Source organism: Nyctereutes procyonoides, unplaced genomic scaffold (genome assembly GCF_905146905.1).
Source record: "Nyctereutes procyonoides isolate TBG_1078 unplaced genomic scaffold, NYPRO_anot_genome, whole genome shotgun sequence".
Taxonomy (NCBI): domain Eukaryota; kingdom Metazoa; phylum Chordata; class Mammalia; order Carnivora; family Canidae; genus Nyctereutes; species Nyctereutes procyonoides.
Window position 1 is genome coordinate 35,325,149 of NW_026575126.1, and position 54,306 is coordinate 35,379,454.

Genomic DNA, 54,306 nt, shown 5'->3' on the forward strand with positions numbered 1-54,306 from the left:
TTGTAAAATCAAGAGTTGATATTGAAACCAGAAAATCTGAGTTCAAATCCCCAGTTTAATTTTCTGTGTCTATGGACACACAGCCTTAGATTCTTCATCTGTCAAAGTATGATAATGATATCTACTTCATATGGCCATTTGGGGGGCTCCAACAGATGATTCTTTAAATAATCTCAATGGGTCATAAGATGGCGGCTTCTATAGTTAACTTCATTAAAAGCGAAAATCTCCCTCCAAATTATCTATTAAGATAGAAAAACTGGGACAACACTGTAGCTGGTTTAATTAACTCCAACCCTCAAAACATGTTTTTTATGGTCAATTTGTTAACATCTTCATATAAGAAAAGCAGCCAAAGTACCTATTTAATCAAGAGAAACTGCAGGACTGAAATGGGTTCACGTTGGTATTAATATCTCTAAACCATCGGGAGGAGCTAGACTGTTAGTTCATTTGCCAACATCAAGGGATTCATGAGATAGTCAGACACGAGAACAATTTTAGAACAAACAGATACTTTGATAGGACAGGGATATTAACAAAAGACTGCATTAGAAGAGAACGGTCTATTAACAAATTTGAAATTTTTATTTCAGAACTGCCTTTATGTACAGACATCATAAAAAAATGCACATACACTGGATCTCTTCCGAGGAACAGAAGCTGGAATTAAAAGTTAAAAGCATTTAAGAGAACTGAAATTGTCCCAGAGAAGTTCTGAGGATCATGCTTCTTTAAATGTCCTTGATAACCTCTTCGAGTTCTTCCTTTGTGAACATGTGGAAATTCTGGCCAGGCTGCACCGTGGCTAGCTGCAAAGAAAGCAGAGAAGGGTTGACGAGCTGGGCTCGATTACCATGCAGATAGCACTAGGTCAGGAGAAGCTGTGTTAGTGATGCAGCTGTTCATTAGGAACTAAGGGATCTGCTGTCCCAGGGATATCCTTTCCAGCCATGGGTTCCTAAAATAGCTCTCTGACTCCCAAATTAAAATTCTTATTGACCAAATTTTCTATTTTGAGGTTAACTTACCACATAATAGTTAACCAAATGCCTGGTGTCATTGTCATTTCTTGAAGTTACTTCAACAAGGATCAGAAAAGCAACAGCAAATTGCATAGCATCAGTACTTTTTTCTGTTAACGATTCCTTTAGAAATATATATATATATGTATATATATATATTTTTTTTAGAAATATTTTTAAAGTGTATTTACCCACTTGCAAGTGAAGCTTGTATTGTGTGACCTGTTTCTTGGCCACTCAGTGTTTTAATTTCCATCAGTAAAATGGGATAATAATAGCACCTAACTTATACAGAAGTTGTGAAGATTAAATGTGTTAACGTATGTAAAGTGCTTACAACACTGCCTAGAACATTATAATAAGTACTAAATAAAAAACAAAAGTATGAAATATTAAGTATATTTTGTTTTCTCTAAAATTGTTCATAAGGCAACTTAACCACCAAATTTTTGTTTTTTAAAAGGACTGGCCATGAGGGGCACCTGGATTGCTCAGTCAGTTAAGTGTCTGTCTGCCTTGAGGTCAGGTCATGATCCCAGGGTCCTGGGATCCAGCCCCACATCCAGCTGAGCTCTGGTTCTAGCTCTGGCTCCCTGCTCAGCAAGGAGTCTGCTTCTTCCTCTGCTGGTTCTCGCTCTCTCACTCTCTCTCCTCTCTCTCACTTTCTCTCTCAAGTAAATAAATTAAAAATATTTTCTTTTTTTTTTTAAAGAAGAAACTTTTTAAAAATTTTAAAATTAAAAAATAAAAGGACTGGCAATGAAAATGAAAGGATTCCATTAACACTGACAACAGGAAATCAGTTGTGATTGGCAGATATTCTAATAACCAACAATCCAGATACAATCTATTTAAGCAATAAAAGACCAAGGTCAGAAGATGGTTAGTTTCACATTTAACTAAAACTACCAACTTTTCCATTACCTCTGCTGATAACATAGTTCCCCATGTTTTGGAGGCAATACTGAGCAGTAGATATCATTTCCTCATATTGCCTTTTTCTTTAGACTTTAAAATTAAATATACTAGGGCATTTTTGGTAATATTCATTACTGATATTTAAATAATTTGAAAACTGCCAGAATTAGCATCATCCAATTACAGGATGTTTATTATTTTCTGCCTCATCTAAGGTAAAACAGAATACTGCACATTAAAAAATATATATTTTATTTATTTATTCATGAGAAACAGAGAAAGAGAGAGAGAGAGGCAGAGGCAGAGACACAGGCAGAGGGAGAAACAGGATCCATGCAGGGAGCCTGACATGGGACTCAATCCCAGGTCTCCAGGATCAGGCCCTGGACTGAAGGCAGCACTAAACCACTGAGCCACCAGGGCTGCCCAATACTGCACATTTAAAAAAAAAATATTTTATTTATTATCTATTTATCTACCTATTTATTTACAGTAGGGGTGGGGGGAGGGGGAGCCAGAAGGAGAGAGAGAGATTATCTGGAGCAGACCCTGTAAGCCCAACACAGGGCTCGATCTCATGATCCTGAGATCATGACCTGAGCTGAAACCAAGAGTCCAACACTGAGTGGACTGAGCCACCCAGTCTTTATATAATATCACTCATCACTAGATGAATAAAAAGAACCCCTTGGATTTGCATAATGAGAATTTTATTTATATAATATGAAAGATACTCTTCTATTTTTCTTATTCTTTCAAAAACCATTGTGAAGGGGCACTTGGGTGGCTCAATCAGATGAGTGTCCAAACTCTTGGTCTTGGCTCAGGTCATGATTTCATGGGTTGTAGGATCTAGCCCGATGTGGGGCTCTGCTATCATTTGGGAGTCTACTTAAGATTCTCTCTCTCTCTTCTCCCTCTCCCCATCCCTGTGCACTCACTCTCTAAAATAAATCTAAAGAACCAAACCAATCTGAAAAACACCAAAAAACACTACAAAAACAAAAACCCAACTGACCAATCTCTGTGAGATAGGTAAAACATACTTTCTTTCATTTAATAATAATTATTAAGCATGTGTGTACTAGTACAATTGTACTAGGCACTAGGGATCCAAAAATGAAGAAAATCTCTTATTTACTAAGGGTGCTGGATATCAAATACTTTCAATGTTAGGTGTTACAACAGAGCTAAGCATATGTAGAGGCACAAAAGGTTGACCTAAGGGAGGTCAAGAAGGTTTCAAAGAGAAGCAACTTTTGAATTTTTTTTTTTTTTTTAAGATTTTATTTATTTTAGACAGCAAGAGAGAGAATCCCAAGCAGACTCCATGCTGAGTGGGGAGCCCAAAGTAGGACTCAATCTTAAGACCCTGAGATCATGACCTGAGCTGAAATCAGGATTCAGATGCTTAACCAACTGAGCCACTCAGGCACCCGCTGAGTTGTGTCTTAAAGTTTTCCAAGAATGGGTCAGACAGTGGAGGAGCAGAAGGGCACACTGAATGTGCACAAATGCATAAAAGCATGAAACAAGATGATATATTTGCAAAACAAAGTGATTCTGAATGGCTGGAGAAGAGGTTGCTTACAGGATGAGATAAAAATGGGAAGGGGAAGTAGGAAAGACAGTATATTTACTGGTTATAAGTATAGGACCTCAAAATCACAGTGGGTTCAAATTTTTACTTTACCATTTACCAATTCTGTTATTTTGGGCATGATTCTACCCTCTCAAAGCCTCAGTTTCCTCTTTTGTAAAACGGGAATACCCATTTGGAGAGTTGCTGTGAAAATTAAAAGAAATAATTGCACGCAAAATGCTTAGCAAGGTGCCTAACAGATTAAACATTATGACTTAAGAATAGTGAATCATCATACTGTGGAAGAAGTTTCAAATTCATCTTGTGGTCAGGAGTTATAAAAATGTTTTTAAGTGGAGAACAAGCAAGACTAGATGTGTAATTTAGAAAATCAACTTCAGAAGCACAATGATGGGGGCTGTAATGAAATGAAGGATGGCAAGACTACAGGCAGGAAAACTAGTTAGGAAACCTCTGAAAATACACAGGGCAGGAGAAAACGGAGTTCCTGAACAAAAGAAGGCACTTGAAAGTAGGGAAGGAGAGGGGGCACAGACATGAGAATCATTTAAAAATGTGCAAAGTCAGTGAAGAGAATGATTCAGTGAAGGGAAAGGGGAAGCCAGAGTCGTCTCGGTTTCTGCTGTGAATGACAGGTACCCCAGTGGTGTCATCTGCCAGAATTAGGAAGATGAGAAGATGAAATGGTTTTCAGGAAAGATAATGTTTAGTTTTAGAATTGTCAAAATTTTGAGGAGTCTGCTTCAGAAAGGTCAAATAATAGGTCTAAAATTTGACCATGAAATCTGACCAACAGGAGTTATCTTAGCAAGAAGCAATCTGAGGGAAATATTAAGAACAGAAACAAATGGTAGCAACTGAGGAACAAATGATGGGGAAAGCGCTGAAGGCAATGAACAAAGTTCTGCTGGGAAGAGACCTAGCAATAAAGGTTACAAAAAAGGATGAACGGAATAGCTCTCAGCAATAAAATATAACAGACTACTGATAACACACAGGATGGATCTCAAAATCATTATGCTGAGTGAAAGAAGTCAGACACCAAAGAGCACACACTGTGTGACCCATTTACATGAAATTCTAGAACACCCAAAACAAATCTACAGGGACAAAAAGCAGATCAGTGGGAAGAAACGGACTAAAAAGGGACATGAGAAAACTTTTTGGATGACAGAAATGTTCTATACCCTAATTGAGGTGGCGATTATGTATTTGTCAAAATTCACTTAACTGTACACTTAAAATAAGTGCATTTTATAGTACAAACACTGTATCTCCACAAGGTTGGTTCTGTTTTTTTTTTTAAAGACAGGACATAGATAGGGGGAGGAGTTAACAAAAGTGGATTTTGTTTTGTTCTCTTTTATTTTTTAAAAGATTTTATTTATTTGAGAGGGACAGGAAGAGAGAGAACATGTCAGCACAGGTGGGGGAGGGGCAGAGAGAGAAGCAGGCTCCCAGCTGAGCAGGGAGCCCAGGACCCCAGGATCATGACCTGTGCCAAAGGCAGGCGCTTAACTGACTGAGCCACTGAGGTGCCCCTGTTTTGTTTTCTAAAAAAATATGTGACTTGGAAATTTTTTTTGTAGAGGAGAGGCTAGGGATCCAAGGGACAACTGATGGAGCAGGGGCCTAAAAGAGATGGAGGAAATGCTCTAGAGCAGTGGCTCCCAAATATCCGACTTTCTCAGACTGACCATCACACTCACCCAAGGAAAATTCAAAATACAGATTTCTGGGCCTCATTTCCAAAGACTGATGGACAGTTAGATTTAGAAACATCAGTACTGGTGGAGTAAATTGTCTTGGACAGCGAAGTGCCCTTTTGTTTAAATGTGAAAAAAACCACAGTCAGGTATTAATGCAGTTAATGATAGGAAGGAGACACGTCTGATGCTCTTTTCAAAGCAACACTGAAATTGAATGAGCCAAAAACCTTTGCAGTTTCAACTGAAACAAGCAGGCCTCAAAACTTTTTTTTTTTTTTAAGATTTTATTTATTCATTCATGAGAGACACAGAGAGAGAGAGAGGCAGAGACACAGGCAGAGAGAGAAGCAGGCTCCATACAAGGAGCCTGACGTGGGACTCGATCTGAGATCTCCAGGATCACGCCCTGGGATGAAGGTGGCGCTAAACCGCTGAGCCACCCGGGCTGCCCTCCATTAGTATTTTAATAATGTTTTAAAAGATTTTATTTATTTGAGAGAGAACGAGAGAGAGCAAGCATGGGGGGGGGGCAGCAGGAGAGGGAGAAGCAGACTCCCTGCTGAGCAGGGAGCCAATTGATGGGGGCTCGATCAGAGGGCTTGATCAATTGATGTGGGGCTCGATGGCAGGACCCTGGGATCACGACCTGAGCCAAAGGCAGACACTTGACTGAACCACCCAGAAACCCTCTATTAGTATTTTAATGTAGCCCAGCAATCCTTTTACTCATCCTGGTCTTCCTTTTCCCTATTCATAATGACTCTTCCAAATAGTTCCCATTCTCCTAAATTCCACTGTTGCATTCACCCACCCTCAGCAGATGATGTAACAATCACTAAGGAAATACAGGACCTCTTCTCTCCCAATTCACCTGCAAACCTACTTGATCTTTACTCACTACCACCTCCTTTTCTCCCATCTACTCTTAGCATCCTAAATAAGGGCAGTCAGAATCTGGTCCACAACCCTCCCATGTCACCCTTACCATCTCACTACCGTACATTTATCTTGAACCCCAACAGTCAGAAAACCCTCAAAGTTCCTTTTATAAGGGGGGCCTGGATGGCTCAGTGGGTTAAGATCCAACTCTTGGTTTCAGCTTAGATCATGATCTCAGGGTTGTGAGATAGAGCCCTTCATCATTGGGCTCCCCCTTCAGTGAGGAGTCTGCTTAGGACTCTCCCTCTCCCTTTGCCCCTCTCCACACTGTGTTCTCTTGCACAAGTATGCTCTCAAATCAATCAATCAATCTTTAAAAAAGTTTTTTCCTTTTACATACAATATTATTTCACATCTTTGAGCCTTTGCCCATGGCTGTTCCATTTTCCTAGAATCCCTTTTCTTCTATTCTTTAGCATCACCTCTTCCAGCCAGCTTTCCTAATGTCCTAGTATATTAGGACATATGTTCTTGTGACAATCCATTCTTATTACTATTATAGAAGTATTGTCTCAAGCTGTTATTATCTATATGGCCCCTATATCATACAGTATACTCCCAGAATGGGAACTGGATTTTCTGTCTGTATCCTTGGCATCTAGTATAGTACTGGACATATAATGGTTATTCAATATTAAGCTGAATGAGTTCTAATCTTTAAATCAATTCCTTCATTTATAATATGCCTTCCCTCTTTTAGTTTTCCATCACTAACCTCTGCTTTTGTTCCTTTTAGCATGCTTCTATACCCTAGTTTCTTCTCAGTGTCTAAAAGTTATTTTCAAGTCTTTTCTCATGCTTAAAAAGACAAAAAATCCCTTTCTTTAATGCTGCCTTCTGCGGATAGTAATAACTCCTTGAGAAAGGAGCCCACTCTTGTTTTGTCCACCTCCCTTCTACTCTTTAACACATCCAATTCTGGCTTCTGCTGTTATCACTTACTCAAAGGATAGTAATAACTTCTGAAGGGATGAATGATCTCCATCCATTCAACCTTTAGCAATGGGAGCTATGATATCCGAATAAAAATAATGGAACAAAAAATACCTCTATATTAGTTGCATTCAGCTTCTCCTCCATTACTTGCTTGAGGATGATGAGTGAAGACTTGATAGCTTCTTTCAGTGTCATAGACTTGAAACAAAAAGGGTAAGGAGAGTAGCTATTATAATTTAATTTCCACTTTCCTTCAAAGATTTCCCCTGTATCTCCCTGAAGAAATAACTTGGCAAATATTAATAAATCAAATGGCTTAGTAAGTACAGTGCATGACAAGTATCTCTAGAATTCAAGTAAACCGTTAATACATGTATTCAAAGGAAAAAAAAATCTTATTTTGAACCAGATCAAAGTCACCCACATTCATCTACATGATCTTTGAAAAAGTGGAAAGGGCTACATTTCCCTAGTTATCTTCTTTAATACAGAAGCAAGATAATATTGGGAATATTCTATGAATGAGAATTTCCAAATAATCTAAAAAGGTTGCCCATTGATTTGGCAAATCTGCTCTTGTACTGTTTTGAACCCATGAACCCAATTTTTTTCATACATAAAATCAAAACTACCAGGGGTTCATGGAAGCACGCACCCCTGTGTAAATCATATGAATGAGTATGGCAGCCTTCAACTACAACAATGAATTCCCCAAAACCAAGTTTTCCCAGCCTACAAGATAAAAAGTACCAAATACCTACTTGCTTCAAGAGCCAGACTAGGAAATATAATTATTATTATTTTTTTATAATTATATTTTTTCTTGTTTTTTATTTATTTATTTATTTGTTTGTTTGTTTGTTTATTTATTTATGATAGTCACAGAGAGAGAGAGAGAGAGAGAGAGAGAGAGGCAGAGATACAGGCAGAGGGAGAAGCAGGCTCCATGCACCGGGAGCCCGATGTGGGATTCGATCCCGGGTCTCCAGGATCGCGCCCTGGGCCAAAGGCAGGCGCCAAACCACTGCGCCACCCAGGGATCCCTGGAAATATAATTATTAAGTAAAGCTGTAAAGATAAAGAATAAACTGTGGTAAACCTACACGATGGTATACCACTCAGCATTAATTACTGTTAAGTACAAAAATGTGAATGCATCCTAAAAACAATATATTGAACAAAAAAGAGCAAACACAAAATACGAACTATATGAGTGTATTTATAAAAATGACAAGAACAGACAAAACTCATCTATAGTGGTAAGCGTGGTTACCAGGGAGGAAGAAAGTGACTGGAGAGGAGATAAGCATTTTAGGGAGTGAGGGAAGTAGTCTACATTTTGTTTTAGGTGGTGCTTACAAGGGTATATATAACCGTCAAACTCCTAGAACTTAACTTTTAAGGTCTGCCCACTGTACTGTATGTAAATTATACCCTGATTTTAAAAATAATAATAAAAGTTGTGAGAAGGCTCAATTACCTTGTGGTAAACTTCTTGCAAGGAGCTCTGGGCACCCTCTGAAGCAGAGCCAATTGCTCTAGCATCGCACTGTACAAAGGTTCCAGATGGGTCCATATGAAACCTACAAAACTCCCCCAAAGGGGGGGTGGTTAAAATGAAGCGTGGTGGCATTTTAAGAAACAAACATCTCACTGAAGAATATAAATGCTTGGCTCTGCAGCCAGGAAACCACCAAAATACTGAGGCACAGGTCCAAAGACATTCTGTGCCTAGAGAACCAGATCTTTCAAAAAGTGTTTAAACTAATAAATTCCTCAGAGATTCAGAAGTACAGATGATATAAATATTGCACCTGAGTAGGCTTACCTAAATAATATTTGAGAATAAGGAGCAAATCAATTTTCTAAAGCAAAGCTCTAAAATGCATCCTGACCATAGTAACAAAGTTACTTTTAATTCTTCCCAGAATTAGCAGTGGTGTCAATAGTTTTTCATAGAATCCCCAAATTTGTCTTTCTATATAAAGAGCACACAATCACTGAACTTTAGAGTTAGACGCCCCTCATTTTTTGTAATTCTATAATAATCTTTTCAGTTGATTTAAGCAAGTCCCCAACCCAAATTAAAAATTCTACCAAAAAAGAAACAGGAAAAAATGGCAAATTATTCTTACAGCTGAGGTCCTTTCTCATCAACTCCTCCAAATAACAGTGCTACTCCAAAGGGACGAGACTAGAACCAAAAAACAAGAGGTCTTAAGATAAATGGCTATTGAAGTAGGCGGTCAGAGGGGCTGAGAAAGGTATGTTCAGAAGACAAATATCCTGCATCCCTTAGAACAGCAAGAAAACTTGACACAAACACCACACTCACCATGGCACCTGGATCTGCATCTTCTTCACCAAACTGTAGAGCTAGATTGGACACAGCTTGAGTCACACTTTCCACTGTCATTGTCTCATTGTAGGTGAACCAATGGTTCTAGAAGAAGAGCAAAATGTGGTCTACCTCTTCTTTTTTTTTTTTTTTAAAGATTTATGTATTTATTTGAGAGAGAGAGCACATGTGGTGGAGGGCAGAGAGGGAGAGAGAATCTCAAGCAGACTCCCTACTGAGCACAGAGCATGATGTGGGGCTCACTCCCACAATACTGAGATCATGACCTGAGCTGAAATCAAGAGCTGGACGCTTAACCAACTGAACCACGCAGGTGCCCCTAAACAGTCTACCTTTTAAATAAGAAAAGCATTAAAGCAGCCCACCATCCCACTACACACATCCCTGTGAACTGTGATTGTAAACTGAATGCTCAGCTCCATTTCGTTTCCCTTAACACTAAATTCAAATGCTTGGGACTACATGAGGAAGAGAAATAGCTCTGCAAATAAACTCTGATCAAAAGGACTCTTAAGTAATGACAGACTAGAGGATGACTCCACTGAAAACCAGTTAACCCCTCATATAACCAAACTTAGTCTTTGCACAAAGTGAATGCTAACAGTTAAGTGCCACTTTCCCTCACAGACCTTATCCCATCATTGTGTTTATTGGTGCTTAATTTTTTTTTAAAGCTTTTATTTATTTGAGAGAGAGCATGCATGATGAGCAGGGCAGGGTGGGGGAGAGAGGAGAGAGAGAGGGAGTAGCAGACTCCCCACTGAACAGGGAGCCCCATGTGGGGATCAATCCCAGGACCCTGGGATCATGACCTGAGCCAAAGGCAGATGCTGAACCAACTGAGCCACCCAAGTGCCCCACTGGCGTTTAAATTAATGACTTACTTGTATATGTCTGACAGCAAAGTTGAAAATAAATGCAAAAAAAATTTTACCAATCAGATTTTTTCTTACTGGTCTATTCTCCAAGCAGAAAATATCAGTATTCCTGATCAGTATCTGTCACCTGGAACCATAACATTACTTGCCACAGGAGAGCTGTTATTTGCAAGCCCAACACCAAAGCAGTTGGGATAGAATGCCCTTTAGCTACATCCACTTCTTGCTATGGTGCTCCCACAAAAAGTCAATTAGGGAACAGAAGGCAGTGTAAAGCTTGCTTTATATAAGGCAAATCAAAAAGAAGCAAGAGACTGTCAGCACTATTTGTCAGTTTCCTTAAAGCTGCAATGGTTGGATGGCTAGACCCCAAGCCTCAGAAAGTTATAAACTAGGGATTCTATCCAAAACCACTCCCAACAGCTACATTTGATATTAACACAGATAACCCGCAAGATAGCCCAGGCAGCTATATCATCATTAACAAGGAACTCAAGCATCTTGGTAAAAAAGAGAGATGATGCTAATTTTACCTGTGTCTCCACTCTGGCTTTATCAATTAAAGTCTTAGCATCAGCAATTAGCCCACTCATGGCACAACCTGCAACGTAAAAGCAATAATGACCCAGGGGCCAAATCCTTGCAGACTCTTTCATCCACTCAGGAAATAACTGAAATACTGAAATGGAATCATGGCAGCCATATATAAATCCCATGGCAATATACCCAAGAGACAGATGGGAAATTATTTGATTATCTGTACTGAACACAAATATAATTATATTACAAATAAATAAAAAACCACCCACAATAACACAGAAGTCCAGTAAGATAGAAGACAGAAAAGAACAGCCAAACATGATTTTCCACATATTACATCCTTAAGCATCCCTTTAGCACTCTGTGACCACAATGCACTTTCAAAATAAGCAAACACTAGTATTCCAACAGAAGAAATAAAGATAAAAAATAACCATCTCACTATGAGCTATGGTGAAAGACCCTATGATAAAATCAAAAGCTTTTTCATCTTCCTGACCAAATACAAACCACATAGTTTAGAGAGAAAGTTTACCTAACGGTCCAAGACGCCAAAGTTATGGCTATTACTTTATATGCCATGACTCAAACTCTGTATCTCCAGCCTAAGCCTTATTCCCACATTTCAAACCTATAATGACACACTTAATATATCTCCTTGGACGTACCACTGACTCAAATCAAGTTCTTTCCCTTCTAGACTCCTTGGCCCTCACAACCAATCAGACCCCAAATTCTATCAATCTCTATCAAATTGACCTGTCTGGCATTAATCCTACTTTCTCCATTCTCTGGCTACTGCTTTGTTTAAGGCCCTCATTATTTCCATGTGGATTAAAGGAAATTTCTTACCTGGTCTCCCTGTTTCCAGTCTCAAACCCCTTCACTCTACCTGCAACCTTATTAATCAGAATGGCCTTTCTAAAATATTCATCTGATCATATTACCTCAATGCTTAAAATCTTTCTCATCAATGCAAAAGGATCAAGTTCAATCTCTTTACCATAGCATAATAAAAAGAACTTCCAACTATCTGATCCCAAGCTCACTTCTTGCTATATAGTCTGCCTCCCAATTATACCAAACTGTTTGTGCCAACGTATTCCATATTTTACACCATCAAGGGTTTCTATTCTAACCACAGTGCTCTCCCTTGCTATACCCAAACACTTGTTCACTTGGTGAACACTTCCTGATATTTTGCAATTCAACTCAGCTCAAGCTTCACCTTTATAGAATCCTTTTCTCAACACCCACTACCATTGGCTCTAGACAAAACTAATTATTTCCTCCTTTGTACCCCCACTGAGCACATACTATAGCCTTTCTTAATACCTTACATCACTCAACTGCATATTCTTATTTACATGTCCACCTTCACCATTAGGCTGTATGTTTCTGAAAATACAAGGACTATGTCTCATTTCTCTCTGTATCCCTGATGACTAGCATGCTTCTGGCACACAGCAGGTTCTCAATTTGCTAAAGTGACACTGATCTATCTCCAAAAGACAGGTGACTTGAGTTAAAATAGAAACAATGTTCTAATCTTAAAAGATTAAATCTCAGTTTCTATATCCATGAAAGAAATAATGTCAAGCTCTCAGAGTCACCAGGGCATTTGGTTCTAAGGCCTTCAAGTAATTATTTTACTGATTTTACTGATGTTTCATTAATAAGATGACTAGGAGGTTAAGAAAATTTGGACAGCCAACTAAAATACCACGCTATAAATAAGCAGAACTACTCACCCTGTAATACTATAATGATGCCAGAAGCTAAGGCAGGAGAATTTAAAGAGACCAAAAAAAAAAAAAAGTGCTGCAGTGTGGGTGAGGGATGTAGAGGGTGGCAGAGAGTAAAAAGATAAATCTGAAAACAGAGGAAGAGGACGGATCTGCTCAAATATTCTTATGCTCTGTGAATCTTAGTCACCCTAAAGAGCTTTAAGAATTCCTCTTTTTAGTGGACACCTCTAGTTTTCCACATGATCCCTCTCATGGTTTTCTATCAGGATTAACATTATGCATCACTGAAGACCCAACCATCATAGGGAGCTGGCCGATTCAACCTTTACATAGTTCAACAACCATCATACATGCCAAGTCTAAATTTGAAGGAGAAAGGAACTTCTGGGAGTAGGTGAGCTCTACAGCTGCTTCCTACTATTATATTATGCACACTACCTGAAAAACCATAGCTAACAAAGGAATAAGATATTCATCTAATATGCGCCTCCCTTGGAAAGCCAAAGAAGACTAACCCAAGCCAGATCCTACAGAACGGCTTTCCCCTACTCCTTACCTATGTGAGCATCGATCTCTACAATTTTCTCAATGCTGCTTGGCTCCATGAGTGGGGAGGTAATTCTCTTCTCCACAGCTAGGCATACACCCTCTGATGTCTGGATCCCAATGGCTGTAGAACCAAGCTAAAAAGAAACGTGTTATGGTTATCGTGTACAGGTTAAAGAACAGTCTCACATACTCACCAGGGGTCTCTCTGAATAACTTCACAAGACACAAGTTTCAAGTCATATCTAGTATGCAGACCCCTAATAAGTAATGTAGTATTCCTATCTATGGCAAGAGCACTAATTTACAGAATTTTGTTCTTCTAACGGGAAAGTTCACTAAGTTCTTAAAAATATGTGGGAAAGGATCAACTCTAATGCCAATATTTTGGAGGAGCAGATTCTAAAGTTCTAAACAGGCATGCAAAAAAACAATAAAACTCTAATGTTTTTCTTTTCACCTCTGCCATCTTGACTTGTCCCAAACGCTATTATTTCTCAAATTTACGTGACCTCCAGAAAAGTAATGTATTTTAAAAAGAAAAAAAAAAGGAAGAAAAAAAAATCACAACACCCATTACCAACATAAAAATATTAACTTAATCTTTTGAGGTCACTAGCAGTTCACAATATAGCTTAATTTCATCTCTCCATTTCCATGGCACCATCCTAGTCACCACCCCTCTGTATTTCTTTATCTACAAAATACATCAAGAAGAATAAACATATTAATATATAAAAGGCTTAAAATGGTGCCTGGTGCCTAATAAATGAATAATAATTTAGTCATTCTTCTTATATGCCTAGATTACTTCAATAGCCTCCTACTTAGGCTCCCCTACTTAATCTTTCTCTTAATGTATATTTCATGTTATGGCCTGACTGATCTAATAAAATGCTATTTTCATTATACTTCTCTGAAGAATTAACATCTCCCTATTTTGTCTGTAACATAAAATCCAAATAAGCTTCCAGAGCCCTCAAAACCTAATCTCACTCTTCTCTTCCAACTTTATTACTCAGTATTCTCCAAAAAAATCCACCAGGTATAGCCTAACCCGTTTTCTCATGCTATATTATCTCCTACCCTTGCACTTCTGCTCATGCAGTCTCTCCCCTTGAATACAATCTTCTGACTATCCAAATCCCACCCACCATTCATAAAGCCTTCCATGACTAAATGTGCTTTTTCCTCTGAATTACCATTATTATTTAGTTAGTTCTACAAACCAATGCCTGCCAGTGCAAGCCACCAGACTGTTATTGCAAAGGAGTCCAAAGAATTCCACGAATCATTATGCATAACACGTTTAACATGTCTGCACACTGATCATGTCTCATACATAGATGTACTACTTTTCAAATGGGTAAAGTTGTGACTTTAAGTGTTTTTAAATGCACATACCAATTTTTTATTATATAATATCTTAATCAGTGTTTGCATGCATAACTCTAGGAGATGAACTATAAAAGAATTTTATGTAAAAAAAAATGAGTATTCATACTTCTAGTTAAGGTATAGACTGAACACACACATTAGCTCTACTCCTTTCCCCAGCCTGGTAATAGTACAAGATTAAAGGCTGGGGGGTGAGGGGAGGAGATAAACAAATATACTGGGACAAAGAGAATGGGCAAAGACATGCAACAAAATTTCGAAGAAGATGAGTTAGTGATAAATTACTTAGCAGATCTGTGAATTCTGAATCCTAAACCAGTGGTAAAGAAAATCAAGAAACTATCTGATTTATATCATAGAACCCCCCAAAAAAGGAAATGGTGGCAACAAGACCTCTGGCAATAGAGGAGCTAAAAAAAATTGTGAGATCAGTTCAATGTCTACCTAAGAAACAGATTTCCAGATCCCTGTCCCTGTGCTGTAACGCTAGATAATGGCCTCACCCTAACTCCTGTAGAAGACTCTGGAGAGGGTAAAATAGAGTGGTCTCTGGGTTGGGGGACACTAAGCACAGTCAAAGACTACAGTGAAAATAGGGGCATTAAGTAAAAATTGACAAGCTTAATGTTAAGAACCTCAGCCTTTCCCCGTTCAGCTCTCAGAAACTAGTTGAAACGCTCTTCAGGCATGAAATGAGAAGGGGCAGTTTTCTCTAGAGCAGTGATTTTCAAACTTCTGAGCACTTCTGCTCTTTCTCTCAAATACATAAATAAAATCTTTAAAAAGGGGGCGCCTTGGTGGCTCAGCAGGCCTTCAGCTCCAGTCATGATCTCCAGTTCCTGGGATTGAGCCCAAATGGGGCTCCCAGCTTGGTGGAGAGTGCTTCTCCCTCTTCTTCACCTCTCCCTCTACATGTGCATGCTCTCTAATGAATAGATTAAAAAAAAAAAATTTAAAAAAAAATCTTTAGGGGCACCTGGGTGGCTCAGTGGTTGAGCATCTGCCTTTGGCTCAGGTCATGATCCTGGGGTTCTGGGACTGAGTCCCACATCAGGCTCCCCATGGGGAGCATGCTTTTCCCTCTGCCTGTCTTTGCCTCTCTTTCTGTGTCTCTCATGAATAAATAAAAAATCTTAAAAAAAAAATTCTTGGAGTGCCTAGGTGGCTTAGTCAGTTATGTGTCTGACTCTTGATTTCAGCTCAGGTCATGATCTCAGGGTCAAGGGATCAAGCCCTGCATCAGGCTTCACGCTCAGCAAGGAGTCTGCTTGAGATTCTCTCTCTCTGTCCCTTCCTAGGCTCACTCTCTCTCTCAAATAAATAATTAAATCTTTCAAAAAACTCCTTAAAGAAAAAGAATATATTTCATCCATTAAACAAGAATAGGACACTAATAAGAAAAAGGAAAAAAACAAAAGAGCTTGGAATTTAAAAACACTTTCTTATGAAACTACTGGAGAACCTTTACCAAACTGAAGGAATACATGAAAAGAAAAAAGGATGACACATGGGAGCTTACACAAGAGGGAGTCAAAGGGAAATCCTAGGGTGATATTGACCGAATATGAATATATACAGCTGTGCAGTATCCCCAGAGAACTAGTCCAGACTGGAGCAGGTCAGAAGGCTCAAAGATATATTTAAGAACTTTTTTTTTTTTTAAGATTAATTTATTTGTCTGAGAGGGAGAGAGAGCTCTTGTGTGTGCATGCAAAAGAGGGGAAGGGGCAGAGGGAGAGAATCTCAAGCAGACTCCCCACTGAGCTCAGAGCCTGACTTGGGGCTTGATCCCACCACCCTGAGATCATGACCTGAGCCAAAATCAAGAGTAGGATGCTTAACCAACTGAGCCACCCAGGCACTCCTATTTAAGAATCTTTAATAGGGGGATCCCTGGGTGGCGCAGCGGTTTGGCGCCTGCCTTTGGCCCAGGGCGCGAGCCTGGAGACCCCGGATCGAATCCCACGTCGGGCTCCCGGTGCATGGAGCCTGCTTCTCCCTCTGCCTGTGTCTTTGCCTCTCTCTCTCTGTGTGACTATCATAAATAAATAAACATTTAAAAAAAAAAAAAAAAAGAATCTTTAATAGGCTATTTCAAGTGCCTGGGTATTTTGAGAGACTTTGGGGATGATTTTGTGATATATAAATATTAAATTAAGCACATTTTTTTTAAAAAAGAGAGTACTCAACTCCCAGGAAAATACTGTGCAGAAATGGGAAAATGGCTTACCTGTGAATAGTACTTACACAATCATACAGATAAAAATGTTGACTAGTGATCTTACAAAATTATGCTAAATATGATATATATATTGAGTGGGTCACCTTACCCCCACCACAGTAGGAAATTGTGTGTATGTCTATCTGTCTGTCTATGTGTGTCATTGGGGCAGAAATTATCACGCTCCACAATATAAAGTCTGTGGATAATACCTAAACAAAACAAACAAACAAAAATATGTAAGTCTGTGCTAGAAATATGAAGTTAATGCCAAGAAAATCATCAGCTAAAAGATTTTAAGTGTTGTTTTTGGGAAACTGAAGCTAAAGGGGACAGTCTTCAGGGACTGCTGTTTTTTAAGAAGTTTTTGTAATTGTTTTATCTTTTGACTCTGAAACTACATGCAGTTATACCTTAATAAAATTTTTAATCAGAAAATATTATCGTTGAATTTAATTTGGCACTTAGTTGTTCTCTAGTTGTTTTATATATTGTGTATTGCTCTTAAATCTCCAACTGAACAGGACAGAATTCATACCTACTTTTAAATTTTATCTAGTGAAGTTGTTCTCAACCAGGGGCCACTTTACTCTCTGGAGGACATATATCTGGAGAGGAAAGTCTTGAGACATTTTTGGTTGTCATGGTGGAAATATATTGCTACTGGCATCTAGTGGGTAGAGACCAGTGATCTTGCTAAACATTCTACCTTGCACAGGATGGTCCCCCAACAAAGAAATACCTGGTCCAAAATGTCAGTCCCTGGGTACTATAATTATTTTGTGGATGAAATATTCTCATATTACAAGAATAAGTTCTCAGCATATTCAATTTGGCCTCCACTTAAATAACTTCCTAAGCTTCCACTCAAAAAAGGATTAATAGTTTCAAGACAGTCTACTTTATAAAATATATCAAAATCAAGATAATTTTCTTTTGAACATTTACACTTACCCCCAGATGTTTCATTATTAAAGTTCTGCCTAAACTTCACCCTAACCCTTGATGGGAACTGGGGAAACGGAGAAGCAAAGTGAGAGAACATTTAACTTTACGTAGTTATTTCTTTAGTATTTTAATTATAACCAATGTCCAGATCCTCAGTATAATACATTAATTTTGATACTGCCACAAATTATTCCCCCCCCACAAAAAAAACCTACTCCAAAGGCAATTTTTTTCCATTTCTGCTGGCTGTATCTCACTCATGCCATCCATACAGTACCTTCAAATGACAATTTCTACTTGTCAGCCATTCCTAGTCATTTCTCCAGCTCCTTTCATACTACTGAATATTTAAAGTTATCAAATTGCTTTCTCACTGGCAGCTCATAAATTGTTTAAATACCAGGTAGTTGGGCAGCCCTGGTGGCGCAGCGGTTTAGCGCCGCCTGCAGCCCAGGGCGTGATCCTGGAGACCGTGGATCAAGTCCCATGTCAGGCTCCCTGCATGAAGCCTGCTTCTCCCTCTGCCTGTGTCTCTGCCTCTCTCTCTCTGCAGCTCTATGAATAAATAAATAAAAATCCTTAAAATATATATAAAAAATAAATTAAAAAAATAAAAATAAATAAATACCAGGTAGTTTAAATACCAAAAAGCCTGAATTTTCACACAGGTTAAGTCACATCTATTAAAGGCCACATCACTATTTCTTAGTCCAACATAGGGCTAGGGATCGGATGCCACCTACCTATCTTTAAGCAATCTAGGAAATCACAGTAAGGAGCTTAACGGAGAAACCCTCCAAAACTGAGGATTATTCTTAGTTTGCACGTCTAGGTGGGACTGCTGTCTTTAGAGACTCAAAATAAATGCCACAGCTTGGAATTGTGATAGTTTCATACTTCATAGTACTGTATGGTTTCAATATAGGACAAACGTGATCAGAAACAGAAATAGGCACTTGTAGCTGGCCTACCATTTTCTGTCCCACCATCCATCATAGTGCATCTACTTCTACTTCTATGTCTTCAACTAATCAAAATCTTTTGCCATTTTCCAGATTCTCTTATTAACCATTTCCTACAATACATTCTTTTTAGAACTGGTAACTTAGAGAGAAACACAGGAGCTCTCTTCAATTATGTGAAGAACGGTCTTTGGAGAAGGTTTATACACTCTGTATGGTTTCAAGGGCAAAACTAGGACCAAACAAAAGAAACTTCAGGAAGCTAGACTTCATTCAATATAAGGATAAATTTCTTAGCCCTTATGAATTGTTTTCTAACAGGATGAGCCATCTTGCAAGAAAATACTCTATCACTAGGACTCTATAAATATTTGAGGATGTAGAGGTGATTGAAGTACAGAGTGAAGGGTTGGACTAGATTAGGGATTCTCAACCCTTGCTAGATATGAGATTCACTGAGGGAGTCCTTAAAAATACTGATGCCTGGACTTTACCCTGGACAGTCTATATCAGAATTCAGACTATCCATAGTTCAACAAATGCAATGCCATGTGATAACTAACTTTAAGTATAGCTTACTTACTAATTTTTTTACAGGTGATCATTTAAATGATTTGTTCAAAATGTCTCCCAGGTGCTAACTCTAGACTTCTATACCCCTCTCTGTATGACCAAGAAGATTACGAACACAAACGTGTCCCTCCAGCCCCACAAGAAAAAAGCTATATAATATATAATTATGAAGCAGTTATCTGTTCAAAAGGTTTTAGGAATGATATTGAAATTGCTATCAGGGAGGAGGGGCAAGATGGCGGAAGAGCAGGGTCCCCAAATCGCCTGTCCCCACCAAATTACCTAGATAACCTTCAAATCATCCTGAAAATCTACGAATTTGGCCTGAGATGTAAAGAGAGACCAGCTGGAATGCTACAGTGAGAAGAGTTCGCGCTTCTATCAAGGTAGGAAGACGGGGAAAAAGAAATAAAGAAACAAAAGGCCTCCGAGGGGGAGGGGCCCCACGAGGAGCCGGGCTGAGGCCGGGGCGAGTGTCCCCAGGACAGGAGAGCCCCGTCCCGGAGAAGCAGGAGCTGCACCAACTTTCCCGGGTGGAAAGGGGCTCGCAGGGAGTTGGAGCAGGACCCAGGAGGGCGGGGATGCCCTCGGGCTCCCGGGGACACTAACAGACACCTGCGCCCCGGGAGAGTGCTCCGAGCTCCCTAAGGGCTGCACCGGAGCAGCTCGGAGTGGCTCGGGAGCGGCTCCAGGGAGGGAGCTGCAGGGCGGGAGCGCAAATCCAACAGCGCAGGCCCCGGAGCACAGGGCGCCGGGACACAGCCCAGGATCTGGCCTCCCCCCGGGACAGGCAGAGGCCGGGAGGGCCCAGGACAGCAAGGACGCTCCTGCCCCGAGCTGAGCAGATCAGCGGCCCCGCCCCGGAGCCTCCAGGCCCTGCAGACGGGGAGAGCCGAGAGCTGAGAGCCCCGAGCCCCGTAGTTCCTGCGGAGGCTGAATCCAGGCTTCCAGAGTTGCCATAGCAACTGCGGCTGTTCCTCCTGGGTCCTCACGGGGTAAACAACCCGCTGAGCCCTGCAGCAGGCAGGGGCAGAGCAGCTCCCCCAAGTGCTAACACCTGAAAATCAGCACAGCAGGCCCCTCCCCCAGAAGACCAGCTAGACGGACCAGTGATACTCCCCCGTGTTCCAATACAACTTGTTTTTGGCCACTCTGCACTGAGCAAAATGACTAGAAGGAAAACCTCACCTCAAAAGAAAGAATCAGAAACAGCCCTCTCTCCCACAGAGTTACAAAATCTGGATTACACTTTAATGTCAGAAAGCCAATTCAGAAGCACTATTATACAGCTACTGGTGGCTCTAGAAAAAAGCATTAAGGACTCACGAGACTTCATGACTGCAGAATTTAGATCCAATCAGGCAGAAATTAAAAATCAATTGAATGAGATGCAATCCAAACTAGAAGTCCTAACGACGAGGGTTAACGAGGTGGAAGAACGAGTGAGTGACATAGAAGACAAGTTAATGGCAAAGAGGGAAACTGAGGAAAAAAGAGACAAACAATTAAGGGACCATGAAGACAGATTAAGGGAAATAAAGGACAGCCTGAGGAAGAAAAACCTACGTTTAATTGGGGTTCCCGAGGGCGCCGAAAGGGACAGAGGGCCAGAATATGTATTTGAACAAATCCTAGCTGAAAACTTTCCCAATCTGGGAAGGGAAACAGGCATTCAGATCCAGGAAATAGAGAGATCCCCCCCTAAAATCAATAAAAACCGTTCAACACCTCGACATTTAATAGTGAAGCTTGCAAATTCCAAAGATAAAGAGAAGATCCTTAAAGCAGCAAGAGACAAGAAGTCCCTGACTTTCATGGGGAGGAATATTAGGGTAACAGCAGACCTCTCCACAGAGACCTGGCAGGCCAGAAAGGGCTGGCAGGATATATTCAGGGTCCTAAATGAGAAGAACATGCAACCAAGAATACTTTATCCAGCAAGGCTCTCATTCAAAATGGAAGGAGAGATAAAGAGCTTCCAAGACAGGCAGGAACTGAAAGAATATGTGACCTCCAAACCAGCTCTGCAAGAAATTTTAAGGGGGACTCTTAAAATTCCCCTTTAAGAAGAAGTTCAGTGGAACAATCCACAAAAACAAGGACTAAATAGATATCATGATGACACTAAACTCATATCTGTCAATAGTAACTCTGAACGTGAACGGGCTTAATGACCCCATCAAAAGGCACAGGATTTCAGACTGGATAAAAAAGCAGGACCCATCTATTTGCTGTCTACAAGAGACTCATTTTAGACAGAAGGACACCTACAACCTGAAAATAAAAGGTTGGAGAACCATTTACCATTCAAATGGTTCTCAAAATATACCCTAAAAACTATAGAACACTTCTGAAAGAAATTGAGGAAGACACAAAGAGATGGAAAAATATTCCATGCTCATGGATTGGCAGAATTAATATTGTGAAAATGTCAATGTTACCCAGGGCAATTTACACGTATAATGCAATCCCTATCAAAATACCATGGACTTTCTTCAGAGACTTAGAACAAATTATTTTAAGATTTGTGTGGAATCAGAAAAGACCCCGAACAGCCAGGGGAATTTTAAAAAAGAAAACCATATCTGGGGGCATCACAATGCCAGATTTCAGGTTGTACTACAAAGCTGTGGTCATCAAGACAGTGTGGTACTGGCACAAAAACAGACATATAGATCAATGGAACAGAACAGAGAACCCAGAAGTGGACCCTGAACTTTATGGTCAACTAATATACGATAAAGGAGGAAAGACGATCCACTGGAAGAAAGACAGTCTCTTCAATAAATGGTGCTGGGAAAATTGGACATCCACATGCAGAAGAATGAAACTGGACCACTCTCTTGCACCATACACAAAGATAAACTCAAAATAGATGAAAGATCTAAATGTGAGACAAGATTCCATCAAAATCCCAGAGGAGAACTCAGGCAACACCCTTTTTGAACTTGGCCACAGTAACCGGAGAGGGACAAACAGTGTATGTTCTCATTCATTTGGGGAATATGAATAATAGTGAGGGGGAATATGGGGGAAGGGAGAAGAAATGTGTGAGAAATATCAGAAAGGGAGACAGAACATAAAGACTTCTAACTCTGGGAAATGAACTAGGGGTGGTGGAGGGGGAGGAGGGCGGGGGGTGGGGGTGAATGGGTGACGGGCACTGAGGGGGACACTTGACGGGATGAGCACTGGGTGTTATTCTGTATGTTGGTAAATTGAACACCAATAAAAATTAATTTATAAAATTAAAAAAAAAGAAATTGCTATCAGAATGGTTAGTTCTTGGTTAAAAGGAGATAAAGAATATTTTCTAAAGAAATAGCTAATACACATTCACTCCAATATTTTGCCAGCAAAGCATTAGGTTGCCATGAAATTTCAAAAACTTGCCACTTGATAGTATACCTTGATAGCTTCAATGGCATATTCCACTTGAAATAATCTTCCTTCAGGAGAAAAAGTATTCACGCCCCTATAATTTAAAAAGAAGTATTAAAAATTGGCAGAAAAAATAAGCATAGATACATGAAACTCAAGTTCCTTGATATTTAGCTCAAATGGCTACAAGATGTAAATATCATTATTCTTTCACCCAAAACAATCTGTAGCTATTTTTTGTACATTTTTGTAAAAGCTTTTGTACAGCTTTTTAAGAAAATGGAACTTATGTATGGAATACTTCTGTCCTATTCCCAGAGACTTCAAACTGATCAAATGAGAGCAGGTGACCTTTTGCCTCAACCCTGAATCAATCTGTAATTCCTTCAATAAATTCATGCCCCAAAACTACCAGGCGATTCCCAAGAAAATAAGTATTTATTCTTATCCTCTTCTCATTATGGATTTGCTGTTAATATCTTACTTTTTAGTATAAGTCAGCTATAAGCACATTTATTTATTTGTAGCAATTACTATTAGTATCTTAACAGACGGAGGTCTGTGTAGTTCCTAAAGCCTAAGCTAATTTATTTATTCCATACAGATTTATATCCATTACATGCCAGACTTCTTTTTCTCTCCAAAACACTTCCCCACCTTTCCTTGCTACAGGCTTTTGGAAATCACTATAGAGAAGACGCATCAGTCATGGTCTTAGCTACAGAAGTTTTCAGAACACAATGGACACTTCAAAAATACTTGAACAAATGAATGAAAATAGTTACAATCCTTGGTTTATGGAGTTTTGATTTTATAACATGTAATATGATGTGTAATACAGCATTTTCAAATTTATCAAAAACGGTCTTCAAAAAAAAATTCATACATATCCCCCAAATATAAACAGGTAATAATACAAGTTAACACTTAACTGCATATCTACTATATGCCTCGCATTGTTATAAACCTTTAAATGATTACCTCACTTAATCCTCAAAATAATCCTACGAAGTAGCATTTTGAGATAGATACTATTTCACAGATGAGAAAGTTGAGACACATAGAAGTTACTTAATTTGCCCAAAGTCCCTCAGCATATAAGCAGCAGAGGTGGAATTAGAATTTACACAAGTGACTGCAGAGTCCAAGCTTTTAGCTATTTCACTATACCACCTCTGGGAATTATTACTCTGGGTTAAGTGAGGAGTGAAAGGAGAATCCCACCATCCCAGTATCCCCTTTCCCAGAGGTCATTTAAAAAGTTCAGAACCTGGGGCACTTGGGTGGCTCAGTTGGTTAAGTAACTGCCTTAGACTCAGATCATGATCCAGTCCTGGGATCAGGCCCCACACCTGCTTAGCAGGGAGCCTGCTACTTCTCCCTACCACTCCCCCTGCTTGTGCTGTCAGAGAAAAAATAAAATATTTTTTAAAAAGTTCAGAACTCTAAGGAACAACTTTTTTTAAAAAAATATTTTATTTATTTATTCATGAGAGACATAGAGAGCAGACACAGGCAGAGTTCGCAGAAGCAGGCTCCCTGTAGGGAACATCCCTGGATGGAGGACTTGAGCCCAGGACCACGACCTGAGCCAAAGGCAGAAGCTCAACCACTGAGCCACCCAGGTGCCCCTCTAAGGAACAACTTCTTTAAAAAAGATTTTATTTATTTATTTGAGAGAGAGAGAAAGCATAAGCACAAGGTGGAGTCGAGGGAGAGGGATAAGCTGACTCCATGTTGAGACGGGAGCCCCATGCAGAACTCGATCCCAGGACCCTGAGATCAGGACAAGCTGGTCAGAGGCTTAACCAACTAAGCCACCCAGGCACCCAATGAACAATTTTTAAAAATGACTGAGTGAAAAGCGAGGACAGAAGACCTGGACTTAAGTTCTAGTTCTGCAACTAGCTGTAATTCCCTCAAATGAAAAGCAAAAACCAAAACCTATGCTGCCTCTGTTACAAGATAATTAATACTGAATTTCATAGAGTATGAAAGAACTTTGTAAAGTGTAAAGTACTATGTGAATATAGCATTTTTACTCTAATTCAAGCACTTCATCCTAGTGAGGTACTACCAAATCCTAACATGGGCTCTACTCTTAGCCCTCGAACTCAAACTTTACTGTTTCCCTGGGTCATTTTATTTACACTAAGCACCAACTACTTTCAAATCTCTATTACCAGTTTGACCTCTTTCCTAATTTAAATGCCTCCTAAGCATTTTTAAAAGGATATCCCATTAGTACCAAACACTCAACATTTTCCAACATGAAATCTCTCTCTCTCTAAGATTTTATTTATTTATTCATGAGAGACACAGAGAGAAGGCAGAGACACAGGCAGAGGGAGAAGCAGACTCCGCACAGGGAGCCCGATGCAGGACTCAGAACTTGATCCCAGAACTCCGGGATCACGCCCTGAGCCGAAGGCAGACGCTTAATCACTGAGCCACTCAGACATCCCAGAAATATCTCTTTAAATCCAGCCATCCTTGCAAAATCAGCTCCATCTCCTGCCATTCCTATTTCATTTCTATTTTAAAACATCTCCAATCTCCCAGTTCCCCAAGCTAGAAAGTTATGAATGATCTGACCCATTTCTCTCCATCTCTCATATTAACAATATGCCAAGTCACATCAATTCCTCCCACATAGTAACACAACACTCTTCTTTCAGTCTCAACGCCCTCATTACCTTTCACCTATTATAATAGCCTTCTAACAGGTATTGATTCATTCTTTCCTCTATTTCAGTCAAATAATCTCTGCAAACACAATTATAAAACTTCTTAACAGGAAAATTAATAGCATATGGTTGCCCAAAGAGTAAGACCTGAACTCAACCACACATTAAAAAAAAAAAAAAAAACCATTCAGAATCTAGCACCATCCTGTTTTTCCCATAGTTCACCATTCCCATACATACATGCATCATACATGCCACCCAGAACAGAATTTTCCCAAACATGAACTGTGCTTTCCCACTGCCCTCCCTTTTTCATACTATATACTTGGCCTCAAAAACTACTGACTTTTACAGTCCATATTTATTAAAATCTTCCTCTTTCTCAAGACTCAGTTTAAATACCAGCTCCTTTTTAAAGTTTTCAATAATGCTCTAATATTGAATGCAATCTCTCTCAACAAAACTCCTATAGTACTTGATTTGAATTTCTCTAATGACATGAATACACTTCCAATTTACACTATAATTATTTTTGTAAATAGTTCTTTAAAAGACAGTCTCCCATATGAGAGTAAGGATCTTAATTTTGTTCACTGCTGTATGGTCAGCAACTAGACAGTGCCTTGTACACAGCAAGCATTCAAGTATATTAGCTAAGAGAATTTTAAAAAGCTGTATTTTAGGCATTCTTGGAAAGATACAAAAATGAGTAACACAAAGCAGTCACTGAAGATGTTAAAGATCACAAAATCTTAATAAAGGTTTTCTAATAAATCAGGATAACAATTTCTATCATGTACACCCTAACAAAATTCTATCACCTAAAGAAGATTCCTTTTAATGCTCTGGGATATACATACTACCAGTCATTTTATAGGACAGTAGAAAAAGCTGTCAGTTTTTAAACTTCACATTATCTATTCTAAGAGTCAGTAAAAGAATAAAAAAGTGGTAGTTACAGGTGTTAAAATTTTGACAGGGTATGGGGATCCCTGGGTGGCGCAGTGGTTTGGCGCCTGCCTTTGGCCCAGGGCGCGATCCTGGAGACCCGGGATCGAATCCCACATGGGGCTTCCGGTGCATGGAGCCTGCTTCTCCCTCTGCCTGTGTCTCTGCCTCTCTCTCTCTCTCTCTGTGACTATCATAAATAAATAAAAATTAAAAAAAAATTTTTTTGACAGGGTCAACGTATACTTTCACAAGAAATGCAGCTCCTAAGGACCTAGTAGGAAAGGAAAATCTGCCCTTCTGGGCTTTAAAAAAAACAAAAAAACCCCAAAAACACAAACCTTCTATAGTAGATGAAAACCTAACTGACCAAAACAAAAACTGAAAGTGAAAATGTCTACAGCTTAAATATGCACAATTTAATATTATTTAGTACTTCCAAGCCCTGAAAACTGTTGCTTTTTAAAATAAATACAACAATTTCACAACCTTAATTTCAAGAACAGATCTGGCCCTAACACACAACTAGCTTACTATAAGCTTCTTAAAAAGTCAAAAAAGCCCAGGTCTGGTCGACTCAGCGTGATGAGGAAACTCTTGAGAACCACTCTAAATTCCAGTTCCTATAAAATCAGACTCCACACTCTTATCTGTGCAGAACTGAGAATGCCTCGGCGCTTTTGCATAAAAGTACACATCCCAGCACGCCCTCCTACATTTCAAAGAAAAGGCCGCTGTATTTCCACGACTAAGAAACAAAACGAGGTTGTTTCCCTAGAAGGAAAGGGGAGCTGAAATTATGAAAGCCATTAAAGAATCTCTAGTTGCTTTTTCTTTCAGGCAACACGTGCGCTTTTTTTTTTTTTAAAGGCAGTCATAGCACGAAATGATGAACGGGGGAGGCGGCGACCCCTGGACTCCTCCGGGTTAAAGGTCGGAGCCCCGGCCCCTCGGCCTCTCTGAGCACAAAGCGCAGCTTCCCGCTTCCGCACCGAGCCGGGACCCAGCAGTGACTCAGCGGTAGGATCCGGCGCGAGTCTAGCTCGGGGAATCGCCCCGGGCGGCCGGGGACGGCAAGAGATGCCCCGGGCCGGGCCAGACTCGGGTTCCCGGGGCGCCCCATGACACGGCAGAACCCAGGCCGGGCCGGGCCCCGGTCCTGCCCGCCCAGAAGCCCGGCCCCACCCCCCCCACCCCGACGCACAGACCTGTCGTACTCAGACCGAGTGAGGAACATGGCGAGGGCAGAAGGCGGCAGCGGCTACGCGGGGTCTTTGAGAGCCAACACGAGCCCGCCGGCACCCAGCTCGCCCGCACCACCACAGCGCGAGGCCCTGCTCCCGACCGCGCGTGCGCTTGCGACCCCTTCAGCCCGCCCGCCTGTGACGGCCTCCGATTGGTTAGTCGTAGTTCCCGCCGACGTGATTGGTCCAACGTGCCTCCCTGCCAGGCCGCGGTTGGTTTCGGGGAGGGCGGGACCAGGGCCGAGTGGCCGCTTCACAGCGCTGGTGGTTGCTAGGGGCGCTCCGCGCCGCAGGCGTGTGGAGAGAGTTCCTCCCCCGGAGGAGGTGCGAGTCGCCCTCAGATTGGCAGCCGGAGCCCCGCTGCGAGCCCCGTGTGAACTCTGATTCAATAGGTTCCTTGCCGGCTCCCGGAATCCCCGCCGGGGTACGTCGGTCCCGTTTTCCCTGCGCTGTGCCCCCGCCCAGCCGCTGGCGGGATCCCCGCGCTTCCGGCTCTGGCGCTCCCGGGTTCCAGGCGCGGGGCGCGGGGCTCCCGGTGGCGGCGGCGAGGCGCGCGGGCCGCTGCGGCCTAGGCCATCCGCTTCTGCCCTCCCTACTGCGTGGTCCGTTTGAGAAAAGTTGATGGGTTTCCGTTAAGCGGGAAGAGTCTCCCACGTTGTCACCTGGTCAAGGTAATCTTAGCAGCATTTCCTTCCGCTCTTTGCCCTTCTCCGCCGCCCCCACCCTCCAGTCTGGGTTTTAGGTCGGCCAACGCACATCCTTGGATCCGGGATTCGTATGGCTCGCTGCCTTTTCTGTTCTTCATGAAGAATTTAGCTGACCGTGCCGCCTTCTGGTGCTTCCCTTCCGTAAAGGTAGGAGAGCAACTTCACGCTTCATAGAAAGGCTCAAATCCCACGTCGGGCTCCCGGTGCATGGAGCCTGCTTCTCCATCTGCCTATGTCTCTGCCTCTCTCTCTCTCTGTGACTATCATAAATAAATAAAAATTTAAAAAAAATTAAAAAAAAAAAGAAAGGCTGTAAGTGAATGATTTGCTCAAGAGAGGCAGCCCCTTAAGAAGCCCTGTGCGGGGCGGTAGATGACTGAAAGGGAGACGCCAGCGTTCCACTCCAGTCAGTCTGATACCACCGATCAAGTCTTAGCTTCCCAGGCCCCGTGTCTCTCAAGAAAAGTTCGTATTTGGTCCTAGATTAGGTTTGTAAACGATCAAGGCATTTCATTCGGGGGGGAATGTAGACATAAGCCTTTAGAGTATTGAGATCTGTTTTTCCCATCGTTTATTTCCTGCCTTCATAAATTCAGCAGAGATATCGTTTTTGTGGTCCCTGGCCAATCAGATGTTTGACACTAATAAAACCGAGAAGTTTCAAGTAGCAATCCTCAGAAACCTGTTTTCTGAGAAAAGGACAGTATCCTTTAGATTTCTGGTCAATTAATGTGACCTTTCTATTGAAAAATGCCAGTTAAATATACTGTGCCTGCACTTTAAGAGTTATTTTAAAATTAATGTATAGTAACTATCTATACACCTACATAGGTATTACCTATAAACCTATATAGGTACTTGAGCATAATAATATTTCCTGAACACTCAGGGATGCAAGGTGTTCTGCAGCCCCTACTAGTTTCAGGTATGGCAGTGAATGTCTCACAAAACGACTTGAAAGTGGAATCTCTTCTGGGTAAGTGTGTCTGTGCCCTGTATATCATAAATGAAGGGGAGCCAGTAGCTGATGGTGCGTAATCAGGGAAATCCTGTTTTCTCCCAAGAAAATGGATCGTCCTGGCTTTAAAAATCCAGCACCTAGGGATCCCTGGGTGGCGCAGCGGTTTGGCGCCTGCCTTTGGCCCAGGGCGCGATCCTGGAGACCCAGGATCGAATCCCACATCGGGCTCCCGGTGCATGGAGCCTGCTTCTCCCTCTGCCTATGTCTCTGCGCCTCTCTCTCTCTCTCTCTCTGTGACTATCATAAATAAATAAAAATTAAAAAAAAAATCCACCTAGTATAGTTTCATACCATGATCAATTCGATAAATGTTTCTTTTTTTAAAAAAATATTTTATTTATTTGTTCATGAGAGACACACAGAGAGAGGGAGAAACACAGGCAGACAGAGAAGCAGACTCCACACAGGGAGCCCAATGTGGGACCCAATCCCGGGACTCCAGGCTCATGACCTGGGCCGAAGGCAGACACTCCACCGCTGAGCTACCCAGGTGCCCCTCTATAAATGTTTCATTAAAAAGTTGAACCATGGGATCCCTGGGTGGCGCAGCGGTTTAGCGCCTGCCTTTGGCCCAGGGCGTGATCCTGGAGACCCGGGATCGAATCCCACGTCGGGCTCCCGGTGCATGGAGCCTGCTTCTCCCTCTGCCTATGTCTCTGCCTCTCTCTCTCTCTGTGTGACTATCATAAATAAATAAAAATTAAAAAAAAAAAAAAAGTTGAACCATTGGGACGCCTGGGCGGCTCAGCGGTTGAGCTCCTGCCTTTGGCTCAGGGCGTGATCCCAGATCCTGGGATCGAGTCCCACGTCGGGCTCCCTGTGTAGAGCCTGCTTCTCCCTCTGCCTGTGTCTCTGTCTCTCTCTCCGTGTCTCTCATGAATAAATAAAATCTTAAAAAAAAAAAGTTGAACCATGCATCCCTCTGAGAAAAATGATAATGGAGCCATTAAAGACAAAAAAGAAATGAATGTAATAAAACATGAGAGAATGAGCTACATTCAGAAACCCTCCCTACATTCAGAAAATATATTGGGAACCTAGGCGCATTGGTCCTGGAGCAAAATGAACTGTGGTAGAATAAGCCCCAGCTGGACTGGAGATGCCCCCAAATGAGGACGCCAGTAAGAACTGATCCCCGAACTGAATTCTTTACGTACTTGAAATTGCCTAATTTGTAAATACTTCTGACTTTACATAAACTAGAAGATATTGCTGTAAAAAAAGACACCTCAACGTGTATAACTGTCCCAAGTACTTTTAAGGAGAAATACAGAAGTGTCAGGAATTGTTTCAAAAACTAAAACCGTGAAAGAGAGCACCTTGTTCTTTGGTCAGAGCAAAAGCAGGGAACTGGCATCTGGGGAGCTACTGTGATGCTGCATACTCTAGCTTAAAACAGTAATTTTAAAAGCATTGTCATATCTTTTTGAAAGAAATTAAGAGATTAGCTAGCTAAAGATAAACAAAACGTGGTATATATGCGCAACAATATTATTTTAGCCTTAAAAAGGAATGAAATTCTGACACATGCTACAACTTGGATGGAGGTTGAAGACATTATGCTAAACAAAATAAGCCAGACATGAAAGGATGGATATTGTATTATTGTACTTATATAAGGTATCTAGAATAGTCACATTCATTAGGGATGGAAAGTAGACTAGTGGTTACCTGGGGCCGGGGAAAAAGGGGCTGAGGAATTATTGTTTAATAGGTACAGAATTTCAGTGCAGGATGATGACAGAAAGTTCTGGGGATGGATTGTGGTGATGGTTGCACAACAGTGTGAATGTACTTCATGCACTGAACTGTACACTTAAAAATGGAAAAAATAGTAAATTTCATGTGCATTTTACCACAATAAACATATTTTTTAAGAAGAAAAGTAATTGAAACGTGAGTTCTCTGAGGACCAGTACTGTGTCTTACTCAGCCTAGCACCTCTTATATGTTCTAGAATGATTGTTGAGTAAATAGACAATTATTTCTGGATTGCTGTAAAAATACTAGTTGTATAGAGGTTAATATATGTGTCACTTTGGATAGCTGCGGGAAAAAAAAAAAAAATGTGTCACTTCGGCATCCAGGAGCAGAGCACTTTACTTCTCCCTCAGAATGAATGGAGACCAGAAATTGGATGCTTATGCCCAAGCAAGGCAGGATTTCATCCAGCACTTCCCCTAGATTGTCAAGATGCTGACCGAGGATGGCATGGGAGACGGGAGACGCCATTGCCCGGCTCAAGGAGGTCTTGGAGTACAAAGCTATTGGAGGCAGGTACCAGCGGGGTTTGACGGTGCTGATAGCATTTCAGGAGCTGGTGGAGCCCAGGTAGCAGGATGCTGCTAGTCTGCGGCGGGCGCTGAGCATCGGCTGGTGTGTGGAGCTGCTCCAGGCTTTCTTCCTGGTATCAGATGACATCATGGACTTGTCCCTCACCCGACGGGGGAAGATCTGTTGGTATCAGAAGCCAGGCATAGGCTTGGATGCCATCAATGACGCTTTGCTTCCGGAATCATGTATCTACCGCCTGCTGAAGTCTACTGCTGGGAGCAGCCCTATTACCTGAACCTGATTGAGCTTTTCCTCCAGAGTTCCTACCAGACTGAGATTGGACAGACCTTGGACCTCATCACCGCCCCTCAGGGCAGCGTGGATCTCAGCAGGTTCACTGAGAAGAGGTACAAGTCAAGAGGTACATTGTCAAGTATAAGACGGCCTTCTACTCATTCTACCTTCCCGTGGCTGCCACCATGTATGTGGCAGGCATCGACGGGGAGAAAGAGCATGCCAATGCTAAGAAGATCCTGCTGGAGATGGGGGAGTTCTTTCAGTTTCAGGCTGATTTCCTGGATCTCTTTGGGGACCCCAGTGTGACAGGCAAGATTGGCACAGACATTCAGGACAAGTGCATCTGGCTGGTGGTTCAGTGTCTGCAGCAGGCATCTCCAGAGCAGCGCAAGGTCCTTCAGGAGAATTATGGGCAGAAGGAGACGGAGAAGGTGGCCCAGGTGAAGGCGCTGTATGAGGAGCTGAACCTGCCAACCGTTTTCACGCAGTATGAGGAAGATAGCTACCGCCACCTCATGAGCCTCATTGATCAGTGTGCCTCGCCCCTGCCCCCAGCCATCTTCCTGGGGCTGGCACACAACATCTACAAGAGGAAAAAGTAACCTAGAGACTGCGAGGATGGGGTGGGGCGGCTCTCAATAAATTGCCCAATCTTAAAAATATATGTGTGTGTGTGTGTGTGTGTGTGTGTGAGAGAGAGTGTGTGTCACTTGAAGAATTAGAGTAAGCAGAAAATTCAGTTCAAATTGCCACTCTTAAAATTTAACATTAATATTTCTTTTCCTTTTATTTCCTTCGTGGAGTTTTTTGTTTGGTTGGTTGGAGTTTTTTTTATAAACATGACTGAAGTTTGTTGGTCACAACTTTTTTAGGTGACATACTGAGAGATGAGGACTGTTTCTTCCCAGAGAAATGCAGATCATTTGGACATTAATGAAAGTTCTGCATTCACCCACAGAATGAGAGCTCGCAGATATTTTGGTACGTTTTTGCACATTTTTTCAAATAAAAATGATCCCCTAATTGAAAGCTGCTTTAATCATTTTAAGAAATGAAACACAGAGGTCTTAACTATTTAAGTATCTACAGATTAGAAGCATTGTCATTCCACTGGAAGTAAATGAAATAGTTTGGTAAAATTAATAGCCCAACAAATATTGAAAATATTCAGATATGTTAGTAAATGTCCTGTATTATTACTTTGTGTCAGATATTCCTGGGTGAATGGCATAAAATATACTTAATGTGGAGAATTTTGTAAGTGATTTCTTTTTATTTTTTTTATTTTTTAAGATTTTATTTATTTATTCATAGAGATGCAGAGAGAGAGAGAGAGAGGCAGAGACACAGGCAGAGGGAGAAGCAGGCTCCATGCAGAGAGCCTGACATGGGACTGGATCCCGGGACTTCAGGATCATGCCCTGGCCTGCAGGCGGCGCTAAACTGCTGCGCCACCGGGGCTGCCCTGTAAGTGATTTCAAATCAATTTATAATCTAGGTCCCTTTGCTCTTCCTAGATACCATATTCCCCAAATCTATCTATCTACTTTTATCTTTAGTAGCTATAATTTGTTATTTACATAAAGGGACATTTTAAATTTGGCTCCTTCACCTTGTTTGGGTTTTGGGGTTTTTTTGTTTTGTTTTCTTACTTCAGTCATTTTGTAGGAATATTTTTAAATAAGCAAAGATTTTTCATCAAGGATATTGAGAGGTTTAACTGGCTTTGATTCTTGCAGGCCTCTTAAATAATAATTGGCTAGTCCTGGCCAATGACTGAGCATGGCAGGAGTACCAATGGAGCCTCATTGTTGGAATATTTGGGACTCCTCTAATGGGTAGCTTTGCCTTGAGGACCACCTATCAGTATAGCTGAAACTCTTAGAACTATGCTGCAGTCTGAGACCCTGCCTACTCAGTCATTTCTTTTCCCTCTCATTCATAGGTGTCAGATCTGTATCACAGTGTATACACTTTTCCACCTTCTCCTCCCCTTCCCTTCTATCTTTCATAGACATTTCCCCTAAGAAATCTGCATGTTATGGGCTGAATTGTGTTCTCTCCGAAATTCATATGGTGAAGCCCTAACACCCAGTAACTCAGACTGTATTTATTCAAATACAGCCTCCTTTAAAGAGGCAATTAAGTTAAAACTAAGCTGTTAGGGTGAACTCTAATCCCAATCTTTCCAAAAGAGGATTGGACTCACAGAGAGACAGGAGGGGTATGGTGCTGACTAAGGGCCATGTGAGGACAGAGCAAGAAGGTGGCCATCTGCAGGCTGAAGGAGAGGCCTCAGAAGCAACCAAATCTGTGGAGCTCTTGATCTTGGGCTTCTAGGCTCCACAAGTGTAAGAAATAAATTTCTAGGCTCCAGAACTGTGAGAAATAAATTTCTGTTGTTTAAGCTACCCAGCCCGTGATATTTTGTCATGGCAGCCCTAGTTAATACACATGCCAAATTCCACCTTGGCAACCCTGAGTAGAGGATCCTAACTAATACAAGTGATACCGGCAGAGGTCCAAAAAACCCAAAACTAAAAAGCTGAATAATAAAATGAGGTTTCAGGACCAGCTCACACACTACCTGGTGGGCAAGAAACAATATTATCCTGAGTAGGATAGGACCATGGGTAGTTCCCAGCACAAGGAATGGAGTTGGCTGGTTACTGCTAAATTATATTGATACTCAGGAGAGATAAAGAAAAAGCGAAGGTCTCCCTAGGTTAATGGCCAAGTATGAGAGACAGAGGACCTCTTCAGTAACTTACAAAGAGGCTTCTATCTCCTATAGTGGAGGAGCTGACACAGCTATGCCACAGATTCAGGACATGATAGAGGCACAGAGCCCCAGAAACATTAAAATGTATGGCCAGAGCAGGTTAGGGCCCTGGTTGAGGAAACCTGAACCCCGAAACAAGGGTTGGGACATCTGGATGCATGAATGCACAACTGTAAGGATATCAGCTCTACAGACCCTCAAGAACTTTCAGAGTTCTCTGCAAAGAGATGGTCTGTCTCTTCATAGTAAAAACTAGTACTTCCTCCATGCTGAAAGACAATGCAGAGCTTCCTCTACTCTGGCTGCTGTGCTAATAACCAGAACCAAATCCTAGCATTACCCAGCTGAAAACATGCCTGACCTGATAAAGGAGGAAAGAGATCATGTACAAAGGAGCTGTAAGAATTAGCTAGCACACACAAATCAGGAGAGTACAATTGAGTTTTGAAGTTGTTTGATCATGGAGGCTGGAATATCAGACTAGATAATCAAGAATTTATTGACTTAGGAGCATTTTCTTGAGTCAGGACTTAAGACCCTGGCAAGGACTCTTGGAGATAAAACAACTCACTGTTGGGGGGCTCTTAGAAACCTAGAGAAAGTGATGGCCAATGCTGAGCAAAGTAGAAACATGAGAGTTGCCCAGGCATATATGGTAGGAGAGTGAATTAAAAGACTGGGGGAGGTGGGCATGCTGGGATGGATATGGGTGAGGCCAGAAGACCTATCAAAGGATTACACTTCATAGGAGAGCCCAGAAGATAAGCCAGAAGGCCATCAGAAATCCTCTGGTAAGGGGCAACAACACCAAGAAATTCTCTACAGTCCTGAGCTAATACTAGCAGTCACAGAGTTAGGGCTCATTAATAACTAGGGAAATAAAGTTCCCCTTCCCTAAGTAGTAGAGGCCAGATGGTGGCACTTAGTCACTAGAAGCCAGGAGGCCACGACTATAAAGACCAGCAACATCTAATGAGTGGCAGCCAAAGGGACTTGACTCACAGGGAGTTGTGGAGATGGATATAGAGGTGGGCATCTGTAGGGATGAAATAGATGGGAAGCCTATTAACATCAATAACCCAAAAACAGACCAACATGGAGGAGCAGGATACTGAGGGTGATTTCAACCAAAAAGTCATTATCCCTTGTCAGTGTCCCAATCTGAAACAGCTTGACTTAGAGGTGGAAGATCCTGCTTCACTGCAGGGAATATAAATGTAATGATTCCCTGGTCCTTTCCCAAAAGATACCTATGGCCACTTTCTTCAGGGATTACACAGTGGGGAAGAGGAGTAACCAGAGAATTTGAGAACTATTGGATTTAGGGTCTGAGTTTACATCAGTATGCTGAGACCCAAAGTACTATCATGGCCTCTTATTAGAGTGGAGGCAAATGGAGTTCTGACTAAAGTCTAGCTTACAGCCCACCCACATCATTTCTCCAGTTCTTGAGTATGTAATTGGAATTGATCTACTTAGCAGCTGCAGTAATACCAATGTTAAATCCTTGACCCGTGTGAAGTAACAGCTATCAGTGGGGAAAGCCAAGTGGAAACATCTGAAAATGACCTTCCACCCGGCCAACATGGTAAATTAACAAACCAACAAACATATCACATAACAGGGGGCATGATGGAAGTTAGTGCTACCATTAAAGACCTAAAGAATGCAGAGGAACGGAGGATGGTCCCTATCTTACCTCCATTTAATTAGTCTGTCTGGCCACTGCAAAAACTAGGTGGATTCTGGAGAATGACTTTAGATTGCCATAGGCTTCAGCAAGAAACAGCTCCAATTGCACATGCTGTGCTTGATATGGTCTTATTACTGGAGCAGATTAATAAGGCATCAGGACGTGATGTGTGGCCAGTGATTTGTTGAATGAATTATTTTCCATTCTGATTAGGGAAGAGCGTCAGAAATGATTCACATACATGTGGGACAAATAATTATTCATTTACAGTTTTGCCTCAGGATCAGTTAGCTCTGCCTTCTGTCATAATAAACCTCTTAAACATCTCAGAATATAAGGGGATCCCTTGGTGGCTCAGCGGTTTACCACCTGCCTTTGGCCCAGGGTGCAATCCTGGAGTCCCGGGATCGAGTCCCACATCGGGCTCCCGGCATGGAGCCTGCTTCTCCCTCTGCCTGTGTCTCTGCCTCTCTCTCTCTCTCTCTCTCTCTCTCTCTCTCTCTCTCTCTCTCTCATAAATAAATACATAAATCTTAGGGACGCCTGGGTGGCTCAGCAGTTTACTGCCTGCCTTTGGCCCAGGGCGTGATCCTGGAGTTCCAGGATCAAGTCCCACGTCAGGCTCCCTGCAGGGAGCCTGCTTTTCCCTCTGCCTATGTCTCTGCCTCTCTCTGTGTCTCTCGTGAATAAATAAATAAAATCTTAAAAAAATAAATTAAATAAATAAATAAATCTTAAAGAAAAAATCTCAGAATATCACTTTGACCCACTGTGTCAATGATAGCATGCTAGTGAAGTTTTTAAGGGTCAGCTAGTCAGAAGTGTACCAATATGGCCTTTCAAAGTCAAAGACGAATTGTTATACTTTGCATCCCCTACCACAAAGAAGGTACAGGGCTTGGTATGTCTCTTATGTTCTGGAGCAACACATACCACACATAGGAATACTGCTCCAGCCCATTTACCAGCTGACATTGAAGATTTCCAGCTCTGGGACCCAGAGCAAGAGAAGTCCAGGCTGCAATACAAACATCTCTGCCACTTTGGCCATATATTTCAGTAAAATCTTGGAGGTGTTAGAGTGGGGAAAGAAGCAGTTTGAAGCTTGTAATGGTTAATTTTATGTCAACTTGACTGGGCCATGGGGTGCCAAGGTATTTGGTCAAACATTATTCTGGGTATATTTGTGGGTTTGTTTCTGGATCAGATTAACATTGGATTGATAGAATAACTAAAGCAGATTGCCATCACTAATGTAAGTGTGCCTCATGCAATCAATTGAAGACATGAACAAAAAAGACTGAATAAAAAGGAACTCCTGCTTGATTGCATAGGTAGAATGCTCGTCTTTTCCAGACTTCAGGCTTGGACTAAAACATCAGCTCTTTTTGGATCTTGAACTTGCCAACTTTCAGACTGGAAATTAAACCATTAGGCCTCCTGGTTCTCAGGCCTTTGGATTCAGCCTGGAACTACACATCAGCTTTCCTGGGTCTCCAGTTTGATGACTGCAGATCTTGGGACTTCTTGGCCTCCATAATCATGTGAATCAATTCTTTATAGTAAGCCAATGGCTATTGCTGTATAATCTATGTGTATACTTATACCTACATCCATATAACTATAATGGCTCTGTTTTTCTGGAGTTCCCTGGCTAATATAGATCTTGATACCACCAGTGGAATGCAGCTGAAACAAATAACTGAAAATGTGGAAGCAGCTTTGGAACTGGATAATGGGTGGAGTTGGAAGAGTTTTACAGTACATGCTAGAGATATGGACATTAAGGGCAATTCTGGTGAGATGTCAGAAATAAGGATCATGTTACTGGAAACTGGAGGTAAGGTGAACTTTGTTATAAAGTGGCAAAGAACTTGGCTGAACTGTGTTCTAGTATTTTGTGGAAAGCAGAATTTATGAGCAATGAAACTGAATGTTTAGCTGAGGAGATTTCTAAGCAAAATATTGAAGGAGGGGCTTGGTTCCTCCTGATTGCTTATAGTAAAATGCAAAAGGAGAGAGGTGAATTGAAGAAGGAATTATTGGAGCACCTGGGTGGTTCAGTGGTTGAACATCTGCCTTCGGCTCAAGTCATGATCCTGGAGTCCTGGAATGGAGTCCTGCATCAGGCTCTGCAGGGAGCCTGCTTCTCCCTCTGCCCATATCTCTCTCTGTGTGTGTCTCTCATGAATAAATAAAATCTTTTTTTAAAGAAGAAGAAGGGGGCAGCCCAGGTGGCTCAGCGGTTTGGCGCTGCCTTCAGCCCAGGGTGTGATCCTGGAGACCCGGGATCGAGTCCCACATCAGGCTTCCTGGATGGAGCCTGCTTCTTCCTCTGCCTGTGTCTCTGCCCCTGTGTGTGTGTGTGTGTGTGTGTGTGTGTGTGTGGTGAATAAATAAAATATATATTTAAAATAAAGAAAGAAAGAAAGAAGAAGAAGGAATTGTTAAGCAAAAAGGAACCAGAACTTGATGATTTCAAATATACTCAGCCTATCCATATTGCAAAAAAATGAGAAAGCATGATGTAAAGAGAACACCAGTGGCACAACTAGATTATCACTTGATAGAGTTTATGGGATTATATAAGCAGCAACACAGCCAGTTTAAACTGAAGGGGGTGGAGATGAGAACATATGAAGGAATGCTGTTGGGACTTACTGAATTTGACAGGACAGAATGATAGAGCTATTTAACTGTGAACATGCATTATTCTTCAAGAAGAGAGAAAAAAATGGGGCAGCCTGGGTGGCTCAGCAATTTAGCACTGCCTTCAGCCCAGGATGTGATCCTGGAGACCCTTGCAGGGAGCCTGCTTCTCCCTCTGCCTATGTCTCTGCCTCTCTCTCTGTGTGTCTTCCATGAATAAATAAATAAAATCTTTAAATTTAAAAAAAAGAGGGAAAAATGACCCTGAAATTGATTGAGAGATCATCAGGGCCACTGCCTCAGTTTCAACAGCCTTGGGAGTGGGACTACCCAGCAGAACCTTGGGGCTGATGCTGCCACCAACTGTACCTGGAGGGCAGAGCATCAAACCAAGGAGGATTATTCCCAAGCCTTAAAATCTAACGGAATTTTTGCCTTGCTAAATTTTGAATTTGCTTGGGACCATCATCCCTTCCTTCTTCTCCCATTTGGAATGAGAATGTCTATCCTATGCCTGTCCCACTATTATATTTTGAAAGCACATAACTTGTCTGATTTATCAGATTCACAGCTGTCTCAGGATGAATCATACCCCCAGTTTCACTATATCTGATTTATATGATATTCAGATGAGACTTTAGAGTTGATACTGGAATGAATTAATAAGAGCTTCGGGGCTTTGAAGATGGAATGAATGTATTTCGCATGCAATGATGACATGAATTTTAGGGGGCTATGGGTGGAATGTTATGGACTGAATGTGTCCCCCTTACAATTCATATGTTGAAGCCCTAACCCCTAATGTGATGATAAAGAGGCAACAGAGCGCTCTCTCTCTCTCTCTCTCTCTCTCTCTCTCTCTCTCTCTCTCTTTCTTTCTCCCTCCCCACTCCTCTCTTTCTCTACCCTGTAAGAACACAGTGAGAAGGTAAATCTGTCTACAAGTCAGGAAGAGAGCTTTCACCAGATCCTGATCATGCTGGCATTCTGATCTTAGACCTCTGACCTCCAGAACTGTGAGGAAATAAATTTTTGTTGTTTCAGCCACCCTGTCTATGGTATTTTGTTATGGCAGCCCAAGCTAAGAGCTTATGGTAAGCCCTAGTGGAAAAATCACAATACATTCCCAGGACTCTGGAGCAAGGCCATGCCATCTGCAACAGAGAATTATACACATTTTAAGAACCAGCTACTAGTGAGAACCAAATACTGAGCCTTGGTGGAGACAGAACACTTAACCATGGTACCCTAAGTAACCATGTGTCCAGAACCACTGGTATGGACCGGGTTCTATTGGTTCAGATGGACCCAGCAGCATCTTTTGTAAGATGGAAATGGTACATATGGGATGGAGATCAAGCACAACTAGGGCACTTGTAAGCTGCATGATCAGGCTGCCCAGATCCCCATGTAACCCACTACAGCTGCACCAATACCATGACCAGCTGAAGGAAGAAGGGTAAAGCCGAAGTTTGGTTTATGGATGAATCAGCTTAGTATATGGGTGCAAACCAAAATTAAATAGTAGCTGCATTATAGTTATATTCTTGAGAGTCCTTGAAAAACAGCAAAGAGGGAAAATCTTCCCAGTTGGTAGAGTTACAAGGATCGTCCCTGATCATCTGCTTTATGTATAAGGAGATGTAGACTGAAGTAAGAATGTATATAGATTCTTGGGCAGGTGTCAATGGCCTGTCCGGGAACCTAGACCTAGAAGGAGGACTAGAAGATCAAAGACCAAGAGATCTGGGATAGAGTCATGTGAATGAATATACAGAAGTGGGCATGAAGTGTGAAGATGTTTGATCACATCTTGCATCCACCAGGGAAGAGGCACTAAGCAATCAAGTAGACAAAATGACTCATCTAGTTGTCATTACCAGCCTTAATCATTGGCTACCTTGGAACCAGCATGATTGTTATAGGCACTGTTATATTTTATCCCTCCTCTCAAATACGTTATATTTTATTCCCCCTCTCAAATTATCATGTTGAAAATTTAACCCCCAATACCTTAAAATGTGACCTTATTTGGAAATAGGGTTGTTGTGGATGTAATTAGTTAGGAAGACATCATACTGGAGTAGGATGGTCTCCTAATTCAATATGATCAGTGTTCTAATAAGCAGACAGCCATGTGAAGACAGAGATACACAGAGAAAATACCATGTAAAAATAAAAACAGAGATCAGAGTAATGTAGCAGAAGCCAAAGAATGCCAAAAATTGCCAGCAAACCACCACAAGCTAGGGGAAAAGCATGGGACAGATTTTCTTTCACAGCCCGCAAGAGGAACCAAGCCAGCGGACGCCTTGAACTCTGACTTCTAGCTTCTAGAACTGTAAGACAGTAAGTGTGTATTGTTTATATTACCAAATGTGTGGTACTTTGTTTAGGGAGCCCCAAGAAACTAATACAAGTGCATAAATGGAGTGGCCATAGTGGCAGGGATGGAGACTATGTGCAGGTCCCAAAAGCATAGACCCCAAATTTCCAAGGCTAATATAGCTATTGATGTCTTAATGTCCAACCTGCCAGCAACAGAGACCAATGCTGAGCCCCTAATATGGCACCATTACTCAAGGAGACCAACTGGCTACTTGGTGACAAGTTGACTGCATTGGGTCCCTTCCATCTTGAAGGAGCCAGTGGTTTATTCTCACAGAGATAGATAGCTATTCTGGGCATGGGATTTCCTTTCCACCCACAGATCCTTAGCCAACATTACTGTATTGGGACTTATGGAATGCCTGCCTGAACTACAGACATAGAATCCTATGGTGATACCATACAATCCAGAAAAAGCTGACCTCATAGAGAGCTAGAATGACTTTCTAAAGGCACAGATGAAGTGCCCCTCAAGGGTAACATTCTGAAAAAATTGGGTGCTATTATTCAGAATATGTCATATACATTAAATCAAAGGTCTTTATGACCCCACTAAGAAAAAACATGGGTCCACTAGCCAACGAATGGGTGCAGGAATAGCCCCATTTACTTTTACTACCAATGACCCACTAGAGGATTTTGTGCTTCCCATACGCACAAATATGGGATCTTTAGGGTTGAAGATGCTGGTCCTCAAAGGGCTCACACTTCTATTAAAGGACACGAGTGTCCCTTTGAACTATAAGCTATGATTGCTGCACTTCGGACTCATTATTCCTAGGACCTGTAGGCAAAAAGAGGAGTCACGATCATGACAAGGATAACTGACTCTGATTAGTAGGAAAAGGTAGCACTGCTTTTTACAGAATTCATATGGTCCCTCTTGGATATCTGATACTCCCTTGCCCCACTGTAACTGTGAACATATTCAGCAACCCTGACCTGAGAAGAGAATGGTTACCAAAAGCTCAGACCAGGAATAAAGCTTTGGATTATGTCACCACAAAAACCACCAAGACCTGCTAAGATGCTAACTGAGAGTGAGGGGAATTTAGACTGGATAGTGGAGAAGGGATAGGATGAGTGTCAGTTGTGGCATCTATATCAATTGCTGTAGTTCATCCCACTAAACTTACTTTTCTAAGTTCCCATCAGGAAGAGAGGCCCGTGGGAACCATGGAAGAGCTTAAATCCAAATGAAGAAATAATGATTTTTTTAAAATAATAATTTTTTAAAAAGATTTGTTTATTTATCTGAGAGAGAGAATGTGTGTGTTAGTGGGGGGAGGGGAGGTGGGAGGAGAGAGGGAGAGGGAGAGAAATCCTCAAGCAGACTCCCTGCTAAATGTGGAGCACAGAGCCCTACACAGGGCTCAGTTCCAGGACCCTGAGATCATGACCTGAGCTGAAATTAAGAGTAGGGTGCTTAACCGACTGAGCCACCCAGGCACCCTCTGAAGAAATAGATCTATGAGGCAAAGGGTTGAATTGTGGTGGTTCTGAAAATGGGCCACTGGATTCCCTTCTGTGCAGAACATAGTTAATTGATAGCCCCAGCTACTGACCTGGATCTGCCAATATGTTCACAACTGAGGCCATTCTTCTCACAACCCATTTCTAGCTAATGACTGAGCATCATGGGCTAATAAATCAGACTCATTCCTTTGAGCCTTGGGATTCTACTAATGCGCCACTTTGGCTAGAGAACTACCCATGGGATTTAGAGCTCACAGGATTTAGAGCTAAAGAAAGATACAGCAAGTTTACGCAAAGAAAGCTTAAAAAGGAAATAAAATCAGAAATCAATGAAATAGAAAGCAGATATACAAGAGCCAACACTCATTAATCAACAGAGTCAGCAAAGCCAAAGCTTACTAATCTTCAAAAGGACTGAAAAGATTAATCAACTCCTAGCAAGACTGATCAAGGAAGAATGCAAGAAAACACATTACCAATATCAGCAATAAAAAAGAGGACATGGGATCCCTGGGTGGCGCAGCGGTTTGGCGCCTGCCTTTGGCTCAGGGCGCGATCCTGGAGACCCGGGATCGAATCCCACGTCGGGCTCCCGGTGCATGGAGCCTGCTTCTCCCTCTGCCTGTGTCTCTGCCTCTCTCTCTCTCTCTCTCTCTGTGACTATCATAAATAAATAGATTTAAAAAAAAAAGAGGACATTAGCATAGGTCCTAGAGACATTAAAAATATGAGGATATTATAAACAACTTATTACCAATAAATTTGGCAATATAGGGCAGCCCCGGTGGTGCAGCGGTTTGGCGCCGCCTGCAGCCTGGGGTGTGATCCTGGAGACCCAGGATCAAGTCCCACATCGGGCTCCCTTGCATGGAGCCTGCTTCTCCCTCTGCCTGTGTCTCTGCCTCTCTCTGTGTGTGTGTCTATGAATAAATAAATAAAATATTTTTAAAAAAATTTTGGCAATATAAATGAAAGGGAAAATTTTATTGAGAAACAAAACTTACAAAGACTAAAACTAGAAATAGACTAATAAATAGAAAATTCTGTATTTTATATTTTAAAGAAATTGAATTCATATTTTAAAATCTTTCTACAAAGAAAACTCCAGATGGCTTTACTGGTGAACTCTTTCCAACATGTATACTTCTTTTAGAAAGTCATAAAATGCATATTGACGCTTTCTAATGCTTTATATATATTACACATTCTATTTGTGGATTAGCTTCCCGCTGCTCTATGCATCACTTATTTAGCACCTACTATGCATTATGTTACAAGTTGTAGATAAAAAGATGAATAAAGTTTTTGGCAGGAGGACCCTTCAGGCTGATGGAAGAAGACAACATAAAATGTAAATGCAGTGAAATAAATGCTAATAAAGATTTGCATAAAGTACTATGAGAGATGGGTATGAATCCAGGGAAGGGAAGGCTTTCCAGGCGTGATAGATGAAACTATGTGCCGTGTGCTATGGACATAAAAATAACTGGAAAATAGAGGATATTTCTTCTCAGTCTTCCTTACTTGATCTTCTCTCCTTATTCCCTTAAATTTTTTGATACCTCAGAGTTCTGTCTTTGGCTTCTGGCTTTTCACTCTCCCAAACAACTTGTTCACTTCCACATTTGTCCCTTTCTTATACGTTAATCATTTCAAAATCTGTATCTCCAATCTCCACCTCCTTCTTGAGCTCTAGGCCTAAATTTTCAAGTGTCTAGAGAACTCAACTACTCAAGGACTTTGCCTCCACACCTATATATTCTCCTCTCTCCTGCATCACCAATCTTCCTTCCCTTCTCAAATAACAATAACAACAAACCTCTTCCTTGATAGTATGTCTCTCCAGCTACTGCACTACTCTGTTCCCTTTATTTGGTGGTGCTTCTCACTTTCTTTCTTTCTACATATGTTAACCTTTATGATACATAAAATACTTTATGAGCCTATTATCCTTGTTACTCTCCTGAGACTTCTCTTGTCAAGGTCACTGATAAACTTCATATTGCCAAATCCAATTCTCAATTGACTTGACCCAATAGCAGCTTGGCCAGTTGACCATTTTCCCTTTCTTTTTTTAAACATTTTATTTATTTATTCATGAGAGATGCAGGGAGAGGGAGAGGCAGAGACACAGGCAGAGGAAGAAGCAGTCTCCATGCATCGAGCCCAACATGGGACTCGATCCCAGGTCTCCAGGTTCATGCCCTGGGCTGAAGGTGGCGCCAAACCGCTAAGCCACCGGGACTGCCCCATTTTCCCTTTCTTGAAAAACTATCTTTACCTGACTTCCACCCTCTACTAATTTTCTTCTCATCTCACTAGCCACTCTTTCTTAGTTTCTTTGTTGGATCGTCTTTCTCCTCTCAACCTTTAAGTATTGGAGTATTCTAGTGTTTCATCCTTGGACTTCTATTTAGTTTTTGCTTTCTTTCATCTTAGAAAATCTTAACCAGTGCTATCATCATAAATGCCATCTATATGCTAATGATTCCAAAAATTACATCTATAGACTCAACCTCTCCCTTTAACTCCAGAGTGCTAACTCTACTAGCTACTCTACTTGGACATCTAACAGGATTCCAAACTTAATAAGTCTAAAACAGTTCTTGCATTTATCAAACCTAATTCCCTTCAATCTTCTCCATCTCAGTAAATGGCTCTATGATTCAGACTGTTGCTCAAGCCAGCAATGTTGGGATCATTGTTGACTCCTCTCTACCCTCATTCAACCCATCAACACATTACATCAGCACTGCCTTCAAAACATATCCCAATTCTGACCACCTCTCACCACCATGATCACTTCTATTCTAGTCCAAACCACCATCTTTCACCTAGATCCCTTCCTCCTGACTAGCCAGCTTCCACATTTCCCTCACTATAATCTGTTGAGAGTGATCCTTTCACAGTGTAAGTTGGAATATGCCACTCCCCTGTTCAAAACCTTCCAGTGATTTGCATTACACTAAAATAAAATCCAAAGCTATTTTCATTATCTATGAGACACTCATCATCTGATCTCTTGCTAAATTCCGACTTTAACTCTACTCTCCCCTTCCTCTTTTCTGCACTTTAGCCATTCTAGTTTTATTGTTATTCTTCAAACATATGACAAGCATATCCCATCTCTGGACATTAGCACTTATAACTCTCTCTTCCTGAAATAATCTTTCTTCAGATATTCACATGGCTCATTTCTTTTCTGTTCAAATGTCACCTCCTCATAGAGACCACCCTATCCAGAACTCTCTCCTTCATTTGCTGTGCTTTTACTCTGCTCTATTTTCTTTTACAGCTTGTGACACTACAGGGATCATATCATGTATGCATTTGTTTATTGGACATATTATTTGCCTTCCATTCTAGAATGCAAGCTCCATAAGGACAAGGAAGTTACCTGTATTGTTCAGTCACCAAGTCCTGTCAATTCTACCTCTTTTTTTTTTTTTGCTTTTGTTGTTGTTGCTAAATATTTTATTTATTCATGAGAGACAGAGAGAGAGGCAGAGACACAGGCAGAGGGAGAAGCAGGCTCTGTGCCAGGAGCTTGATGTGGGACTCATCCCAGTACTCCAGGATCATGCCCTGAGCCAGAAGGCAGACACTTAATCGCTGAGCCACCCAGGCGTTCCAAATTCTACCTCTTAAATACATCTTCAGCTCACCTTCTCTCTATTCTCACTACCTTTGCACTTATTCAGTTGTCATCATCAGTTGCTAGGACTATTTTAGTATTCTACTTGACATTTTGCCTTCGCCTTCTTTTATCCAGCCTTTTCCCCAAACTACTACCAACTTGATAGCACTATTAATGCCTCTACATAAAACTCTTTGTAGGGAACACCTTCTTTTACATTTTACATTTTGAATAAAGTTCAAGCCCCTTAACACAGCACCCAAGGTGCCTCCTGCCACCTTCTTGCCATAACTCTCCAATAGCACCAAACTTCTTGTATCTCCTCACGTCCTTGCCTCTGTCTATAAGACATGCTGCTGGTTCTTCTATTTAAGTGCCCCTCCTAACTCTCAGAAATAGATAAATATTTCTTTCTGTGGCCATACTTCTATTGCATTTATTATAAAGTGGTGAATTTTTTTTGCATATATGTATGTCTTTTATTAAACTGTGAACTTCTTAAGGGAAGAGAGGTGTTCTTTTACTCAGAGCATAGCTCTTGTCACATAGTAAGTAGTATATGGAGGTGGGATTAGGGCGTGGAGAATGTTCAAAGTAGAAGGAATTGTATGTACCAATACTCTGAGACATAGGGAGCTTGGCATCTTCAGAGAAAAGAAAAGGACAGTGTGACTGGCCCAGTGAATGAGGAGTTATGGCAGAAGAATAAGCTGGATTGTGGAAACCACATCATGGAAGGCCCTGTTGAACATGCAAAGGATCTTAAACATTATCCTAAGAGAAATAGGAAGCCTCTAAAAGGTTTTAAGTAGGGGAACAACAAGACAAAACTTGTATTTAAAAAAGTCATGATGCAGGGCCCCTTGGGTGGTACAGTCGGTTAAGTGGCCGACTCTTGGTTTTGGCTTATGTTATTATCTCAGAGTTGTGAGATTGAGCCCCACTGAGCACAGAATCTGCTTAGGACTCTCTCCCTCTACTCCTCCGCCCAACCAAAGTAAATAAATAAATATATTTTTAAAAACCTAGCCATGATGCTTGCTATGTAAAGAATGGGTCAAAAGGATGCAAGAATGAATGCAGAGAGACCAGATGGACATTATTGCAATGGTCTAAGCAAAAGTGATGATTGGTTGGGTTGGGTTGATATAGTGGGGATGGTGAGAGATAAATAAGTACCTCAAGAGGTATCTTAGAGGTAAAATAGGACTTAGTGGTAGAATAAATGATGGGATGGAGAAGGAAGATTGCACAATTGAATGGCTGGTGGGATCATTTGCAGAAATGAAGCAGATTTGCCAGCGGAGAGTCAAAGGAGCAATAGGTAAGTTTTGAGAGGGTAAGTATAGGATGCCTGAATATGAGACATGTATAGGGATATGCCAAAAATTCAGTTGAATATAGATAGAGGTATGGATTTCAGAAGAGAGGTCTGGGCTGGAAAAATAACTGGGAGTCGTGAACACACAGATTGTGTGTAAAACTGTAAGAATTGGTAAGAGTGCTTAGGGAGAGATTGTAGCATGAAAAGAGAAGAGGATTATGGATGATGTGGAGTTGAGAAGAAATTCATTGGATTGGAGATAATGAGAACATGAAACCAAGAAGCCATATGGACCTTAAAATTGCCCAGAAGAATGGCAGAAGTTGAGGGAGGAGGAAGGCTGTGATCCAGGTGCTTGTTAAAGAATGAGGAAAATGGCCAAGAGTTTGGAAGATAATTGCACTGAGAGGGGAGAAAAGATGAGTGGAAGAATGATAAGAACTTCAACAAGAGACTTTACAAGAAGGAGGAGTAATGAGAAACAACCTAAATGTTTAACCATCTCTGTTTCAGGTAATGAGAATCTTCAAGAATGTCTTCAGACTTTGCAGGTTAAATAGGCTCAAAGAAATTCCACCCCTGCTGTTCCAGGATTAGCCAGTCCCCCTGAGGCTTAACCAAAGCAGGGAAGCTGATAGAATGAGGCCTAAACTGTGGGAATGTGGCATAGAATGAGAGTGGGAACTAAATGAGTGATAAGATTGAACTAATACAGAGACAGAGAGGATGAACTGGAGGGAGAGCTTGAGGAAACATCTCTAACAAAGCTGGAGATTGAGTTCAGCCAACGATCCAAACAATCATGCCTACATAATGAAATCCCAGTAAAATCTCTGGATACTGTGGCTCAGAGAAGTTCCTGGTTATTGAGCATAGGGTGTGCTGGGAAGGTGATATGTCTGGACTCCACAGAGAGAAGGCATGGAAGTTCTGTGTTTAAGACCTTCCCATGGGATGCCTGGGTAGTAGAATGGTTAAGTTGCTGGCTCTTGGTTTCTGCACAGGTCCTGATCTCAGGGTCGGGATTTGAGCCCCACATTGGGTTCTCTGAAAAGCACAGAGTCTGCTTAAGACTTCTCTCCCTCTCCCCCTACTCCTTCCCCACCTGTCTCTAAAAAAAAAAAAAAAAAAAAAAAGACACAGACCTGGCCTTGTGTCTCTCCATTTGGCTGACCCTGATTGTATTTTTAAAATAAAACTAATTGTAAGTATAGCACTTTCCTAAGAGAGTTCTGTGAGTCATTCTTGTGAACTGCTGAATGTAAGGAGGTCATAACAACCCCTGAATTTTCACTAATTGGTCAAAAGTGTAGGTGGCCCGTAGGTTCCCAAAGCGTAAGTTGATGTCTGAAGTAAGGGCAGTCTTGCTGAGGGTTGTGCCCTTACACCTGCAAAGTCTGACACTAACTCTGGGCGGTTAGCATCAGAATTGTTTTGGAGTTGAGGTTGGTATCCGAATAAAGAATTCTACTCAAACTGTCTTTAAGCAGTGCCTGGATGGCTCAGTAAGTTAAGCATCTGCCTTCAGCTCAGGTTGTGATCCAGGGTCCTGGGATTAAGACCCGTGTTGAACTCCCTGCTCCGTAGGGAGCCTGCTTCTCCCTCAACCTGCTGCTCCCCCTGCTCGTGCTCTCTCTCTCTGTCAAATAAACAAAGTCTTTTTTAAAAGCTGATTTTAAAAAGTAAAAAGAATTTGTTGGTACACATTACTGAAAAGTGAACAGTATTGCTTCAGGCATGGCATGATCCAGCAACTTGATGTGACTAGCACAACTCAAATCCAGCAACTCAAACAATGTGACCAGGTTTTTCTCTTTTAGTTTTTCTCAAGATTTTCTTCATTCTCAGGCAAACTCTCCCTTCCTGATGATAAGGATGACTGCTAATTGTTCCTGAGGTTATGTGCTTGTGAATTTATATCTAATTAGAGGGGGGTGGTAGAGAGAAAGAGAAATTCTTATTTATTCAAATCAGTGTCCAAGAATTGAGTTAATTGGCTTGAATTGAGGCATTTCCATCCTTGAATGAATTATCATGACCTGGGGTGTTGCCATAAGTCAATTAGATCCTACCTCTAAAGCCAGAAGTGGGATCTATCATACCCAAACCATTTGGCCATGAATGGCTTGCCATGAATGCGGGTACTATCATTGGAAAAATGGGGGTATTAATACTGTGGAAGCAACCAGTAATGAAAGTGTTCGGTTGATATTTATTGAATTGACTCTTCATTTTGAAAATTAGCTGCATTCTGGAAAGCAATCCCAGATTCTGTTAGTTCTTAAATTCTACACTAAGGAATTGTACTATCTGTTCTCCAGGTGGCTTAAATATCCTGCAAGGTTCTCTTGGAAACCTAATGATTTGCTGGTACAATTCTGAAAGAGAGAAATACGGTTTGTCAGATTATGGTACAGTTCATCTTCTCCAGAGCTTGTTTATGTGACAACTTAATTATTCAGAGAATAAAACCCTAAAAAATGCTTGCACTTAAAGAGCTGACAGAGGAAGATGATCCTGCAAAAGAGCGTCTCTATATGCCCTCAGCTCTGCAAAACCACTTGGAACTTCCAAAATATATGTCACAAAATTTATATACCAGTGTTGATGGACTTAACTTTTGGGAAACATTCCCAGATCCTCACTTAGAGCAAATTTGCCATGATTCTAGATGCATTTCTAAAGGTTTAGTTATCTGATGTAGTATGTTTATTGCTTTTGCTTGTTCACTGTCTATTCTTTCCTCTTTAGACAAAAACACCCTGATTTGCTTTGGGGGAAACTAGAGTCTCTCTAACTTTCAGTTTTATGGGTTTGATAGGACTCATATTACCCACAAGGTCCAAGAATGGGCATGTGGCCAAGATCTGGCCAGTCCTTGGCCACAGAGACTGATTCTGAAATGGGAATGCAGCCCAAATCAGGCCATTAGGAGCCCTACCCACAACTTTGCCTACAGCCCTTATGGGGTTGTTAGACTGTTAAGATGTAAGGCCAGATTGGCCTCCTTCTCAGCTTCCTACCCATCATCACAGGCACAGCAGGAGTAAAAGTTTGTTTCTGGTTCTTTCTTTAGGATTAAGTCCCAAAGTTGGTTTTGCTAAGCTCAGAGATATGTATATTCTTAAGACTTGGGGTACATACTGCCAAGTTGTCCTTGTTGTGGACACACATTTGCCTTCCCAGCTCTCCTACCTTTGGAGAATCCCTTCCCATTCTATAGTAATCTTACCCCAAACATATGGCTCAGGCGGAGCTGATCTATCTCCCAGGCTCCAGAGCTGAGATGGTGACTTGGCCTCGCCAGTAAGAGAGCTCCATCCCCTTGACCCAGTCAGTAAACAGTAAGGACAATGTAAACTTGGGTCTGCAGCAGCTATCTCTTCACCACACAGAGGCAATGAAAAGACAGAGGCAGAAATAGAGACAGAAGGAATCCAGCTTTGCATAAACCACTCCCATTCCTTGAACTTCTCAATGCATAAGCCAGAAAATCCCCCCCCCTTTTTTTTTTTTGCTTAAACTAGTTTCAGCTTAGTTTCTGTTACAAATAAAATACTGCCATAGCTCTCCTGAAAGCTTGTCTAAATGTGTTCCTCACCAGCTGTGAATGAGTGTCCAGCCCCCCAAACCCCTTACACACTGAGAATTATCTTTAGGACTAGCTTTGTTCCTACATAGCCTCCCTGCCCAAATTGCAAATCCTTAGATTTCTACCAAGGTTGAGCAATAGTATCAACTTTTACCTTTTACTCCATTAAATTGTCCATTTTCGTATGAATCATATCCTATAGGATAATGTTACTACAAAAAGAAGAAGAAGAAGAAGAAGAAGAAGAAGAAGAAGAAGAAGAAGAAGAAGAAGAAGTAGTAGTAGTAGTAGTAGTAGTAGTAGTAGTAGTAAAGTCAGACTGATGTGAGATATCATGGGAAGAATCCAGCTGGAAAATGAAATCAATATAAAGGAAATCAGAGCAAAGAGATGGAGAGACAGAGAGAGGAGGAGCCCAGCTCTGATATTATAATTTGTGCCCCTGGAACCAGTCATGACTAAAACTCGGACTTTTCAGTTGCTGGAGGCAATACATTTTTCCTTAGGCCTAGTTGAGTGTCTGCACTGAAAGAGTTTTAACTAATTCATCTGGTTTTCTGGTCAAGCAAGTTAGAAGTAACAATAGAAGAGGTTTTTGCTTGAAGGCATGTGAGTTAGCAGCAGCTTCTCCAATTTGCTTGTGCATTATAAATTCTAAACAATGAAGTTAAAGTCCAGTTTTTAGTACTTGGTGCTGATATCAAAGGAAGGCAAACGAAAACTACAAAATCTCCCTCCTTCTCTCTAATTAAAAAAGGAAGGAAGGAAGGAAGGAAGGAAGGAAGGAAGGAAGGAAGGAAGGAAGGAAGGAAGGAAGGGAGGAAGGGAGGGAAACAATTTGGGACTCTAGTTATGACATCATATCTTACAGTACAATATGCTATGGTACAGGACAATGTTTGATAATCCTGTGACATTCCTTATTTTTATAACTGTCCTCAATGGTTTCTCACGCTTCTTTTTTTTTCTTTGTAAGATTTTATGTGTTCATTTTAGAGGGAGTGCGCTCACACACAAGTAGGGAGAGGGGTAGAGGGAGAAGCAGATTCTCCTCTGATCAAGGACCCCAATCCATGGCTTGATCCCAGGACCCCTGGGATCATGACCTGAACCAAGTGCCGACACTCAACTGACTGAGCCACCCAGGTGCCCGGGTTTCTCACACTTCTTTGATGCTGCTTTCAGCGAGTATTAATGATACTAGGGCAAAACTGTGTTATTAATGTTTCTGTTTTAATTTCCTGCAAAGCAAGAATACTGGATTTTAAATTGTATATGTTCAGAATTCATAAAGTTTTTAAAAAACTAATGAAACAAAGTATTATTTAATACATCTTAAAACAAAAATTATAAACACATTACAAAATACCCTTCTGGTCACTCCTGGCAATGTGGCTCTCTGCAACTTCATTGCTCCCCTATTCCCTGCCACATCCATCTATCATCTCTAATATAGCTGATTTGGAAGAGCTTTGAGGCTTTCCTGATGTCTAGCTCCTCATGGAGTTTTAGGACTACTGTCTCTGATTGAAAATGATTTCTCCCCATTAGTCCAAGAGAGATGATCTGAACTGGGTCTGATCTTCCCCATCCCCTATGGGGAGACTTCCTACTTCGCAGCCTCCTTCTCCCTATTCCTTGCTCAACATTTTTGCTGTGAGAGTGTAGTAGAGGATGAAGGAGTTTGGAAGAGGTGGGAAGTTGCTGGAACTGGTGGTTAAAAGGGGTTGGGGGGATGCTTGTGGTGACAGTGATGAGGAGGGGGTGGGGTAGGAGAGGAAGGAGGGTTTGCAGAGACTAAGAAGAGTAAATGAAGCTGGTGACCAGTGTCCAAAATAATGGTATTGCACTACCAATAGTAGTAGAATGGTACAAGAAATGTAAATGGTACAAGAATACCTCCATTTGAGTGCTTAAACATAGTACAGAACACCAGAACACTGGAATATAGAAAACAGTAATCATGACTCCTTCTCTGACCTTCAGTCAGGGTAGCCTCTAACTCTCGTTAATTTGACTTTAGAGACATGAAATTCCACGTTGAGATTCTAACTTCTGAAATATTCTTGGCACAGACCTTGGAAGGCCCGGGTTCTGTTTTAAAAAGGAAGCCTGGGGTCTCCTAAGTGGCTTAGTTGGTGTGGCTGCCTTCAGCTCAGGTGGTGATCCCAGATAGAGCCCTGCGTGGGGCTCCCTGCTCATCTAAGAACCTGCCTCTCCCTCTTGCCCCTGCTTGTGCTCTCTTATGTGCATTCTCTCTCTCTCAATAAATAAATAAATAAAATCTTTAAAAAAAAAAGGAAAGCCATATGCTTATACCACTTATGCACACAGCTGCCAGATTAATATTCCTGAAGCACAGTTCTAACTAGGTAGTCACTAATATTTATTGGATATTTGCTAAGTTCCAGGCACCAGGCTCATCATATATCATCTTATTTAATTTTCACAATAACTTTGTGGTAGGTACTATCATTAACCCTATTCTGTAGATAAGAAGATATAAGCTTAGAGAAATCAAATAAGCATAGGCTACTAAATGGCAGAACAAGGTAGGGAACTCAGATCTGGCTGACTTGGAACCTTGGTCCTTAACACTTCTATATTAACTGTTCTGCTCAAAACCTGAGAATAAGTGGTCAATGATGTCTAAGGGTTTATCATGCAAGGTCTTTACCTCTAACTGCCTTTCCAATTTTATTTTCTACTACTCCCCTTCAAATGTCCTATTTTCAGGGCAAGATTTGCTGATCACCAATATCCCTCAATAGTTCACACTTCTATGCTTTTATTTATGTAAAATTGCTCTCTCTGTGTCAGTAGCTCCAGGAAAAAAAAAAAACTTTAAATCATTGTTTTACACAATAATATCATGACTTCTATTTTTCATTACAATAACAGCT

At 41.3% G+C, this 54,306-nt stretch overlaps 1 protein-coding gene and 1 pseudogene across 1 annotated transcript; one reads left to right on the forward strand and one right to left on the reverse strand.

Annotated features, from left to right (window-relative positions):
- Positions 1-567: 567 nt before the first annotated feature.
- On the reverse strand, positions 568-27,677 carry PSMA5 (proteasome 20S subunit alpha 5). The gene is made up of 9 exons (XM_055340806.1): positions 27,528-27,677; positions 22,712-22,778; positions 13,212-13,338; positions 10,901-10,968; positions 9,466-9,573; positions 9,266-9,324; positions 8,611-8,713; positions 7,242-7,328; positions 568-812 (listed from the first exon to the last, which is right to left on the reverse strand). The coding sequence occupies exons 1-9, from the start codon at positions 27,554-27,556 to the stop codon at positions 735-737; spliced, it is 726 nt and encodes a 241-aa protein (XP_055196781.1). The 5' UTR covers positions 27,557-27,677; the 3' UTR covers positions 568-734.
- A 175-nt stretch (positions 27,678-27,852) lies between these two features.
- On the forward strand, positions 27,853-40,004 carry LOC129520096 (farnesyl pyrophosphate synthase-like; annotated as a pseudogene).
- Positions 40,005-54,306: the final 14,302 nt, after the last annotated feature.

What these genes read in the sequence shown, in the direction of transcription:
- PSMA5 (XM_055340806.1), bottom strand. Translation starts at nt 27,556, where the DNA reads ATGTTCCTCACTCGGTCTGAGTACGACAG. An exon ending in AAGCCAGAGTGGAGACACAG is followed by an intron (nt 9,574 to 10,900) that starts GTAAAATTAGCA and finishes CTCTTCTTCTAG; the next exon opens with AACCATTGGTTCACCTACAA. An exon ending in TGAATGCAACTAATATAGAG is followed by an intron (nt 813 to 7,241) that starts GTATTTTTTGTT and finishes CTTTCTTTGCAG; the next exon opens with CTAGCCACGGTGCAGCCTGG.